The following is a 62,660-nucleotide window of genomic DNA, read 5'->3' on the forward strand; positions in this document are numbered from 1 at the left end:
AAATCTTCCATTCCTTTTGAGACACTATTAAAAGTCAGCTGAGTACAAAACACAGAGAGGAAAACAAGAAAAGGGACAAGAAGAGAGGGACAAAACCTGGAGAATGGATGTCTATTCTATTAACATCTCTGTATCTCTATAATGGGTCAATTCAGCGGGCCCCACGCCTGTTTTTGCCTAGGGCCCCAAATTTCCTAAACCCCTGCTAGAGGTCTGATATTTTCTGAATTTCTGGTTGTAGAACAAATGTAATACAATAAGACATGCATATTCTCAAGCATGACTTTATTGCTGCTGTTCAAAAAATACCTCCCATTTTCAAGAGTCATGTTTGAACTGATGCAGCTTGAGCTGTGTTTTACTCACCTGATTTTCATTTATATAATCAGAAACTAGAATGTGTTAACTTTTAAATTATGTATAACACATGTAATTTGGGCTTACAGTTCCTAAATTATTTCTTTTCCATTTGGGTATGCAAAATAGGCGAGGATCACTTCAAATTAGAAGTTAAAAAAACTGCAATATCTAATTCTAACTAAATCTTATGATATATTTCTATATTTTTGTTTTTCTTGAATCTCCTCTCCTGTTGTTCCTGCTAAACTTCTAAGATTCATCTCCCTCCCTGGCTCATCTTTTGTTTTAATCTCATACTTTCTTCTTCATGTTTCCTACACAGTAATAATACATGTTCTACAATTGCTCATATTTTACATACTAAACATTCATCAATTTGACTTTTACCTCATCTAAAAATGTTTTGTTTAACCCAGTATGATCAAATCTTAATATGGGCAAACTATTCTCTTCTCTTTCTAGTCACATCCTTTGCATGTGTAGATTTCTACACACTATAATAATCCCCTCCAATTATATCATTGTCCCACCTATCCTGCCATTGATTCCTCTTTTTTCAAATTACTTTTATTCTCTTGGCTTCTGCTTTCTCATACAGTATATTTATAATATTAGTTTTAGTTTAGATTTTATTAGCTACTTTGTCTGCTCCTTTATTTCTAAGTATACCTACGTTAACAGGATGGCCAAAATCTTGGTGCCCTAATGGACATAAAGGCAGTTACTAAGCCAGCCTTTTATCACCTGAGGAACATTTCCAGGATTAAATGACTAATGTTGAAGCAGGATTTAGAGAAACCTATTCATTCATTTATCTTTAGTAGAATTAATTACTGCAACAGTGTCTTCATAAGTTTGCCAAAAAAGTCTATCAAACAGCTGCAGCTGATCAAAAATGCTGCTCTAAATGTTCTCATTAATAAAGTAGAGCACATCAACCTGGTTCTGAAGTCCTTCCACTGGCTCTCTGTATCTCAGAGAATACACTTTAAAATCCTTCTGTTAGTCTATAAATCTTTGAATGGATCAGCACCTCAATACATAACCGATTATTCTGTTCCAGGCTACTCTGTCCACCCAGAACTAGAGCCAAACATGGAGGAGCAGCATTTAGTTCCTATGCTCCACTGATCTGGAACAAACTCCCAAAGACTGTAAAGGTGCTGAAAGCCTGAGTTCTTGAAGTCAACCTAAAAACCCATTTGTTTAGAACTGCCTTTGACTTTTGAAGTTAAACTATTAACTGAGATATCATTAGTTTAAGGTTGTAGTCCAACTGTTTCATTGGTTTTACTACCTGCTTTTATTGTGTTCTTATCTTCATTTCCTTTTATTTTTTCTGTTTATTTTATGTAAAGCATTTTGGATTGTCTTTGAATTGAAAGGTGCTGCACAAATAAACTGGCATTGGCTTTAAATTTAACAGAAACACAGCAGCTGCCAAATTGTGTTTGTTTCTACAGTTGTGATTGGCCATACACCCTCTCATCTATGCCGCCTTCTGAAATTTACCCCGTCTAATGAGCAACATCGTCTGGAAGTGGAGGCCACCCAGCATGTGCTGCAGCTGGTCCAATGCTTCAGAGCTCAGTACCTTTTGGATTGTAAACCATCCAGAAGGTGGATCTCCTTTATTTCTTTATTATTTTAAATCTGTATTTTCCTTTTCCTTACATTTAATCATCTATGGCATAAACAACTTTATGTTGGGTCTGAAATCTTCTGATTTCTCCACCTCAGATGTCTTCTCATGCTCCCTAACCCCATCACCGAAGCTGGTTTAAAGGTCAAACATCTGCAGCTATGGCTGAGGTGGGGCGACTAGATGCACACCTCTTATTGTCCTGAAAAAGAGACCAATCAGAAAACAGAGTTTGACCATCTTGGTTTATTTACAGAATCATACTGAACACAATGCAGAAGAAGAAATGACTCCAAAAGCTACAAAAGAAACCATTTAGAAACACACTCTCACCCTCAGACTCCCAGTTACACACCGAGCATGCAGCAGAAGTCCAGATAACACCATACACTACAATATCACCATAGTAGAAAAGCTGAGGATGTGAGGGCTTATTGAGCATCTGATTGGTTCCTCGGAGCAACAGCTGACAAAAAAACAGGAGGACTGAGTCTCTTTGGGTCAGACCTTAAACCAGAGCACATTCAGCAGCGTCACTGATTCATTCTGAACAGTTTGTTGGATGTAAACAACCAGCAGGAAGCCTGAAGGTAAAGCTTCTTCCTGTGAGGTGGAGTCACACCATCCTCCTGCTTCCCAACCGGCTGCCGTCTGCAGAGCTGCGGGTGAGGTCCCACATCATGAACCTCCCACCCGTACGAGTCCAGATCCTGAAGGTGTCTGTGTTCCAGCGGCTCCGCTGCTTTGGGTTCGTTCAGCAGCTGAACAACAGCAGAGCTTTTCTTTATAGAAGAACGACAGAAATTTACTCAGCTTCAAGCATCAAACACTAAACGTCTCTAAAAAATGACATCTCAGGTATTTGCAGGGAGAATTTTTTTTGCATCGGTCACCACAGATTAGTACTTTCAAGTGTCGTAAGAGTTTAGAGTGAAGGTGCAGCTGTAGAAACCAATGAAAGCTGTAGAAAACGCTGTGGTGCCACCTGGAGTCCAGGCTGGGGCGACACCGCAGACCGAGGGGGGGATCTATTCAGTGGCGCCTCCAGAAACATCTCATAGGGGGGCCAAATGGGGCCAATAAAAATCTTGGGGTGGCAAACTGAAACTAAAAGTCATAATTAGGGTTTGAATCTACTACTGTGGTAAACCTGCAAGTAATCACTTACTCATATCTTGGTTTATTGCGTGATTTTTAATGATACATTGCTGATTGTGCATAATGGGATGAAATGCTAAACTGATGCTACTACAATTTACGCTGGCTAGTGGGGTGACTTTTGGGGTGGCCAGTGGCCATGGCCATCCTGTGCAATGCCCTGGTGGCGCCACTGAATCTATTTGGGATATTTCAAGAACCCTAACCAAAGGTTCTAGATCAGCTTTATGCAGATCCTGAGGCAGTGAGTGTGGCCTAAACAGCCTGTAGAGGCTCCGCCCTAAGGATTGCCCACACCCAGGCGGTCTGTCTCCTCCACCTGGACTCCAGGCATTCCCCAAATTAATGTGGAGCAAACCGAAGAGCAGCAGAGTCAAAACATTCAGCAGCTGCTAACATCAAATCGCATCATGAGATCAGAAAGCTCATAGCAGCTCACAGCACTGGAAGGACGTCTGATCCCAACATTAAAAAGCTTTTAAATATACAGAAGCCATAAATGGGGAATATTAATATCATCATCATGGTAAGAATCTGATTGTACAAAGTTCTACATTCTCCTGACGGTAAAAAGCTCCTTAAAGCTTCAGAGACTAACACAACGGCTCAAAAGTGGCAGAATATCAAAGTTGGCTCCGCCTGCGTTTCATTAGGTCAAGGCTAACGGGCCCTTAGCTCCCAATGAGGAATGCTAACAGGGCTAAACCTTGGAGACAGAGAGTCCGCCAGCCGTGAATGTGCGGAACGCAGCGGCGCCTGAAGCCCAAACACTAAACACTGAGTCCAGCATGCAGAAAGTCTGTACAGAACATCGTCACCGAAGAGGAAGAATAGGAGCTGTCCATGCAGAAGGTCCATCAGAACCTCCAAACATCTCAGGCCCACAGAGACGCCCGGACGGAGCTGCTGACATACCGAGTTCATCCTCCAGCTCAGCTTGAAAAAAGAATCTTAAAAAAACTTCAGAACAAACCCAACAGGAGTCCAATGGAGTCCGATACAGGGTTATGTCTAAGGACGCCTTTATAGACACCGCAATCCAACATCAGAACCAGGAAGTGTTCTGGTTTTGATGCAGGAAGTGGTTAATTTCAGAACTCTTAATGTTTTAGGGTTGAACCTCGAACTGTTTGGACCCACAGACAAGAACCTGTACTTACAGACCTACCAGCCAAGTCTATCTTCAAATCAACAGGTCTAGATGGTCTTGAGGCGGGTTCTGATCCATTTCAACGTGTAGTATTATGACCCAAATTATTCTCATGTTGAGGTTTAAGGATGTTTGATTTTTATTTCAGTTTGAAACAAACGTGCTCAGAACCTGCAGCAGAACTCAAATCATTTCTCTGTCCAACCCGGTCCAACCTGGTCCAACCTGGTACAAACGGCCGAACCACAAACCTGAATGGATTTTATTTGGATTGAATGTGAAGGACATGACTGTAGAGCAGAAGAAGCTGGAGTCAGAACTATGTAGAACCTCCTTCAGCTGGAAGGAGAAGATCACTGAACGTCTGTTTTGATGTATCTTGGTCCGATCTAAGCCTGGACTTTAACTAGGGCATTCCAAACTATGATGGTGTAATCTGAGCTGTTTAAGGTGGCGATCCTGTTGAAGGAAATGGAACACCTCCCACAGCAAGATACTGCCACCACCATGCTTCCACATGGGTGCGTTCACAGTCTTCTTCCACACAGTGTTTACATGTAGAACCAAAAGTTCTGTTCTGGTCTCCTGTGATCAGAACTATTTGGTCCTCATGGCTGCTTTGTTTGATTTTCTTTCAAGCGGGACTTTGACCACTGAGACCAGATTAGTGAAACGTTGTCCTAGTTGTAGATTCTCCTGATTCTTGCAGCTCCACCGGAACTTCCACACTGCTCTTCTTCTCTGATCTATGCTCTCCTCATCCATCATAGTTGGTCCTCCATGTCCTGGTGTCTCTGCAGTTGGTCCATCTCCATGTTCAGATGATGAATGGATCAGAAGTCTGGGAGACATTCTAGACCTTAACCTCTTCCTTGAGCTGTCTGTTGGGTTCCTAGTTGTTCTCTAAAGAACCTCTGAGGGCAGGAACAGATCAGCAGCACTCAGATTAAAATCCCAGCTGCTGGACTTCTGTAAGTCATTGATTCTACTGGATTTTACTTCGGGGTCTCTGAGTCTGGAGGGTTACCTGCTAATGAACCCGGGTTTTAACGGTAGAATGTGTGAAATAGTTCCCTCTCCTTTTGTAGTTCTGCTCTACTTCATGTCGTTCCCAGTCAGGGCTGTGGTTGGACATGGATCCAGAACTGACCCTTCTCCACTTGACTCAGGTCAGTTCTATTCTACAGGGTTTGGCCAGAGAACCTTCTCAGTTTGGGTCAGACAGTCAAAGCAAGGCGGCCCAGGTCCAACAGAACCGAACTGCGCTGACTAAGGACGGGAGGAAAAGGGTCCAACCTGGTGGACTTAAACCGCGCTGAGAAAGTCACCCTTCCTGCTTCAGAGATGTGAACTTGTGTTCTTCTGTCTTGTGATTGGCTGTTTGGGTTTGTTCTGAAAACATCTAGTTGTTCAAATTAAAGAACAGTCTGGATTCTTCAAACTTTTTTCAAGATTCCTTCTTTTTCCTCTTCCTGTTTCCTTCCCTCTCTGCTTTCTTCCTCTCTCTGGAAAACATATCAGACAAACAGTAAACCTCCATCAGCGGATGGAGGAGGAGCACTGGCAGCAGACAGCTCGTTAAGGTACCCCGTTAGGCCCTCCCTGGGTGGGGAGGGGTGGATGTCAGTGGAAGATCGAATGCTGGAGAAGCTGGAAGTTTCTGGAGCTCTCTGAACAACAGAGGGCACGTCAGCTGTAGATGGAGGCGTTCCATCAACTCTGAATAAACTGAAAAAAACTCTAAGATGATCAGGATATCATCAGCATAAAGCCGACCTGGCTGCTCATCTCTGAGGACAACAATAAACCATCATTTATTACTACATATACCTAAACTGACCAGCAGGGGGAAACCTTGTATCTATGGAGAGGTTCTGACCAAGAACTCTGATTCTGTTCACTTTCAGCACAGATTGGGTTCATTAATGGTCATAAATGCCTGATGTGACGTAGGAACATGATGGTGTAAACAGAGAGATTCCTGCACATGCTCAGTAACATGACGAGGAGCTAATAATAGGTGCTATTCAGTATGAGGTTCTGACTCCAGGGGGCGCTGTTTGAGTATAGCTGGAGATGCAAGGTTTCCTACCAATGAAACAACCTGTTCCTGCACCGAGGGAGCTGATTGGTCAGTTAAAAAAGCAGGGAGAGCGGACGGAGCTGACTGGTTGGATGACAGATGGATTAACTGACGAGGCTTTCTAACGCCTCCAACTTCTCAAAGCAAACGCTGAATGGTTGGTGTCAGACAACAGCTGGCCTGCTGTCAATCATCCTGTTGTCAAGGCGACAGCAGCCCCATCGGAGCCCCACCCACTCTGGAGGAGGATGTTAGCTGCAGAACAAAGAAACAGAGAAAGACCTTTCTTTAGACATTTAGATGCAAGATAGAGGCAGCATGATGCTGCGGGGCTGTTTTCCTGTCAGTGGTACCGGTGATAAGACTGGAGGGAATGAAGGAGAATCACAATCTCAATCATCTTAGCCCCTATGGCATGAAGCTTCGACCCTTCAGGACCTGAAAAAACCCGACCATCTGGGCCCAGAAGATGGAGGCCGGATAATGCTACACCTGTCTGTGGTAGCTAGCTAATGAGGCTAACACCTGACATTAGCGAGGATGGAAGAGAACCTGACCCTCTGATGAACCCTGTGAAGATACATCTGTCTAGATAAGTCTATGGTCCAGAAACCTCCTGTCCTCCTACAGTAGTTCCCTCCCAGACAAACCAAACATCTTCTTTGACCCTGACGTGGTCAGGAATATTAGCAGGACACAAACTACTTTTGTATCCAATAAGCTCCTTCTTTGAAAGTTTGTTTAGATTTTCCATGATTAGACAAACATTGCCTATCACATAAATGGGAATTCCTGACTTGGTATGTAGGATTTATCGGGACCAATTTTTAAAAAATACGGCTAGAAAAGATCTAGAAACTAGAATTCCTTATCAAATTAAACATTTATAAAAGGCAACCATTGTTTTTTAGAGTTTACGTTTTCCTTTTTTAGCCTGGAAATGTATTGTTGCACAATCAGCTGACATTAACATTTTTGTACTACACTGAGTTTTTCTATTCAACATGGTGGACAGCTGGACAGTGGAGGAAAATGTGGAACCACCTTTTGTATAAGTTGACAAGGTTAGAATAGCAAAAACCTCACTACGTTTCCATGGACACATAAACTGACTTAAGGCCTGATCAGATGTGAGTCAAAATCCAATTTGGTCACATTGGAAAGAAATTTCCTTCCGATGGACAGAGGTTTTTATCTGATTGCCGTCCGTGTCCACACCCATTCCGATCTTTGAAGTAAAATCATCAGCCGGATGTTTTTCCCTCTACTGGCTTTCATCCTCTGGCTTTTGGTCTTCTTGGTGGAGGAGATGGCTCTAAATGTAATGTAAGGATGAAAATCCTGCCCTCTGCCCCTGTAGCTAAGGAATGTTAGTATAAGGTATCACTGAGCGCCTAAAATGATCAGCAAAAACAAAAATATAATGCCACAAAGGTCCATAGTGGGAAAAAAAAACATCAACAAGACTGAAGAACTGAAGAAAAATAAATAAGAGGAGCAAGAATAAAGAGAGAGAACTAAAGCTGAGGAGGACCGGATAAGTACGGGTTTATTTACAAAAGCTTCTTCTTCTACTACTAATGCGCTTCCCGAAAGCTATACAGTTCTAACACACGTCAGGATCGGGTCATTTTATTTGGTGTGTCATGGAAACAGAGATTTGAATTTCTGAACAATAACCTTTGTCTGAATTTCCACCCTAATAACCATATAGGGGGCTACATACTGGTCATGCCATTTTAAATGACTGTCCGAATGTCTAGTGTATCAAGAAGTGGTGGATTCGAAATTTGCCAGAATCCACCTTGAAAAGTAATGATCATCCATGGTCACTAGACGAGCAGATATATCCAGGAATGCTTAGCGAGGAGAGCTGTCCTTGCAAAGCATCATGGGATATGTTTTCTCAGCAGCTGCTGTTGCCTACAGCTGTCGCTATCTGACAGCAGAGACAAAAGGGAGGTGGAGTCACGTGGCCAACGGGGAGAGAAAAGTAGTGATTATCTGTCCGAACTGTAAGTTACCTGAGTTCACTATAAACCCCACTATGTTGTCCCCATTCTATATAGAGATTGAGGGATTTAGGGGTTAGAAAGGATGTCAGATGCAGTTGAGGTTTAGATCGCATGCTCGACATTTCCAAAGGTAAATGTAGCTAGTGTCTGATTGGCTGATCAATTTCTTATAACGACTCCTTTCTTTGTTATCCAGGATCAACAATGACATTGAAGATGAGGCCGACAAGTTCAGCCCAGTTCTTTAGCTGCTTAGATTTGGGAGCTTCAGGGTGTGTTCGGGGTCCTGTAGAATACGTAGGAACCTGAAGTTATTTTGTTTCCCAAATGAACTTTATCTTTTCCTTTGGTACCACTGAATGGAAATAGCCATTTCACAGAACCCTGAATACAAAGAATAGTTCGGACTGGTTTTTTTGTACGGACTCTCATGAGGCCTTCAGGACTGTTCCCGTTGACCTGTTCTTACTTGTTTAGGGTGGAGGGTGACCCTGAGCGGTGGAAGTGAACGATCTGCCACTTCCCATCACGCCGGTGCCACACCCTAGTCTCCTCTGATTGGGCGGTGCGAGGGGTGCCGTTGGAGTCGATGTACTGTGTGACTCTGATGTAGGCGATACAGGCGGCCTCGTCGCCCACCAGATGGATGTGGGGATTCAGGATGGTGGTGTGGACCGGCTTACTGTTCTTAGACCACACTGCAAGAACAGAGATACCAAGGTTACTTGTGCAGGTGAGAGGGCAGCGCCTGTCCTTCAAACACTCAGACAAACTCACAGTTTTCAAAGTAAAAGCGGTGGAAGTCTAAGCCTTCTACCAGGTTCCCCAGCGCCTCGGGCTCGAACGCCGTCACAGCCGGGTCGCACATTTTACTGAACACAGAGAAAGACGTTCTTTACAGACGGAACATTGATTCCTTTAGGAGAACAAATACCTAGAAAATAATCATAAATTCAAAAGTTGATGAAAGTTCAAACAGTTTTGCTGCCAGAAGCAGAAGATTCTGGTTCCATTCTGAGATTGAGATCTGAGTCTAAGGTTTGATCAGCCAGACCAGAACCAGCAGGGACAGCAGGTCTCTGCATATGACTAACCTGAACCTGAATGCATCACAAACAGGACAGTTAAGGAGGACTAAGCAAGTCTGGATCAGAAAGTTCTGGTTTAGCAGAACAGAACAGTTCTGAAGATCCCTCAGTGCAGATAAAAAAACTGAGATGAGAGAATTTGGGTGAAGAGCTGCTGGTTCTGGAACCATCCAGGACCATGGTTCTGTGTGGTTCTGGACCCAACGGTTTCCTGCCCGTTCTCAGCCAGACTAGAACGAAAAGCTAGAAGCTGAATTGTCGCTTTTCCTGCTTAGTGTCTCAGAGCTGAACTTTGGACCATTTGTGGATCAGGATCTGAATAGAAAGCAGCTGACAACCTGATGGCCAAACAGAGATCTATATTTCTAGAACATTTTAAACGTTTCTAGAACCTTTAGCTATGCTAATGTCTGTTAGGAGATGTCCATAATCCCTGCATGGACAGCAGCCTGCTGTCAGCCTGGAGCATCAGAGCCATGACGGACCTTCACAATAAAAGCCTGTGAAGAGGAGCTCGGTGAATTGTGTTACATACGTGTAGCTCTCAAAGTCTCCATTACTGATGGCCTCGATGAGCTGCTCCGTTACTTTGATGATGTCCTGTTTCCTCACTGAGACAAACACACACACACACACAGTTAGTGGGTCCATCTCTGAGCTAAAGGTCTGTGGACCAGATCAAGCTCACCCCTGGTGTCTTCATCCTCGATGGTGGTGTTGGTGCTCTCAGATGACTCCTACAGAAGCAAACAGTGCACAGTCAGTGTGTCAGTGTGAGAGTGGAACTTACTGGTTCTGGTTCTGTTCATGCTGCTCTCTGAGGTTATTACCTTGACTCCATCTGCCTTCTTGTTGCTTCCACTCTTTCCTCCTGAACGAGGGATGAGAATGAAAAGAAACAGAAGCAACAGAGTGAGAAAGAAAGGAACAAATGCAGAGAAGAGCAGAGACGGCATGGTCTGGGTGTTTCCTGCAGGAGAACCCGGGCTCTCAGAGCGGAAAGCTGAGTTCAGAGGGAAACCTGCCGGTGGGTCAGCTGTCAGGGCAAAGATGGAGGGAGGTCCCGCCCTGATGTGTGGCCAAATTTAGGATCAACTTAAGATAGCTGCAGAGTAGAGGGTCGGTCACATTCCTGAGTGTCCACAGCCAACAGATGCAGGCCAACATAGAACACACTGTCTGGTTTTGTCCGGCTGCTGCTGCTGCTGACAGACACATTGATGTCTGCACCTAAACTATCAGAACTTTGGACCACCATCAGGCTGCTCTACTGAGGTGCTCTGATGGTAAACTGCTTCTTTGGTGCTGATTGTTATGCTTTTCTCGTTTTATAATGGGCTCGTTTCTGAGGAAGGAACTGAATGAAAAATGCTATGGATTTAAGTGCAGGATTCATATATATACATATACACACATTTTATATATACATATACACAAATTATATATATATATACACTACCATTCAAAAGTTTGGGGTCACATTGAAATGTCCTTATTTTTGAACGAAAAGCACTTTACTTTTTAACGAAGATAACTTTAAACTAATCTTAACTTGTACTACTCCCTTCAGAGGACAGCACAAACAGGCTACTGCGGGTACTATTTAATGAAGAAGCCAGTTGGGGAACTGTGAGGCGTCTGTTTCTCAAACTAATGACTCTAATGTACTTATCTTCTTGCTCAGTTGTGCAACGCGGCCTCCCACATCTTTTTCTACTCTGGTTAGAGCCTGTTTGTGCTGTCCTCTGAAGGGAGTAGTACACACCGTTGTAGGAAATCTTCAATTTCTTAGCAATTTCTCGCATGGAATAGCCTTCATTTCTAAGAACAAGAATAGACTGTCGAGTTGCAGATGGAAGTTCTCTTTTTTTGGCCATTTTGAGCATTTAATTGACCCCACAAATGTGATGATAGTTGCTGGAAATTAGCCTCTATACACCTATGTAGTTATTGCACCAAAAACCAGACATTTGCAGCTAGAATAGTCATTTACCACATTAGCAATGTATAGAGTGTATTTCCTTAAAGTTAAGACTAGTTTAAAGTTATCTTCATTGAAAAGTACAGTGCTTTACTTTTGAACGGTAGTGTATACAGTATATAAAGTATATAAATACATATATATGAGAGACTGTCTAGGATATGAGAGAAGCTACTAGGATATGACAGACTGACTAGAATATGAAAGACTGATTAGCATATATACTGAATTGCTTTTGTCAGAGGGCTCTATTCGTAGTCCCTGTTGTGCTTAGTTGAATGTTCAAACAGCTGATAAAACCACATTATTCTGTGATAATTTTATTATTATTCCAGACTCACAACAGGATCTTGACAGTTTGAGGAGTATCTCAGGTGACAAGATGCACCTGTAGCTCAACCTGCATGCCTGTTATTCATTCACTCCATGTGGGTAGATAGGCGCCTATAGAGGATCTGAGTAACTCATCAGGTTTGATGTTGTCATGTTTCGATAGTGACCCTGGAGGGGAAATTTCTCAATTGTCTGACAACAGAAGCAGAAACACCAGGTGATTTGCAGTCTAAAGCGTAGAACAGTCAAAATGGCTGCCTCTGTCTCTGGACCTGTTTAAACAATGAAGGTCAGTCTGGGGTGGTGGTCTTAGAGCCCCTGTGCTGCAGGAACAGTCTCTGTGCCACAGGACAATGATCATCAAAGCTGGAGATATGAGACCATGTTGGACTCGGGTTGATTATAGCTGGCTTAAAGCAGGATGGGAGGACTACCACACCGGGCAGAGGTTGGAGACCTTATCAAGGATCAGTTTCTGTGTTGTTGCTGGAAAGATGGACCTCCTTAGTCCTCCTACAGCTGGCCTTTCCAGGTTTGGCTCAAGGAGTGGTGCGATGGGCTCCGTTACATGACCTGAAGGCAACAATTCAGGTTCTGAGGAGTGTGTGGACTTGACTGCAAATCCACTGTTTTGTTTTTGTCATGGGAGAAGAAAAGAAGGGGCAGGGCAGTATAAAGACCTTGTTAGACCCCTGGACATACTAGACTGGAGACGCAACTGTGAAGCCATCTACAAGAAGGGACTGGACTTCCTAAGGAAGCTTAGGTCCTTCAGTATTTGCAGCAAAAATCAGTCTTACATGCAGAGTAGGATCTCTTCCTCAATCATCTGCTGGGATAACATTATCGCAGAAAATGACTGAAAGAAGCTTAAACAGCTGATAAACAGGGCTGGCTCTGTTCTAAGAACTGCAATAGAAACTATAGAGAGTATTACCCAAGGTTTCTTCTTTAAGTGAAGAAAATTATGGACAACAGCGAGCGTCCTCTTCATTAGATTGTTAAAGAGACATTATGTGAGCTTTTATTGAAAAATATCTTTAAAATAGCCTTTTTATTTGAATCTTTAGTGCTAATTCATGGTTTGATGACCAGAATGACACCTCAGTAGTTCAGCTCTGATGCACTTATCAGCCTGTAGCCTATTTTCCCAAATGTGCTTTGAGTCAGAAGTTCCTGCGCTGTTCTGCAGATGTGACGTCCAGCATGTCCGTGTTTAATGGGTCCAACCTAGCAAGCAATTGAAGCGTTAGATTCCAGATGGATTTTGTGGGAACTCAGAAGCAACTGATATCCAGCTCAACTCAAATACCAATTTTAACTCAAGGTAAGGTGAAAAAAGCAAATAAAAAAAAAAAAAAAAAAAAAGCAAACGAGGGTGAGCAACGGCAACGAGCAGAAGAACGCTGCAGTTCTGTTTTTGTCCACAGGTGGCAGTATCAGTAGAAAACTGCATAATGCCTCTTAAAACACCAAAAGAGTGTCTTCAGTCAGAAATTTCCCCAGATCAACTGTACAGAAGATACTTCCTGCCTCCAGCATCAACACCTACAGCATCTGGATGAGTTGAAATAGTGTTCAAATTTCCTCTGGGATCAATAAAGTTTTATTAAACTGAATGAATTATATGAGTATAAACAGCTCCATGGTCGTTGCCGAGCTGCTAGGTAATGACCCTGTAGGTAAGGGAGACCTGGTCCACCTTTGTCCCTCTTTAGCAGCCGCGCTCTTTATTTTACTCTGGTCCTTTATTGAAATGTTTTGCCTCTTTCCTTCAGAAAATAACGTGTTTGAACGTGTTTTTCAAACATGGGTCGACCCACTAACAATCGGTATCGGGCTCCCTTCTCACTGGCAAAAAAAGCTGGGTCTAACCCCTCGCTGGCAAGCTGCGTGGCCTCTGTCCCCCCACCGCTGCGTGTCTGGTCACACTATCTTGCTGGCTGATGATGTCATCAGTGCGACAGAAATCAGAAAAGTAAACAATGGAGAGTAAGATGTAAGGAAGCCAGGGTAGCTAGCCAGTGAGCTTTATTGTTTTTTAATCTGTCTGTTTCCCTCTAACCAGCGCTGCTCCATGTATATCGAATGTAGAGCGAGATGTTTGGCTTGTTAGATCAGAAGCTACTGGCGCGGTGTGATGACATGTGTTCAATGCTGTCATGTAATTTAGCGGGTCAACCCGGGTCTGGTGTCCCCACAGCATGCCGCTTAGAGCCGAGGCGATTTTAACACAGATTGCTTGCCGAGTCACATGACCCGGGTAGACATGAATCAGTGAGCTGTTTCCACTGCAGGTTTTTCAGCCAGTGGGAACGGGACATTAGCCTACTCTGACCCGCTCTGGTGTCTGGATCAGTAGATGTTGGAATAAAACAAGGAAGCATAGGAGGAAGTTCATCCTGACTGACTCTATATTGGAGAATGAATGGAAAAGGATCCCATTCCATCTCTGTGTGTCTGATTTTTACTCTGACCTGAGGCGCCATAACTGGCATCAAATATCCTGGAAAACTCTTTGGTTTGAGTGATGATAAATATTTCAGAGATCCTGCTTCCCAGTTTCCATTTGTTTTGTTTATTTGTTGGGTTGGAGTTCAGGGCCTTTCAACTAAACATTGCTCTAAGGCACAGAAACAATCCTTTAAGCACTGAATTTACTATTCAACTATTCCTCTAGGATGTGACCTGTTTGGGAAAAACTGATCATACTCTGCTCTGAGAAACAGGCCTTTATTCTGTCCGGAATCCCCTACAGGATGGCACTGCAGGCTTTTTTTTTTTTTTATCAGGATTGGTTGATTTTGATCAACCAGTCTGACTGAACCACCCTGATCTCCTGGGGAAATCTTACTGAGCATGTGCAGACAGCTGCAGACCGTGGTGGTTTCCCTCTCTGCTATTTTTAGACCTCAGAGTTTGTGAAAGTTCACAACAGCTGCTGCTGCTAACATCACCACACACAACAACAACAACAGAACAGAGTGCTAACCTGCCAACGCCATGTATGCTGGCAGTTGATTGGTGGATTTTGTGGTTAAAGCTCCTGTTACTGAAACACAAACTTTCAGGTCAGAGGTCATGAAGTGACACCCTGACAGCCAATTAGAAAGAGTCTGGCTTCTAAGGTGACCTCTGAACTCAGCTTAGGAAGGAGATCTACAGATCTTACCAGAGAAGTTCCTGGTGGCCAGCATGGTGGTCAGGATGGCTCCCTGCAGAAAGAAGCTGTTACAATCTGGACCTTCTGGTTTTGTCAGCAGCAGTCTGACATAATGCCACATTAATCTCAGAGTAATACTGATCTTAGCCTCTTATTTTGAAAATCCTCACCTTCAGCTTCCTCCTGGCATTGAATTTCTTCAAACACTCGACAGTCTCTTGTCGATGCATACAGGATGCAACTGTGGAACGATGCTGGGAGAAAGAGAGCACATAATTTTACCATCATCCTCATCACCTTGAGGCTGCAGCGGGGATGAAGACTTACAGAGATCCAGGGATGTTTGAGTGCCTCTGCCGCTGTGATCCGTTTGGCCGGGTTGATGGTCAACATCTTGTTGATCAGATCTTTGGCTTCAGGAGTCACCGTGTCCCACTCTGGGGAAGGAAACTAGTGGAGAAGGAGACAACTTAAAGCCTGATTAATGGCTTAGCAGCCTCACTTCATATCTGTGACATCAAACTGAGTCACGTGACCCACATCATAAGCTCCGGCTTTGATCTGCTGGTAGAGACGATGCTGGTCTTCATCCCAGAATGGAGGATAGCCGACCAGCAGGATGTAGAGAATCACACCTGTGGATCAAACAAAGAGAAAAGTAGGTTGAAGAAAAATCACAAAGAACCTTACAAAGAGTCCAAACTATGGCAGACACATTGAATAAAAAGGAAACTGGTTTAATGTCCAACTTTAAACAGGTTCCGACCTGGGAAGTACCAGGAGAGGTTGGCATGGTGACCTGAGATTTCAGGTGGAGGATGTGGCTTCAAATAATCAGTAAAATATACAGAGTTTGACCAAAAAAAAGGGATTCTAAACCTGAACAGGTAAACAGATCAGAACTCCGCTGTTGGTTCCAGTTTGGAGTTTTGGAAGAAATAAAATCATAAATAACATTAAAAGTCCCTGCAAAAAAAGAAAATGAAAAATAAATCCACTAGAATTTGTTTCCAAGTTTGGAGACGTTTAGCTTCCCATCCAGGAAGCTTTTTCAATTTAAAATGTCTGAATTAGCATTGAGTTCAAGGTTTTATACAGTAGCCCAACAAAGCTTTGTTTTTGTTTCGAAAACAAGCAAATTGGAACAGATGAAGGGGTCCATTCCTTCTGAATGGGGGTCATTGGGTTGGACCCCTTCATCTGTTCCAATTTGCATGTTTTCGAAACAAAAACAAAGCTTTGTTGGGCTACTGTATAAAACCTTGAACTCAACTCAACATTTTGAATTGAAAATGCTTACCATTTGATGTGTAAATAAAACTAAAGGATTCCAGCAGCTGTACAGCTGTGTATCGTCTGTATAAAGTGACAGATTCAAGTTTAATACAAAAATAAGAGGATAGAAGATCAAATAGGAAACTGACCGCAGGCCCAGAGGTCGACAGCCTTCCCATATGGATCCTTCCTCAGAACCTCTGGGGACAGATAACCGGGTGTTCCTGCAAAGCCTGAAAACACACAAACAAACACAATAAGTTACATAAACATACCAGTGACAACATCTGCTGCCATATAGTGACTGAGGTGGTTGCTAAAAAAAGATGCCCTGCTGTTTGATGGAGTTACACAACAAAAAGACCAGAATGCATGCATAAAAAGTGCAAAATAAGACAATACAAAAGGAAGTAATTGAGTTTAAAAAAGATACATACATTTTACATAAATAGAAGATGGTAGTTTTACATTTTTATAGCAAAATATAACTTAAATAATAGAAAACTAAAATAAATTTTTACATTTTATTTTCTGAGGAAAAAGGCAAAAAAAAAAAATCTAAACTCAAAGTTTCTTTAAAACAAAAAACAAAACCCACTGAATAAACAGAATGCACATTTATTAATACAAAGACATAATAAGTAGAGTAACTGGACTATATGAAACAGATGGAGAGGATTTTTCAGTAAAATAAGTGAATGAGTACTGCGGTCAGGACTGCCTCACCAAACCAAGCCTGCTGGTCTCCCTCCACCTCAATGGCCAGGCCAAAGTCTGCCAGCTTCACGGCTGCTCCTTTAGATTTGGAGGCCAGCAGCAGGTTCTCTGGCTGAAGACAAGAGACACATGATAACATGCTAACCCTGCCCTTTGCTTTACAAAATTTGTGCTGAAAAATCTAGCTGCTCTGTGTTTTACATAAAGTCTGCTAACTCCAAACTCCAGTGAGGACCCTGGCAGAATGTCGACAATGCAGTATTGTGTGTTTAATACCATACCAGCAAACAGAGATTTAAAGAGAAGCTTTGTCATAAAATAGAACATATGGACCCAGTATTTAGGGTGACACAGCCAGTAGGAAAGTTCAAAACGTTTATTAGAACAAAAACAGAACAATAGCGCGCTGCTATGGAACTGCGACCGCAACGACGGCAGGTGTGGGGCACAACCCATCACCGATTCTGGTTTAACAGTAAGGTCCACTCAGGAACAGACAGATAGAGGTTCCAGGAATCCATCAGAGTGCAAAGGCAGGTTCAGAGACCTGTGCGTCCAGCATCCAGCTCAGACAGAAAATGCACAAAGAGGCAGAATCCAGCAGGAGTCAACTGAGGTTCAGGTGGGCAGATCAGGCAGGGACAGACAGGATCAGTGGGTGAGAGGGAACAGAATCAGGCAAACAGAATCACTGAAACACTCTCACCACTTGTTAGGGAATAACTCGCCTGAGGACACTGGCTAAAGAATAAAGTCCTCACTGGAACAGGGATAAGAACCTTTGAACTAATTAAACTTAACAAAACTGACTGACTGGAGAAACAGAAATCAAACAATGATCTGGCCATGATAGCTGGAACTGAGCCCAATATAAGGGAAACCGGCAGGTGGATGTGATGAGTGATAATTAGGAACTGGAAAGAGTGAAGCAGGTGAAAGGCATGAGTAATTTAGGCGAGCTATCAGGCAGATCATGACAAGATTGAAGGTTAGACCCTCACTTTTATCATTTATAATATTTTAGAAATCGGGTGTTGTTGAATCTAAATGACTTTAATATAAAGGATTTAAGCTTGTTGGGCTATTTTTGTGAGAATGTTTTACTTCTGTGAATAAAACAAGGGTACCGAAAGTGACATGATGTTGGATAGTCCCCTTAACTTTACAGCAGTAAACAAGGGATAGCAATGCTAATTTGGACATCAGAATTTAAAGAGGATTTAAATCTGTACAACTTCACCTATGATGGACCACAACCCTATAATAATAAGCCGGTTACCCCAACAGAGCAGAGAGAGAGCAGGGAAAGAATTGCTAATTGCTATATTGGAAAAGGAACATCATAGGCTGGGTCCAAACGTCCGCTCTAATATCTATATAGGGCACTATAGAGTGGTTACACCATTTTAGCTGGGCATTTGAATGGCTAGTGGATGAATAAATAGTGGACTCTAAATTAGAGTCCTGCAACGGGTCGGGTACCCGCGGGTCCCCGACGGGTCACCCGCTAAAATGCTCTTTTGCGGGTGAAAAATAAGTAAATAAAAATAAACGGGTCGACCCGTGCAGGACTCTACTCTAAATTCCCCACATTGCACCCTGAAAAGTAGTGATCAACCATGGTCACTAGACAACAGATATATCCCATTTGCTTTGCAAGAGCTCTCCTCGTAAAAAGCACCATGGAATTTCTTGTGGCGGCAACAAATAACAAAGATGGCGCAGACCCGCAGGTGGGGAGGTGGAGTTAGGTGACCAACATTGAGCGAAAAGCAGTGATCATCTGTCGAAACAGTTAGCTAACTGAGTTCCTAATAAAGTCAACTTCATAGTCCCCGCTCTATTCGGTGACTGAGGGATTTAGGAGTTAGGACGGACAATCAGACACAGACATAGCCACACAGCTTATCCTTTTGTGGCAATTTCATTATGAAAGTTCAGTTCAGCAGCATCCTGCTATTTTTCTGAACCATAGGTGTCGTTTTGAGAAATCTTGCGCAGTGATAAAAATTTTTTAACTTAAAAACAAATCATAGCGAAAAATCTCATGTGATAGGAGTGAAAAGCAGCAGCTGCTGGTGGAGCGATGTCCGCTGCTTTGCATGAGAAAATAGCCAGAGAAAATACATCCTGTTTTCTTCCATTTAAAGTCTCTCCAGCATTTAAATTGATCCCCATCACATTTTTCAGTCGGCATCCGATTGCAGTATCTCCTGTTTACTGAGCCATCTGCTCCAGTTAGATATGCATCAGGACCGGAACAGCGGTGATATCTCAATCTCTCTGAGGTAACATTTTGCTATGAAATGTTAGTTTTGTTGTTATATTTAGTTCGTTATGGAAGCCAAAACACTTTAAAACCCATATAACCCTTTCAAACATGATTAATTCGACAACACTTGGTTTGCATATTGTCCAAAATCTAACCAAAGACTCAGGCAGCAGTCCTCAATGGCTACAGATCAGACATCCCACATCAGGAAGGTCCTAGAGACACTTCTGTTGGTTCACCTCAGTAAACAAACAAGCAGCTGTCAGGATCCCCTGCAGTTTGCTTATCGCAGTGGTGTTGGAATTAAAGATTCCATCTTTCACCCGCTTTAACAAACCCACTGTAATTTAGGGCCCTGTCACACCTTGGCGATTTAGCCAGCGTATGCATGACATCCCAGAATCTCCAAAAATGCCGGCATATGCCAACATTTCTATGTATTTTTTCAAGTTTGGGCATATACATAGAGTATTCATAACGAGTCCAGAGCGTATGTCGAACGACAAACGAGCCTAACTTATGTATGGGTGTAATGCCCATGAAATGATGCACATGCCTAAAAATTATTTAATTGCAGTATTAACCGAAATGCTGTTTACCACCTGCCAGAAAAAAAGAATAAATAAACAAAGAAAAAGAAAGTAAGCGTCAGGTCTGCTGGGAAGTTTGTTGGCCGTTGGCGTGAACAGAGGGAGGATCTATCACACTCACCTTCTCTCTCACCCTATGATGGGGATGAAGTCTGGAGGAGAACTGATAGTTTCCTCCTTTTAACCTCTTTTATACCAAAATGCTGCCAATACGCCATTATACAGTAGCTGTAAGTTAGAAACATGTTCAGTGCTCGTCTGGAACATGTCAGATACGTTGATATCCAGTAGAGATAAGTTCTTGATAAGTTAAGCATAAATAATGCACAAGTTATTCAGAGGTTTTGGATAAACTAGATGTCACGACTTATGAGTAACTTATGTCAATGATCAGATAACTTACCTGTATCTTATGGCCCATGTATGAACATATGCTGGTTAAATGACAACATTTGTTGTTACTTAGAAGGAATGGTCCATTTTATTAGGCTGCATCATTATTATGCAGCCCTGCAATTATAAATTATATTTTTATTAGCTGATGACAGAACTATGGGTCACTTCACCTGCAGCTGGCATGTCAGTATCCAGGGGATGTAATTTCATCCAAAGAAAGAACAGTCAGTGATTCTATGTGAGATCAAGCTACTATTGAAATAACATCTGGAACAGAAAATGGTTAAAAGTTCAGCAAAGCTCCTCTAACGTTCAGACTTTCATTCATTTCCCTCCATGGCAGCTCCTTGGCTTTGTTATTACACTAAATGTGGATGTTTGGGTCTGAATTCAATAGATTAGAGTTTAATCGTTAACATTTTTATATTTATGTCTGAGAAAGATGGAGAATGGATGAAGGGATGACAGACGAGGTCTGGAGATGTACAGCACAGGTATGTGTGTGAATTAAAAGATTTAGCAGAATGTTGTTGTGTTGGTTGATGGTGAACTCATATTAATATTTACATAAGATATTGGTCCTCTTGCCTCTATTAGTACTTTTCGACTGTTTTCAGATCAAATATTATTTTTTTTAATATTATTTCATTTTTTTATTTTATTTTTACTTCTGTAACAGTCCAACTACATCATTTCCAGCTCTGTGATTTATTTCACTGCTTGGTTTTTTCTGGTCCTTTAATCCTGCTGCTCAGCTCTCAGTCAGCAGAACCTCCATCTCTGAACCTTTAAGTTTTTCTTCTATTGTCTTCAAGGCATTTTTATGAATGAACACCTTCTGACAGCGTGGGAAGTTGTAGCCTTATATGGCATAATCGGGGAGGTAATTATGCAGATTTACATTTCACAGAACAAAGGTGGACTGCATGAAGTTTAGCAGGATCATTTACTGAAGCTAAGAACATTTGTGGAATCAAATCAGTCACATTGGAAGGAGAAAAGAGAAATTTTCTACAAGAATACGAAAACGTTGCTGCACCAATATTTTAAACTTCAAAATAAAAATCTGAGTCCCTCTATCATCTAGACTTCAGACTGTGGAGAATCTGTCGGACCATACCTTCAGGTCTCGATGGACCACACCCATCTGATGACAGTGAAGCACCGCCTCCAAGATCTGCTGGATGCAGTGGCTGCAGATAAAGGTCAAAGTTCACATACACTCAGACTAAGCCTGGAGGAAAGTATAATGAGGTTTGGAGGAGGATCATGCGCTCTCACCTGGCGTCGGCTTCGCTGTAATATTCTCTGGCTACGATATCTTCAAACAGCTCTCCACCTGTGACCCTGAGACCCACAGAGCAGAGAAACTCACTGATCTGGGAAATAATCTGAACCATGACGATTAATGTCAAGGTAACACATGATCTAATTGGAGTAAAAAATGAAGCTGTTCAAAAGTAGAACAGATTTTAGACCGAATTAACTTCACTCAATTTAATAAGATTAAACCAAATAACAGATCCAATTAGAAAAAAATTGCCTTTCTTTATTTCATGGAGTTTAAATGAAGGCAAAAATGTTACAAACAAGTGAAATCCATTGAATTACTGGAAGAAAGAGCTTAAAACGGTTTATTCATAAAGAGACGGCTCCAACCTGCTGCTGTGAAATAAACCCCACAAACTGCTCCGCATTAGAACCAGCGTGTTTCTATAAATACTCCTTTTATTTGGCTGAAACAATAGAGAAGGTGATGTAAGAGAAGGAGGTGTTTGGTTCACAGCACAACTGAGTCAACACAGAGAAAGCAGTGAAACGGATCCACGCCGTCTACACAGCGGATCAGCACCGAGACGTCATTCAGATACGGCTTTTCAACAGCAGCTGATGGATCCTCCACCTTAAATGGATCCATCTTAATGTTTCTTAGTGAAGGACTGCTGGGCGTGATCTAAAATCAATGAGCCGGGTGTTCCTGATCAATGATTTATACTCATTGCTGCAGGCTCAGTATGAAACCACATGGTGGCCTGTTTTACTTTGATCAAGCTCTGCAGCCTCATCCTGATGGTTGGGATTTCTGGGCATTCTGAAACCTAGTTTTCTTCAGAGGAATATGCTGGTGAAAGGCATTGCAAGCTGACAAAAGAAGCCAAACGACCCCCATTCCAAAGCGGTGTACCCCTTCGTCTGTTCCAATTTACACATTTTCAAAACAAAAACAAGGCTTTGTTGGGCTACTGTATAAAACCTTGAACTCAACGCTATTCCTGACATTTTGAATTGAAAAAGCTGCCTGGACGGGAAAAGAACCGTCTACAAACTTGAAAACAAAGTCCAGTGGATTGTTTTTCATTTTTTTTTTTTTTTGGGAACTTTGAAATGGTAGGAATGTCATAAAAGCGCAGTGAAAGTTCCCAAAGAGACAGATGGAAGTGAATTAGTCAACAAAAATCACTGAAATTAAATTACGGTCTTCACTTGTTTCTCTGTAATAGTATGATGAGTTTTACAGAACATAAAAACCTGTTTATACACACCAGTCAGCTATAACTACAGTTCTCAATTTGAACACTAGATGGCACTGTTACAAGCCGTTACCTTAAGTACAGACAGATAGATAGATAGATAGATAGATAGATAGATAGATAGATAGATAGATAGATAGATAGATAGATAGATAGATAGATAGATAGATAGATAGATAGATAGATAGATCGATCAACTCACAGGTCAAAGATGAGGTAGTGGTGAGCCTCCTCTGAAATGCTGTCATGGAGCCGAACTAAAAGAGAAAAAAAGGTTTTATTAATCAGACAGACTCGCAGCATCAGCCACTGATTCATGGCAACGGTAGAATCGCTGTGAACAAACTCAAGTGAGAATTATGGATCAGATCTGAGCCTAATGTCTCACAGCAGACAGTGAAACAGCAAATTTAATGGATTGAATGGGATTTGATTGATGAGAACAGAGCAGGAAATGGGAATTGCTTGAAGGCTCGTCACATTCTTAAGTGCCAGCACAGACATAGACACTGGTGTTTCTACAGTCTCTAAAGGCACTGAGGAAGGAGCATGCTTTCTTTAATGATGGCCTGAGTGTACAGCCCTTTTTTTATAGCGCAGTAATTACAGGTTATTACAGAGGCAGCCGTGTTCTTGATGTTCTCATTGTTTGATACATCCAGTTCATAAAATGATCACCGGTTTAGGTTCTAACAGCTTCTTTGGGTCAATCATTCAGGTTGAAAGGAAGAGATGTTTTAATACCCAGTCTGAACCTGATGACCAATTCCCGGCCCATTGGTCAGCTGAAGTCTGAGGCTATTGTCAAGTTTTTGTTCCCACGTCCAGGTACTGTAAGCTGCTCGGCTCTTTCATGGCCTTCAAAATAAAATAATTGGGTCAGGAACTACATCTGAATCATCTCTGTGGCTTTAATGTTATTCTGTGATGGACTCTGAATGAATAACAGCAGAGGGACCCAGTCTGATGTTCAGGGAAGCGTAATGAAAGCAGCCATGTTTAGACCTGCTGCTCTTACTGGAGGAGCTGCTCTGAGGACTTTTTCTAAATGATTGATGAGTTTCTCTGCAGGCGTCTGTTTCTGTTCTCTGCTTATATTGTATAATATCGCATATTATCACAGAGCATAGAGAAGCTGCAGCCCACACACACAAACAGACTGAGGGAAGACATGCACACACATTAAATCCCACTGCTGCACTGTGTAGGAGTGTTTGAAGAGAAAAACCTGATTATTTCTTTCTAAAGTGCTTTCACACAGGTACGTTTCTGTTGGTGTGTGTAGGAGGACGGATGGTTTTAATGCCTTCACCTATGGGCACTGTTTCCTAGCAACACAGACACACTGGTTACGTAACACTGCTCATATCTGCGGAGCATTACCTGCCCACATAGCTCCCTGATTGGACGCTGTGCTCGGCCACTAACTGCTGATTGGCCTGTTGGGTCCATGTGAGGCCACAATTGGAACACCTGAATGATTCTCTCTTTTCTTTTTACTTTTTTTCTGGGGGTCCATCAGATTTTCCTGCTTGAGATTCATAGTTTAAGTGTTTGCTCACTGAGAAACAGCATTGGCTCAGCTATGATGCTCTTTTATTTAGAAGAGGCTAATAGTTTCAAGATGAGACTGCAATCCTTAAGATACTTCCAAGTCAGGGGGTGAAGACATTCTGAAACAGAGACCGCCTTGTGGGGAATCAGATTGTTTTCAAATGACTGGAATGAAAAATCACATCTTTATGCTGATGATACTGTGATACTACTTTGTGATTTCCCCTGTAATAAACTTTAAATGTTTTCTTTGGGTGGATACAAGTGAATAAAATGAAGAAGGGGACCTTGGTTTAAACAGGGCTTTATTCCACCCCCAGTGGAATCATGAGTAACATCCATCCATCTTCCCCTGCTTACTGAATTAGGGTAGTGGTGGAGTCAGTGCCTATCTCTGGCATTGTATGGGGAGGCAGGGGACACAGAGAGACACACAACAGACCTCTGACAAACTACTGTGTGTGAGGAAGCTGGAGTACCCAGAGAGAACCCACGCTGCACAGGGAGAGTATGCAAAGTCCATGAGGAAAGAACCCAGAACCTTCTTGCTGCAAGGCAACAGTGCTACGAACTGCACCACTGTGGAGCCAACTAACCAACTAACCAACCAACTAACTAACTAACTAACTAACTAACTACTTGCGGGCGTTTATTGGTTACCTTCTGGGGACAGGCCAATTTCCCAGGAATATGCCACGTTATAGGGACTCACAAGTTACTTGTAAGTAAGTATTGTTTTTTTTTATATAGCACCTTTCGCAAACATAGAGGTCAAAAAATCCTTCATAGAATTAAAATACAAATAAAAATACATTTACAGTCGCAAAAGACATGGTTATTAAACAACCCCTAATCTACTAGAATTAAAATGCTTTCTTAAACAAATAGGGTTTCAGTTCGCTCTTAAAAAATCAACAGAATCAAGCAAGTGCAAGCAGGAGATTGTTCCAGAGTGTGACCGCCTGAAAGGAGCAATCTCCCTTGGTCCTGTAACAAGTACGAGGGCCCATGAGCAGGTTGTGGTCCTGAGACCTCAGCCTCTGAGAGGGGGTTTAAGGACACAAAAAGTCTCTAATGTAGGATGGACTGTGAATTGTCTAAAGGTCAGCACCAGGATTTTAAACTGGAACTGAAATTACACTAGGAGCCAATGAAGAGCTTTTAGAATTTGCGTAATATGAGCCGTTCTGTTTGTATGTGTCAGTAACCTCGCCGCAGAGTTCTGAACCTGCTGAAGATGAAACAACAACTTTTTGTTTAGACATGAGAAAAGACTGTTATAGTAGTCTAAACGGGAAGACACAAAGGCGTGGATAATCATTTCAAGATCATCTCAATTGTAGGAGTAAATTAATGAGTAGAGGTTCTCTTCTGGTTTTGGGGGTTGAGTTAAGGATTGAGGTGTGAATTAAATTTGGGTGGTTAGGTTGGTAATTGGTAGAAGTAGGGTAAGGATACAAATTAATGCAAAATGAATGGCTGTCCATGGAAAGTCACTATACAAAGTGTGTGTGTATTCAATGGTAGATTCATTAAGGATTTCTAAATAGACAGCATATACAATTTAAAGTAAGTATGATAGAACAAAAAGCATCCAAACCTATATCTTGAACTACAAGCTAAACCTGAAGCTAACTGTTTTCCAGGCTGTTTTCAAATATCAAAAGGCCCAGATTAGGCCCTAATCCTTGGATTCCTAGAGATTCAATTCACTGTAAAGACCTATTTTAAATCAAAACCGATCCGAAAATTCCACCTGCATCTAAAACTAGTTAATTTTGTTTTATGGTGTTTCCTACTTCACTTTGCTTAATCTCGTCGTCCTCTTCGTTCTCTTCCGCTTGTCACCCATCATCTGCTTCTTCCTCCCTCCCCTCTTCACTCCTATGGCTAACTCTTCCCTTCACATCTTAAATCGATGTGACCATCAGTGTTGGTAAGGAGATCTTGGTGCAGTGACCAAGTGTTGATTAGGGGTGAGTATTGGCATGGGGCTTGCAATACATGTCACAATACTTGGATAACGATACAATATTATCAGGATATTGCAATATCACTGTATATTGACATATTTTTCCCAGTTATCAAAATAAAATGTATAGATAAAAAAACAAGTGTCATATATGTTCGTCAGAAGATATTGATAATGTAGTTATTTTGATATCTATGTTGTTTGGGGTTTGAGTTGGTCCACGTCTTCCACTTTGACTGCCTCAATTACAGATATGGCACTGCGCCGCACAGCAAAGAGTGCCATCTTTGCCGCACAGCGCCTTCTGCCAGAGTGGTGGTGCAGAGATAGCCCATTTTCCCTCATTGTGGAAAGGGAAAGATCAATATTAAATTGGGGAGGCGAATATCACCATATATCGCCAAAACTATTATTTCCCACACCCCTAGTGGGGATGCACCTGATACCTCATCTCTTCTTCTGTTTCTGGCCCACAATGACATGAAGAGCCGCAAAGCAGTCTATGCTTATGGAATTGAATAGGCCCTGTTAGGTTGTTGGAATGTCTTGGTTTAGCTCACAATCATCAAAGTGAAGGCCGCTATATGAGTGTCACCAAACAGCCTAATGCCTTGGAGGATCCAGGAAGAATGGGTTGGTAAAGTCAATTCTCAAAGGCCCTTAATAAGCTGGGTAATGCACCAGCAGTTTATACACTGACCTCAGATCTGCAGAAACCCATCATGAGGCTCGATGACCAGCGGTTTCTAAGAAAGTGCACCTGCTAAAAACCCGACATTAATATTTGTAGGGTAACAGTTATGGGTATTAAATAGTTAAAGTATCTCAGAGTCATGTCGGGGAGGCAGGTGGGGAGCTGTTCAGGCAATAATGCTCCTAATTGTTGCCAAAATGTGGAAAAACTTTCTGTTCCTTGTTAAAATATATATTTCTGGGTTAACAAGGATTGAGATAGTTGTCTTGTTTGAAGTTTAAGGAAATGGAGTGTATAGGTTTCTCATTACAGTCCCTTTGGACTTAAATCTACTCGGATTCAACAGGATATGTTCCTACTCCTTGTGTATATATGAGGTCATTGTAAAGTGTGTTTTGTTCTTTTAAGGTGCTCTAACAGTTAAAATATTATTGTGACATTATCTTTGACTTGACTTCCTTGTGATTAAAATGGGATCTGAAGCGCGAAGCACCACAAGACTTGTGGTGGACCACATTAGTCTTGTGGTCCACCACAAGACTAATGCTCAATATTTCCTGTGTGATGTGACTGACTATACAATTAACCACAGAGCTGGCTCACCCTCAATAGATAAAACTCAAATAAACACTGAAAAAACCATTTACTCTTAAATATGAATACAATACCATTTTGACAAAGCAAGTAAGTTACCAAATTTCTCAGTTACGAGTGCGTTATTTTGAGCTTGGAGACAAGCCACATACTCTCCTATCTCGACAACTAAGAGGCCAACAGAACAGTAGAGCAATACACAAAATTAGGTCCAATACAGGTGAAATTATTACTACTCCAAAATCTATAAACAAATGTTTCACAGAGTTTTACAAGGAATTATACAGAACAAAAGCACAGGGGAACATAGATTCCTGGCTAGAGGGAGTCCCCATCCCAATGCTTGAGAGTCCTGCTCGAAAGGTCTTAAACCAACCACTGACCATGAAAGAGATCTCTGATTCTGTTAAATCATTTGCCTCTGGGAAAGCCCCAGGTCCTGATGGGTTTGGAGCTGAATTTTATAACAAGTTTGTTGGACAAATATCTCCACTCTTGCATAGGATGCTGCTTCACTCAATGGCTACAAAAACGCTTCCGCCCAGTTTATATGATGCAAACATTGCCCTTATACTCAAACCAGATAGAGACGACACAAACCCTGCATCATATCGCCCTATATCTATGTTGAATCTAGACTGTAAGATTTTTACAAAAATTCTGGCCAACAGACTAAATTCTTGTATTGAATCAATTATACACAAAGATCAAACAGGGTTTATCCCTAACAGACATTCTTTTTTTAATACAAGAAGAGTGCTAAACATCACATATCACAAATTTCCAGCAAGGTCAAAACAAACTATACTATATTTAGATGCTGAAAAGGCGTTTGATCAAGTTGAATGGGGGTTTATGTTCAAGGTTCTTGAAAGATTTCCTGGGTACACTTAGTTTATATGTACCCGACTGCCTCAGTTGTCACCAATCAAGATAGATCTACTCAATTTTTATTGGAAAGAGGCACTAGGCAGGGGTGCCCACTCTCGCCATTGTTATTTGCCCTTGCCATCGAACCCCTAGCCATCAGTATCCGAGAAAACCCAGATATTAAACCCATAACAATTGGAGGAGTTGATCATAAAATATCGTTATACGCTGATGATATTGCCATTTTCTTATCGGATCCTGAGCTCTCAATCCCTACACTATTGGATGTAATAAATGGTTTTGGTGCCGTCTCTGGCTACACTATAAACTGGCAAAAGAGTGATCTCATGATTCTCTCAGCAGATTTAGATCCCGCGTTTCTATCCTCAATTCAGTTCAACATTTCAGATAAAGTTAAATATCTAGGTATCAGAATAACAAAAAATCCAAACTCCCTTTTTAAGTATAATTTTACTGCTAGACTGAACTCCTTAAAAGAGAATATAGAAAAATGGAGAATACTGCCTCTGTTACTTATTGGTCGGATTAATACAATTAAAATGGTTTCCCTCCCAAGATTTACTTATTTATTTCAGAACATTCCAATATATCTCCCCAAATTTTTTTTCAAGCTGATTGATTCGGTTATCCTACCATTTATCTGGGGCTACAAATCACATAGAATATCAAAAACACATCTTCAACAGCCAAAGAAGTGTGGTGGTTTGGGCCTACCATGTTTCCTACATTATTACTGGGCTGCCAATGCCAGAGTGTTGATATACTGGCAGATGACTCCAGATTTAGCTACTTCAGAAGATGTCCCATCTTGGCTTACAATAGAACATAGCTCAGTTTCAAAATCATCTCTTCAGGCACTTCTTTTTGCATCACCAAGACCCCGGACCTCTACACGAGGAGAACATTTTATCATACAGCAATGTGAGAAAATTTGGTTACAGATTCGAAAATATTACCAACTTCCTAATCTGTCCATTCATGCTCCAATATGGCATAATCATGCATTTCCTCCGTCGTTTACAGATGCTGTTTTTAGAGAATGGTCCAGTAAAGGTATAGTGTCAATCAAAGACGTATATATGAATAAAAAATTCTGTTCTTTTGAACAATTAGAAGCAAAATACAGTCTACTTAAAAGTCATTTTTTTTAGATTTTTAGAATTAAGAAATTATGTTAGGGATAATTTGCCAAATTTTGACTCTCTCCCTTTGGATAATGATTTGTTCAAAATCATGCTCGGCCCACCAGAGTCCCAGGGTTTAATTTCCTCTTTGGTCCGCTATTTTTTAAGTAAGTCTGAATGTTCAATGTTAAATATAAAGCAAAAGTGGGAGGAGGATCTCAATATTACAATCAAAGATGATGTATGGAGCAGAGCACTGGGTGACATACATTATTGCTCAGTGAACTCAAGATTGCAAGTAATACAATATAAAGTAGTTCATAGGTTACATTACTCAAAAACAAGGTTAAACAAAATTTTCCCACAAACATCACCTCTCTGTGACAGATGTAAAATATGGGACAGCACATTAGCACATCAATTTTGGCTTTGTCCAAATATTCAAAGTTTCTGGACCTCAATATTTGAATGGTACTCTCGCGCCCTTAAAGTTAACATAAAACCCGATCCAGAAACAGCCCTCTTTGGTATCTCGGACACTCTTAACAAATTGGGTCGTGATGTAACAACAGTGGTCTCTATGGCATGATGATAGCCAAAAGATGCATATTAAAGCAGTGGAAGGCTGACAGACCACCTAATTTTGAATCTTGGATCAAGGAATTTACAGGAATCTTGCACATAGAAAAAATTAGATTTGATTTAATAAACTGTCCCCAAAAATACTACAAAATTTGGAAACCCATTCTAGAACAATTAATAATAATAATACATTTTATTTGTATTGCACTTTACATTTAAAAAATCTCAAAGTGCTACAGAATTCATAGTTAAAACAAAACCGTACAATAAAAACAGTATACATAGTTAAAATGAGACATTACAATTGAATTGAATTGAAGCCATAAAGAACCCCTATCCTCCCCTCTTTTCTTTGTTCTACTTTATCTCATTTGTTATGAATAAAGGTGTGGACACTCCTAATTGATTGGTTGAAACTCCATAAAGTGTGTTTTTTTACTTTCAGTATGTCCAAAGTGTAAATTAACAAATAATTTTTATATAATATTATTTATTGTGTGTCTAATGCTTTTTTGTTGTCGTTTTTTGTTTTTGTTTTTTTTTTGTTTTTGTTTTTTTTGTGACAAATGCTAAAGGATTCACTAAAGGACATTAATCATTGTCATGTTTTCGTTATATACTTGTAGAAAATTCTATAAAAATAAATATAAAAAGAAAAAGAAAAAAGAAAAAACCATTTAACACAACCTAAACAATAATTCATCAACATGGCTGGAGAAGACACTGGGCACCTTTCCTTGTCTGGGACGGGGTGTTGGGCCGTGTAAGCAGTGCCGACCAACCAGCTGTAGCCATGCTGTTCAGTCCTGGGTCTATTGTACCATGACTGACACTATCCATGCGGACAAATTAAGCTTCAATCTGGAAAACAGGCCCTTTCCTTCTCCTCGGGAACCTCTCTATGGCAAGCTTGGGTTTGTGGTGTTACCAGTGGATTGCCGGATTGATTGTTAAAGGGCCCAGTGGTCATGACATTTCAGTGAGCCCCAGCACAGCTGTGGCAAACATTTAGCTCACCGCCAACAGCGTGTAAATGTAAATGTAAATGTGGAGCACAGAGCCTTGGAGTCCAATATGTTGTTATGTAACATCTGCACAACAGCAGAAACACATAACTGCAACCCTCAATAAACTAAAGCCTCTTCAGACACAAAGTCTCTAAAACCCGACCTGAGATAATAGCAAGGGATGTAGAAGAGTTAAAAAACACCTCTGGGTTTTCCAGGTGATTAGTCCCTGAGCTCTATGAAGAAGATGGTGTAGAAATACTGATTGTAATCTAGTTATTAGAGCAGGTGTTTGATAAAGAAGTTCTGAAATTACTTCAACCAGCAGGTATAACATGAGTCACAAACTTCCTGGTTTCTTCCACTGAAAATAGCTGGAGCAGTTAGTCAGCAGACACCCAGAGAGTCCAGAACAAAGAGAACTCATCGGGCCAGGAGAGAGGTTCAGCCTAGGGCTCTTTTTAAATGAAAATTTTACCTCAAATTGACCATATTAAATGAGAATCAGTTCTGATATAGAAACAGGGCCCGACCCTTAGAAAAAACCCCCCACAGGAATAAACCAAAAAGATAAATGAATAAAAACTGAGATATGCTATGATATCTCAGAATCAATTCAATTCAATTTATTTCTATAGCTCTAATTCAGAACATGTCATCTCTGGTCACCACTTAGAGAGAATTGAACCAGATTATACAGTCAGATTGGTTAATAGTTTTCTATCTAAGTAAAAAAAGGCTAATTACATCAACTCATTAGCAATCCCTCATACCAAGCATGCTTGTAGCGAGAGGAAAACTACCTTTGAGCAGGAAGAAACCTCCGGCTGATGGTCAAAGCTTTAGTCTTTAATGTCCAGTTCATCTAATGGCAAATAGTATCCGACGACTTAGATGATTTCCCATCTTTGTTATAATTTACCCTTCATTATTCTATTCACATATATTCCATAATATACCAGTGCAGCCAAAAGACCAGCAATCTACAGCTATGAAGCAAGAAAAGTAAAGAAACTTTCTATCTTTAAAGTACAGAAGATACAATCTGGAAGAGTTTTCAAGTCTGTTCAGTTCTGACACAGAGAAACCTTGTGCAAACATCCAGATGGAGCTTACACAACCAATGTGTAGCAGCAGCGACACAGCAAACCATGTATCTGTAGCTCCCTGCCTATCCCTGAGATAATGCCACAACCTCACCTTCAAGCTGCTCAAAGGCTCTGCATGTGTGGTGCTGCATGCCTGTGCAATCAGCTATTCTCTGTTATGAAGAATGGAAAAGAAACCGCACAGAATCTCCCTACTGATCTGTTCCAGCAAAGTGTTTGAGGAGTTTTATTCTATAATTACTTTAGAAATGATGTCAGACCTCCTTCTGCAGCTAAATGCCATAAAAAGTAGAGAAAACAAAGCTTGTATATCTTCCCATTGGTTCCCCTTTGTCGTTCTCACATTGAGTTTCTGCTGACTGAGAAACCCACTCGACCAGCCTCCTTCCTCTGCAGTCTCAGAGTGAGGCCCTCTGAGGAGAGCGTAGTTATCCTGCAGAGAATGGGATGGCTGTCAGGGTGATGGGTTGGAGTTTGTTTTGACTGAGGCAGTTAGCCTAAAGTTTTACTTTTTGTCTGTACTTGGTTCTGCCTGACTTCCTCCTGATCTCTTTAAGGTTGCTGTTGCCTGAGAGATCCTAAGAAAACCTACTCAAATCACAACACAAATCAAACATCTGAAATTTTGCCCCATGGTAGTTCTGCCCCTGTGGCAGTTATCTTTAAATTCCTTAGAAATCATTTAGACACCCTTTCCAAGTCCAAATGACGTTCTGATGCCTGGTTCCTGCTTAGGTAGATCAGTGGATCCAAGTACCGCTCATCAGCACAGCTTGATGCTATTTAGGGGTAGTAACTTATCAGGGCTCCCCTTTGAAGTCTGTATTCACTGCCTCTTTTTAACGTTAACAGTAATAAACTATAGATGAATCAAACTAACTTAAATACTTCAAAATTTGACCCCAATTCATCTGATTTTAACTCAACGAGCATCAAAACTGAAGTTATGGTTTTAACCCAATTAAAATTAGACACAACCTCGGACAGATGCAAACAGCTAACATCCTGCTTTTTGACACAATTAGATGTAAACAGTCATCAGTCTGCACACTAAGGAGCACAACAGGCATGGAAACTCAGCAAGGTCCTTTTGTCCTCTAAAGCCGGGCCTACACTGTACGATTTATTTTGCCCTTTTCGGGCTGACTTTTCAGCCGTGCGAGAATTTCAGCCTGATCGTGCATCATGTAATGCACAGGGGGTAACAAGGGGCCTTCAGCCTTTCACGACCACCTCCAAATCAGGAATCGTGAGGTTGGCAGAAAATCAAACATGTTTGAAATTCAGTCGGCTGTTGTGGGCAAATTGCTCAGTGGGCAAACAAGGATTCTTCTTCTTCTTTGTCTCGACGAAAACACAAAATGGCAGGGATGCGAGTGAAATGGAGTTCTTTCTGTAAAATTGACAGACTGCAGTAGCCATGTTTGCTCAGCCGTTTCTTTGTACAAATATGTCGCCAACTTTTCTTTTTAGGGCTTTCAGCACAAAATTGCACAAATTGCCAAGACAGCGTGTTTCACTCTAGTGAGCTTCATATTCCTCTTCTACTTGTTTGGCTTCCGGATAGACGAGTCTGAGTAGCGCCATCTCACTAAGGAGCTTAGTCTGACGTTGTTTTGTAGACGTACAGTGTGAGCAGGTAGATCGCAACAAAGCATCGGGTCGCACATTTTGAGAATATAATAGTGAGCATTGAAGTCACACTGTACGACGAAAGCGCAGTGTGAGATGTAGCTGCATGCAACAATTGAAAAAAATCGCACAGTGTACGCCCATCTTAAGAGTTAGATCAGCTGATTCATTCCTAACTGGCTGTGATCGCCTTTATGATGTCCAACTGAAGACCATCAAACATCTCTAGATGTTGCTTGGGGGGTGATTGCAGCCTTGGCTTTGCTGGAGGAGATCACCATCACCGACCAGGACATGATGATGCTCGGCTTCTCAGCCGCTTCTCCGTCATTAGACATTTCTCCTAAACTGTTACTAAACAGGAAGCATCAATTTGCAATTTGCTGTGAGACTCCGGTCTCAGATGTAATCAGAGCTTTGACTGAACTCGCTGCTATAAGGGATCCATCTCTACATGATTATGATTCTCTGAACAGAAAGCTTTTTCTTTCTATGTCTGTGCCACTCAGACGTATCTCCCTCATATAGCAGCCTGATTCCTTCATAAGGTGGAAGTGTTGGAGACAAACCTCAGTCTCTAGAAGCATCTAGATAATGCCTGGGCCCCCACCTGTTGCAGAAACAGTGTTGATACAGAAACTCTTGATTTGGTTTCAGGCCAGGACCTTAGTTCAGCTGATGCTCTGTTGACACCATGTTTCTCATTCAGCTTCTCCATTTGTTAAAGTTAATTACTGAGTCGGGACGAATGGAGGCTTTATACTCTAACAGGAGCACAAGGCTTGTAGGCAGTAAATGGAGGAGGGAAACTCTCCTGTTCCTCTGACATCTCCATGGCGACATCTCCTCAGTTATATGCTGTGTTAACTACCACATTCTGGTTACCGTTAGCAACACCAGGACCAGAGGGCTGACAACACTATTAGCATCTTCACTATTACCATAATCACGATCCACCACTTTAATCATCATCAGCATCATTAGAGGTAGGACCCCAGAGGAGGAAACGTTAAACAGTTTTAACTTCTAACCGGCTGAACCTGCCCTGCTGGTTGTCTGAAGGTATCTGACACCAGCTTTCATCCCACCAGTTAATGGCAATTCAACCTGCAACACATTCCAGACAGCTGGAGCAACACTTTATAAATCTGCAATTTGACTCCAGTTTTGTGAGAAAAGCTTTAAACTGGTTAAAAACAAAGTGCAGGGGGGCAGTTTGTAGCACTGCTGCCTTGCAGGGAGACAGTCCCGGGTTTGGTTTCAGGCCAGGATCTTTCTGCCATGGAGTTTGCATGTTATCTCCCTGCATGAATGGGTTCTCTCTGGGTACACCCATTTCTGCCAACAGTCCAAAAACATGTCTGTTAGGTTGACTGGCGTCTCTAGATGTTTTTGGTTGAGCGTGTGTGTGTGTGTGGTTGTGTGTCTCTGTGTTGTGCTGTGATGGACTGGTGACCTGGTGACCTGTCCTGTGGCCCATTGACTGCTGGAAACCAGCCCCAAAGTGACCCTGTTGGATTAGTTGGGGAAGATTGATGGATGGAAAAACAAAGTTCAAGAACAGAAAGTATTTTGCAAATTAATCAATCAGTCATCCTTATTGATCCTCTAAAAATTCAGGCTGTATTCCAATCAAGTGGCTGCGTCCTCCGAGGACCCAGTCTACCTGTACTGGGTCCTTCCAAGGCCGTGAAAATAAGGCCCATTCTCAATTTGTGTACTAGTGCGTTCTCATGTGCTCGTGTACTCGTGAAACGTCATCAGCCTCAGCCCTAGTGCTGTTCCAATTCACAAGAACAGCAAAACGAGAACAGACAAAGTACCCAGATGTTGTTCTATACCCTCCCTATTTACCCAGCATGCATCAGAGCAGACTTGTCCATTCTTGAGCTTGAGAGCTTTCCCAGCATGTCCTGCAGCAGCATCAACTTTCAATGGAGCGCTTACAGAGCTCAGAGTATTAAGTTAAAGTTGTCTTTTCTGTTGCTTTTGTTCAATTAAACTACGTTATAAGACCATTTGAGGCGAGAATATTATACTTTACCATTTAGCGATTTAATGCGTCATTTTAAAAATACATTTCCGAAGTTGAGAGGGCCGCGGCCAGCGGACCTCCGAGGGTAACGGCAGCCAGGTCTAATCCTAGCTCGTCTGCAGCAGCCTCTCTCGACATTGCTCTGATGGCGAGTTTTTTGTTTTATATGGCAAAATGTTAATTTGATTTCTGTTTATCTGACTGTGTTAATTATTATTCCCCCACTAAATTAAAAAAGTTATAATTTATTATTATCTAGAGACTATTAATAACAGGAGATGAATTGCAGCTCTAGACGAGCTTGGCATATGGTGACGTCCCAAGTACGCTTCTGTTCCAATTGACCCTGTTCTGTGTGCTAATTTCCTTGTCGAGGAGCTTCAGCAGCAGTACCGTTTTCACAGATATCACAGTTTTGTAGTTCCCACTTTGCAGATATAAAGTAATCTGTGCTTAAATGTCAGCCAAACCCCTTTGCACAGGGACAGTTAAAAACCTTTCAGTAAACCAAACATTGTCACCACACATATCTGATTCAATAACTAAACTATTTTCATTAATTTCAGACAGATCTATTCACATACTTGCATTATACTCAACTGCACTTACTATATTTACAACTGTTTGGCGCCATTTCCCTTTTTCCTCTGAGCATGGAGCAGCCGGCTTGTTTGGACTTGCAATGAATCAAGGGATACCCAAGTCTATGGAGGATACACCAGACCCGTCCTTTAAAATGAGTGAACAGAAGGCTGCATTTATCCACTGCACTGAAGGAAAGAGTCTGAAGGAGTGTTTGAATCCGAACAGACCACGCCCCCATAGTATGATGTAATCAGCCGACGAATCTGGCCTTCAGAGGATGCACCCGCCGGATAAGAACACAGTAAGTCCTAGGTCATAACATACAAACTGCTGCAGAGCAATATGGACTACGGTCAGGACTCTGACTGGGAGGATCCCGCCCTGCTATGACCCAGTAGCAGCTGAGGTCACGTCCTCAGACTAAAGTTAAACAACCAGCTTTGCGACAAACACTCCTCCATATGGATGCTTTGTAACTAATCTGCAAAAATGCTGAGGGGCAATGTCCATCAGAAGACCTCAATTTCAACCAAGTTGAGCAGTAAGACCACCCCACAGCATAATACATCCACCTCATACTTCACAGCTGAATAGTGTCCTCAGACTCTCAGCTTCTTTATTTTCTTTTAACCAAATATGAAGTTGGTCAGCATGGTATGGTCTTCAGAACACAGACCAAGGTCTTTGTCTCTGAGTCTTGTTTCAAAACTGAAAACTGGCTTTTTGCTGTTTTGGAAGACCTGGCCTTATCCTCTCTTAGTGGTCTTTCAGATAATGACTCATTCTGGGGTTAATTACAGACCAGAACACGTCCATCTCTGGGACAGCCAGCTCCTTCCTGGTCTGTATGACGGCTGGAAGTTCTCATGTTTCTGTCTGTAATAATTACTAGAACTCATGAACATAGGACCTGTAGACAGATGAAACTAGACCCATTTGGAACCAGACTGCTGGACCATCTTCAATTATGACATGTTTGCTGATTTTAAGTAGATTTTTTGAAGATGTCAAACAGGAAGCATGGTGTTAAAGTTTTAACGTTTGAGTCGATCCCCAGGTTGTCCTCTGCATGCTTTACATCCTCTCTTATTATGTTTCCGTTAAGCTATTAGATATTTTTCAATGATCATAGCTGAGCCGAACATTAAAAGGCTTATTCATATCTGTAGCTTTTAGTTTGAAAGGCTTAACTTTAACAGAGTGCAGCAGGGTTGGCTGATAGAGGAAGTGGATTTTGTTGCTACGTAAATAGACAATGATCACAGCATAGATGTTCAATCACAGAGGATTGGACGTAACGTTCATCTGACATTTGTTATGAGAGGGCATTCTGGAATCTACACCTGACACTGATGAAGATCACTGTAGGTATCTTCTATAACATCAATTTGAAATGTGAAAGGTCTCACAGGGTCCTAGTTTGGAGGTGTAGAGCACCATCATCAGACGGTGGTGAGAGATTTAAAAGTAAGGTTCTTTGTTCTAAGATTATTTAATCATCTTATCAGCAGCATGTCCACCATGACGTCACTTCCTCCTCTAGCAGCAGCTCGGGCACCACTTACCGATGTTGGGGTGTTTCAGTAAACGACAGATTCGAGCTTCTCGATCCAACTTCTGGTGATCTGAAAACAAACAGAGATTATTGGTCAGAGCGGCCTGCTGCTGCTGATAGACTGAATGTGTGCATCCAGCTGTGAAAAAAGTGTTTTTGTGCTGCTGTTTCTGTTCATAGAAACTGGGAACATATTCCTCCCTCTGGAAAGTTGTTCTGATGAATTTGGGTTGAGCTTGAATTTCTGTCCTTTGGTCCTCAGGATGTTTTCCAGGCAGGCGCTCCCTGCAGGTCATCGGATAGAATACAAACGCCTCTAAAGTGGCTCCTTCTGATCAGATCCAGAGGATTCATCTGTCCTAAATTAACAGACTCTGACCAGAATCCCTGCAGAGCAGAATCAGGTTCAGATTGATGTGATCTGATGCAACTCTCTGATCATCGTCAGAGTGATGAGCAGGAAGCAGCGCCGCTCCTCTCAGCAGCCGCAATAAAATGAGGATGCAGAGGGAATAATAAGCTGCTCATGATGATCAGTTGTGTAACTGGAGCTCGTTAGGAGCAGAAATGTGGAGGAGGCGCTCTGGCTGCTGGACACGTTAACTTCATGAGGCTGAGTTATTACCAGTTATTACAGAGCCGCTGAGTTTACTGGTTCCACAGCTGACTGTTTCTGCAGGAGCTTCAGGGAGGAGGGTCTGCAAGAAAACATCAGTGGAAGCCTAATGGGCTCAGGGAGGAGAAGCTCTGATTGGTCAGACCTGGGCTGTTCTGCCCAGGTTTTAACTGGAGGACAGATGGTGAAGTTTAGGGTTTGTTTCAGCTGCTGATGGACATTCTCCAGGTTCTCCATGTTCTCCATGTTCCCCAGCTGGATTGATCCAGAATAATGGATCCAGTCTGAGAGTTTCTGTCAGGTGCAGCTGTTTGATGGTTCAGATGTGTTCAACAGCTGCAGGTTCCTTATGTAACAAAACACACATACCAACACACACGCACAATTTTCTGTTAACTTTGCAGCCTGTTGCTAAGCAACCGGAGGAAATCTCAAAACCAGAATAGAGATATGAAAATATTCCCAGAGAAGAAGAATTCACAGCTGCTCTGTTCGCTGAGTGGGGGGTGGGGGGGCTTCTAGGTTCTGACTGGTTCTACTGGTTTTTACTTGTCCAGAGGATCCCAGTGGTTTAACTGGAAACATCTCACACTCTTTTCCAGTTAATCCTTTCTCAGAACTTTTCATGATCATTTCCAGAACAAACGTCACTCTGTTCCTTTGCAATGACCCAAAGTTATTTGCTCCATTTGCCGGACTCAGCCTAAGGTCGTTGTTTTTACCTCTACCTACTGAGGAACCTCCCCTTCTCTAGATCTTTCCCTCAGTCGAGGCTAAAGGCCACCAAATAACTCTGAACCCGACTGGTCCTGGTCCAATCATCCTATGCGCCCAGGACGGACGATCTCATTCAGAACCACCTTCCTGGAAATAATCCCTAGTGTCTTTACTGGCGTATGGTTCTGGAGACAGAGGCAGAGGCGTAGCCAGAAAAAAGGGTGGCCAGACAATACCAATGATCACTGAGGGGTGGCCGAAGGTGGATAGGCGCCAGAACCTCACGTTCAAGCCAAAGATAAGACTAACTATACTTTCCTACTGCCTTTGCTAACAAATAAATGCACATATTTAAACATCCATGCTTTCTAGATAATAGGTATAGTGGATACAATACTTTCATGTTTGAGTTCTGGGGCATCTTTTCCACTATCATTACTTACCTACTTTTATCGATAATCATTCTGCATAAAATTGATATTTACAACTACAAATATCTACATAAATTGATTATTCAATACGTTTTTATCAAAATTGTTATTTATCTATGATTTCACTGAAGACTCCTAGATGACTTGCAGAGACACATTATTTAACACAAAAACTAGTTCTGAAAAGAGCATGAATTCTCTACTTATCTTCTTTAATGTTAGTATATTGATGTGAATAATTAAGCACTGTGTTTTCGTTGTCAAGAAATTATGAACACATGAAAAAACAGTAAGTAATATATGAAAAATTAAAATGAATATTTCACTTGAGAGTTTTACTGCTGCCACCGCTATTAGAGGGGGAAAAATGGTAGGGGTGGCCACAGGGGTGGCCAATGATTGGGTAAGAGTGGCTATGGCCACCCCTGGCCACTCATCAGTGGGCCAGCCCATTTAGACTATGTTCTCATTTTAATTGCTTTACTAGGAGCGCCCTGATTGGCTAATTTCCCCTCAGCTCACTGGTTGGAGGATATTAATTGGTTGATCAAGCGCGGTTGTGGTATGGCCCAGTTGCAGTGATTTTTTGAACCAAATGAATTAAAACCATCTTGTGAGAAAAACCCAGAAACAATCAAGTCCACCAGAATGGAACTACCTTGATGGACTCTGGGACAGATCTTTGTCTGCCACATCTGGTTCAGGTAAAATTCTGCTAGGCTCAGTTATTTTAGGTTTCTCATATGTGCAACAATTTCACACCTTCAGAACCTTTGGATCTCTATTTCCATTAAAACCCCGGTTTAAGCCATCTAGAACCCAGAATACCAAAGAGAACCATGTGGGTAAGACGTCTCATCATGCCACAGAGGCAGTTTAGATGGAATACCTAATGGACGGAGATAAATCCGACCCTTCAACCTAGACGGCAGAGAGGTCCGAGTGAACCAGGCCTTTTGGGTCAGCCCTGTGAAGGCCTGAAGATTATCTGCTGGTTGATACAGTTTAAGTTCTAGTTCAGATCCCTTTGATTTAACTGGTCTAACTAGCTTAAGTAGTTTGGTTGTTTTAAGTGCTCTAGTTTGTCTAACTGGTCCAACTGACTGGTCCAACTGTCTAATTGTTCTAAATTACCCAGCAGGTCTAAATGGTCTGACTGGTCTGAATGGTCTAAAGTCTCTAATTGTTCTACCTGGTCATTAATTGGTCTAATTGCCATGTCTCTCCTACATGAATCCTCTTCTCCCTCCAACTTTTTCTTCAAGGTAGAAAGTTCTCCTAGGTCACTGTTGGTGAAGGAGCAGCTGCTCCTTCTGACTAACTGTGTTCGTTTCTTATCTCATGGATAAGTCATGTCAGCCAATGGTGTTCCAGTTCCTAAAGGTTCAGCTGGTTCTGGAGCAACAGGTTGTGGCTCAGCAGCAGGTGTGAGGACTGTGTGTTAAACTGAGAGACTCCATCATGTCAGGCACGTGTTCTCAGCCTCTCACCTCGAGCAGACAGTTTCTTGGTGTTGATGATCTTGGCGGCGTACTCCTGACCCGACAGAACCTTCACACAGCGACGCACCACTGAAAACGCTCCCCTGGAAGAGAGCAGGCGGAACCAATTAGCACCGCAGACCAGACTGTCACAATAAGAGTTTCCTGAATTCACACAGACCTTTGCACTTTCAGCGATCAGAAAGATAGAGCAGTAAGAAAAAGATCAAACAGAACAGGAAATATGACAACCAAATGTGGCATGAAAGGTTAACGGTTCCCAGAGGACCATTCTATAATCATAATAACCATTATATTAATTTATATATATATATATATATATATATATATATATATATATATATATATATATATATATATATATATATATATATAGAGAGAGAGAGAGAGAGAGAGAGAGAGAGAGAGAGAGAGAGAGAGAGAGAGAGAGAGAGAGAGAGAGAGAGAGAGAGAGAGAGTGTATGGAGCTCAGAATTGGCTGTGATATATTTAATTTATGCGGATAAACTAATTATTTGCTCACTTGATAAACTTTTGGACTAGTAAGGTAAATAGGAACTAGGATGAATGTTGATGTAATAGACTGTTGGAAGCTGAAAGGATCTAATTAATAAAGATTGACTCCTTTACTCCCCTTTTCAGACATAAACACTAAATTATACATATTACAAAATTATATATACCATTAATTGTCCATAATGTTCTCATGTGTTACATTTTTATTTACTTGATTGTCTGAATTAAAGCCATTCACTCATTCATTCTCTCATTCAAAACCAGTGATGAACAGGGATGAGGCGTTCAGCAGAGCAGATCCACAGCCATGTTCTATGGAGTCTGATTGGTTCATAAAGCCTGTCATCATCAGGGGCCAGGGAACCTTGGTGAATCCTTCCTAAACCTCCAATTTCCATCATCCTCCAGTATAGCCAAGGCATCTACCCTACAGCATCACTCAGGGTGTCACAGCCAATCATTGAGAACGCCTTACACCTTGACACCTTAGTTTGTTGACCTGTGGGAAGTTTAAACTGCTCAACTTCGGTGAGAGGAATCTGTCCTCAGGTCTAGTTTTGGCTTACAAGTGTAAACATACATCAATCTGGGGTTTTCAATGAAGTTAGTATTAAAGTTTGATACGGAGTTCTGAGACCAATCATGTAATGCAGCCTCACTTCTCTTTCTCACCATCTGTCACCAGTTGTCCCCCGCCTCCAAAATGAGCGTATACATGGGCAATTTTCTTAAAAAGTTAAAGGCCCCATTTAGTGGGAATGCAGCCTTCAGAAAGGAGACCTCTGGTCTGTAGTTGGACAGATAGCGTCCAAAGCTAATCCGGCTTTACATCCCACAGGATGATCTGAACCGGATTCCTTGATCCAAAAGATCTGTCTCTGCTACCGATGTATCACCTCATGATGTGCTCAAAAAATGGTGCTCCTCACATACACCAGGCTGCTTAAACAAAGCAGACTGCTTACTTAATGACTTAATGACATTTCTGTTACCACAGCATTACTTCCAGGACATCCAGTCCTGAAACCAGAGCAGGCCTGCAGAGACTGACTCATTACCCTAGCAGAGTAGAAGGTGTCCTCAGTCATTCCTCCACCACCGTGCTTCAGAACTGTTCTGAGGTGTGTGAGGAGGAAGCTGAGACTCTTGTAAGAGAATGTTCAGATTTATTTAACGTCCTCAGACAGAGAGATAGAGCTCTGAGTGAGGCAAGCTCAGTACATACATTTATACAGCAACTCCCAATACACACACTCTCCCTTGGAACTATCCCACCCCTACATAAAGAACTTTCACACGCACGAACATTTGGAGGAAAAACAACTTGAGTTCATCAACACCATTCCCTGATAGATTCAGATATCTTTCACTGGTCAGATGGATCTTCTCAAAACAACAGTCCTCCCCGTCATGCCATGAAGGAGGCTGTGTGAACTCATTCTTATCTCTCATCACCTTCGTTTGGAGCCTGTGAGGCTAAAAACAGACAAATCTCAAAATTTTTTACTCCGCAGGTGTCTGTGCGGATTTGGTTTCCTCCAACCATGACTCTCTACTTTATGGTAAAACATCCCCACTGGCCTCAGTCGTCCAGAAGACATCATCCAAGATGTCTCGAACCTAACCCCTGCTGCCATCTCGGGTCTAGAGAGAAGAGGTTTTCTCTTTGAACCCCTCCTAACAGACTGGCACAAGGCCATGACTTTCAGCTCTTAACCTGTTACACGAGGCCTTTAGAGTCAGGATGAAGCTGGATAAATCTTCTGGGATGTTCACACCTGGAAGGTTGGAGGCTGACTGAGTTGTTTTCCTCCTGGGGAAAGTCTAGACTAGTGGTTTCCCTCTAAGTTCTTAGGACCTAATGTCCTGGATGTTCCAAATGTGTCTCTGCTGCAGCACACCTTCATCTAATGATTGTTCTCCTCCTACTCAGCAGCCACCAGGGCCTGCTAATCACCCACTGATGTAGGTCAGGTGTGTGGAGGCAGGGAAACACCTAAACATGGAGGATGGTGGGTCCTGAGGACAGAGTCTGAAAAACCACCGATTAGACAGTCCAGATCTCATCTTAGCTACCTTCATTTTATAATTCATAAGGATGAGCTGAGGTGAATGAGCGAGAGTGTCTGTGGATCACATCATGATCATCTACATGAACATCAAACTGTTTTTTTCCTGCATCTGTTCTGGATCAGTGAACGAAATCGGTCAGTAAATGACTGATGAAGTCTGACTGAAGACACTGAGTGTCGGTGGTTTTTCTTGAGGAAGTGCAGCAGAGTTTGAGCAGAAAGCGTTCTGTTTCTTCTGAAAGCTGCATTCTGCCACCCACATCACATTATGTAACAGACCTGGCATTAAGTGTGTGTTACTGTGTGTGTGTGTGAGTGTGTGTGGGTGGTGGTGAGTGGGACGGGGTCAGAAAGGTGCTTCACTCTTCCCTCCATCCATCCAGGGATGTGTTTATCCTGCAGCTAATCAGTAATCTATAGCTGATCTACAAATCATCTAATGGATTATGATCTATAGCTGATAGAAACTTTAATGATCTTTAGTGGATCATCATACCTGATCTAATTGATGTTAATCTATGATAATCCTTCTTTTACTCACAGCAGGTACACTTGCTGCTAATGCTTTTATTGATCTAATGTTGCCCATCAGGCTGTCTGTTTATTATTTATTAAAGATAAACAACTATTTGTTTCAATCAAAAGTAAAGGTTTTTACTAATACCATGATCATGTAAATTATTACTATCTTTCAGTTTTAGGAGAATAAAAATCACGTCACTTAATTAAAAACATTTTTGAACGTTTAGCTTTTCTATAAATAATAATTAAAATAATTAAATAATTAAAATGAAAAAAAATTGCAGTAAAAAAGTTTGATGTCAGTGATGATGAGGAGGATGCTGATGGTGGTACTTACTTCCCCAGCTCCTCGTAAAGCTGGTACTCATCAGAGAACCGCGTGCTGATGACCGTTGCCATGGCGAGGGTCAGGGGGCTCCCTGTCTTCTTCCTCTGAAGATGATGATGGTTGAAGCGATGAAGGTGAGGAGTTGGACCAGTCCGTCTGTCTGAGGAGGAGGAGGAAGAGGAGAGCCAGCAAAGTGGAATAGGAGGAGGAGGAGTAGGAGGAAGATGGAGGGAGAGAGCAGTGAGGAAGAGGAGCGTCTCTTCGTCTCTCTGAGCTGAAATGCAACAGAAAGTGAGACGCCGAAGCTTTCAGAGGCTTGGCCCGCTGGCCCACTCCATCATCAGCCAATCACAGGCTGGGAGAGACACACACAGCGTCACCATGGAAACTGCATCCTGATCTGACAGCAGTGAACCAATCAGAAAGAAGACCACAGAATGCCAGTACTACAGTTTAAAACATGGTACTACACACACTAAAACTGATACTACAGACTTACTACAGCCAGCAGCACTCTACCACTGCTGATACTGCTATCTATACCATCAGCAATGTTGAACACAGTTTTGGTCCTACTAAGTACCACAGTCACCATTCTGGTACCACAACTCATACAACAGTTGATTTGGTCAGTACTTCTTTGAGTACACAAGCACTGGTACAAGTACTGGTACTAAAGCTGGTACTACAGTCTGTACTGTCATTTCAAAAGTACTTTAATAATCCTAAATGGAAGAAAAATTTTATTGTAGATCGTAGATCTTCAACAGGGGGTCCGCGACCCCTATGGGGTCCACAGAGGTACTGCTTGGGGGGTCGCAAAAGTTTTGGTTGATTAGAATTGTTTCTTTATATTCCCCCTGCAATTTTTCCACTAATTAAAATGTCTTTAAATAAACATTCACATGACTTTAACGCACTGTAGTAAACAGATAAATGGAGGCAGAAGATGTCTTTCAGTCATCAATGCACACATTCAGCGACACCAAGGGCGTAGGTTTGATTTGAACTTTGGTGGGGACACTATTGGTCTGGTGTAATCGGTGCTATGCAATATGCATGCCCTTTTTTATGCTTGATGTGAGTATCTGTACTTATAAGAGGAATTCATTGTTAAAAGAGAAAAGCAACATTTTGCTCCATTAATAAAAATGTTATAAGCTCTAGACTCATTAGATGCTGTTTATCAATGTTTGAAGTATCACCGGCTCTGATGAATGTGGAATTAGGACTGTTTTCCACTTTGAAAACGGTTTCATTTGAACGCCTAAGAGAGAAGGTAAATACAGTATTTTCTTTTGAAGATATAGAATTGTGCAGAGTTAAACCCCACTCTAATATTTGTACCTACTATTCTCTCTCTGTATCAAGCAAAATAATACATTCATTAAAATATTAACTTCACTATAAAAGTTGAACATCTGGACTGTAGTTACTCTGTGTAGCCCATTTCATGTATTTTATCTGGGGCTGAAAAAAATGAATCATATTAATTGATTATTTCAATAATCGTCAACTAATTTAGTAAGTGATTCATCATTAACTGGAGTATAGAGACTTTAAAACATACAGTAATATAAATGTAAAATGTGCCTTTCCCCACAGAGCAACCCACTTAGATCAGTTATTATATCAAAATTGTAAAAATAAAAACAAAAAAATGAAAACAGTAATATCAACTTAATATCGGTAAAATGGAAACCCTCACATTTTCTTTTTTAGTTGGCTGTGTATGGGAGAATTATCCTGCCATGGCTTACAGCCTTAATTTGCCCATTTTTCCAGCAGTCTTCAGAACTCCTGGCTGACTCAGAATATTTCGTTTTATAAAAGAAAAAAAAAGATTTTTGTTTTTTAGTGTACATGATATTCATTTTTTTTTTTTTTTTTTTTTTTTTTTGGGACTAGTTTTGTAGCCTAATATTAATTGTAGTAACCGCGGCATTCTAGTGTGAATACATTTTCAATGTTGTGCTCCAAGCACACGCGGACTAGAAAACAGCCAATCAGAGAGAGAGAAGGCGGAACTTAAGGCAGAACAACCAATGAGAGGGGCGTTAAACAGCGCAGCACAGCTCCATGCGCTGCTGCATGAAAGGGACAGGAGAGACCAGGCAGAGGAGCTGCGAGAGGAACAGAAGCCACTGCTGCAATAACTACTGCTGTAAATTATAAACATGTTCCTCACATCCAATTATTGGTAGGGACAATTAGGTCGGTTCAAAACTTTGGTAGGGACATGTCCCTATGGTCCCTATGCAAACCTACGCCCATGAGCGACACACAAGAGCTCTTTCAAGCTGGGCACCGTTTCATTCACAACACCTGTCCCATCAACCAGGAATCAGAATCAGAAATACTTTAATAATCCCTGGACTTTACTTTCATTACATTACTTCTGGTCCTATTGTAATAGAGTTACAATAGGACCAGTTTGATATAACAAAATTTCCTACAGTATATATAAATAGGGGGTCCACGCTCCATCTAGCCATCATTTTGGGGGTCCTTGGCCTGGAAAATGTTGAAGACCTCTGTTGTAGATCATTGAAAACACTTCAACAAGTTGTACTATTGCAGTAAAGGCCCGGTCCTCAGAGCTCCTTGCAAAAAAGTGATAATGTAGCTGAGTTAAAATGAGCAGTTTTATCTAACATATAACTGTTTGAGGCCCCTGGTATTCTTAGGCCCCTGACTGTTTGAGGTCTCTGGCTCATTTTGTTCCCCTGGCTGTTAAGGCCTCTGGTACATTTTGTTCCCCTGACTGTTTGTGGCTCCTGGTACATTTTGGCGTCTAATTGTTAGTGGTCCCTGATACATTTTGGCCCCCTGACTTTTTGTGGCCCCTGGTACATTTTGTCCCCCTGACTTTTTGTGGCCCCTGATACATTTTGTCCCCCTGACTTTTTGTTGCCCATGGTACATTTTGGCAACTGGCTATTTGTGGCCTCTGTTACATTTTTGCCCTTGACTATGTGTGACCTCTGATACAGTTTGGCATCTTAATGTCTGTGGCCCCTGGTACGTATTGGCCCCTGACTGTTGGTGGTCCCTGGTATATTTTTGTTCCTGACTGTTTGTGGCCCCTGGTATTCATGAAATCAGTTCTGAATCAGTTCTGAATAATCTCCTTTAGGGGTTCTGGTTCTGGATTAGCAGTAGATCAGATTGTGGTCCAGCTGTGAATAATCTGCTTCGGAATCCATTGAGAAGGATGAGTTTCTGGATTGGTCCAGATCTCTGTGCGGCTGCAGTGTTTTCTTCTTTCCTTCGGTTTATTTTTAGCCACTCTGCTGGGATTCACTCCTTTCTTTCTCTCCGTCTTTCTGTCATTTTTCTTTCTGCTTGGCTTCCTGTTTCACGCCCTCCTCCTCCTCCTCCTCCCTGGATCTCCAGAGATGAAGAGGAGGAGGAGGAGGATTGTGGCCCAGTCAGCAAAGTTCAGCCTGAAGTCAAACTTTTCTCTGAAAACACAGCACTTGTATAGGAGCACTGGGAGGACTGGCTGATGAACAGAAACCTGCCAGATGAATGGACTTCCTCTAGGTCCAGATGACGCCTCTGCAGCCAGAGGTTCTGCATCCCAACTGTCCGTTCCAGGAAAGGGGATCATCCGATCCAGGATGACGTCTAAATGAAGTCTGCCGGGTCGTTCAAAGGGACTGGAGCTGCAGCGCTGTGAAAAGTTTTCACCCCCATCAGAACTTGTGGTTTTATCTCAGATATAACAAAAAAATTTGGCATCAGATAAAGGAACCCTGAAGAGCCCAGGACGATATTTAAATGTTTAAATTGCCTCAATCACTAGAGAGGAAGATTTCTCCAAAAATACATGGACCTAAAAGTAATCAACCCCTTAATGTCTTTGTATTCACTGTGGTGGTCTTTGGACACACTCTGCTTGGATTATGAGTTTTAATTCAGATACAAAGGAAGGTTATCAAGCTTCATCCTTCTTTTACGGTCCTCCACTAGACTTTAACTAGGCCACTCTAACATTCTTCTGATTACTCAGAGCTGGACCTGGTTCTATGCTTCGGATCAACACCTTGTAGATCCAAAGAGAGTCTAATCTGTTGGTTGGACGTTCTTCTTCAAGATTCCTGGTTTTACTGAAGACAGGAGGTCCTCCAGGTGCTGGAGTTCTGATGGAACCTCCTGGACAAGTGGTTGATCTGGGTTTCTCCTAGGAAGATTCTCCACTGTTCCATGCCTTTTTTGAGTGTGAATATTGGATCTGACTGTGGTTCCGAACTGGTTTCCCCAAGAACCAGAAAAGGTTATGCAACCCTTCCAGACTGTTGGGTGACAGATATTTTATTCTTCATCTGAAGCTGTTTAAATCAGAACATGTACTGTTTTTGAAGATCATACTTGCTGCCAGACAGGCTCTGAGTAAACAGTTACCAGGGTATGATTCCTTTATCAGACAGATACAGGCTGTATTTTTTCACTTCATGAAGGAAATATTTTATAAACAAATCTGTGGCTTTTTTTTAAAGTCATCTGTCAAAGATCAGCCTAGTTAGTCCAAGAATCAGACAGAACCTCCAAAAGTCTCTGCTGACACCTGCTGGCTTGATGCTAGTACTACAACCAGTCTGCAGCCTCAGGATAATGGAGGCAGAAACAGGAGTTGGATTAAAAACTGCCTTAGGCTGCTTAGCTGCTTGGTCCGGATTATGTTGTTGTTGTTGGAATTTTACAAACCAGGGCTGAATTCAGAAAATTCCAGAATTAGAGATGAAGTCAGACTTCTTTTAGCCTGATCAGAGAATCCAGGCCTCATCCATTCCATAAAGACCAACCCAGGCTCCAGAAGTGCTGCTTCCTCAAGATGGGAATCAGCAATCCGGCTAAATGTAGGGCTGGAGTTTTTCTCATCAGACCATGAGGTCGATCACAGATTCAATAGTTCTCATCCAAGAACAATTTCATTCCTAAATGTTCGTAGAAGTGGTTTAGGAGAAAAAAATTCTCAATTTTTCTACTATATCTAATTTTTTCTCAGGTAGGAACTAATTTTTCCAAGTGCCTCAGACTGACAAGGGAACTTTATCAATCGCTCAGCTGTTATCAAGACCTATTTTTTCACTAAATGACCACAATTTTTGTTACTTAGAATTTTTTTTTCCATTTTATTAGCCTGCATCACTATATATTATGCAGCTCTGCAATTATAAATGACATTTTTATTAGCTGATGACAGAACTATGGGTCACATCACCTGCTGCTGGCATGTCGGTATCCAGGAGACTCTGGTTTAACTTCTTGTCACTTTATCCAAAGAAAGAACAGTCAGTGATTCTATGTGAGATCAAGCTACTATTGAAATAACATCTGGAACAGAAAATGGATAAAAGTTCAGCAAAGCTCCTCTAACGTTCAGACTTTCATTCATTTCCCTCCACGGCAGCTAATGGTTTTGTTATTACACTTAATGTGGACGTTTGGGTCTGAATTCATCAGATTAGAGAGTTTAATCCAGGCATCCCCAAACTCGGTCCTTGAGGGCCGCTGTCCTGCAGGTTTTAGAGGTTTCCCTGCTTTAGCACAGCTGATTATAATGACTGAGGTAGAGCAAAAGCCTGTTAATCAGCTTTCAATTGAAATCAGCTGTGCCGATTTTTCTGGTCCTTCAATTCCGCTGCTCTGTTCTCAGTCAGCAGAACCTTCATCTCTGATCCTTTTTTCTTCTTCATCTTCAAATCCATGAATGAGCACCTTCTGACAGCGTGGGAAGTCGTATCCTTATATGGCATCATCAGGCGGTAACTATGCAGATTTACATTTCAGAACACAGGTTGACCGCATCACGTTTGTCATTTACTGAAGCTAAAACATTTACTGAATCTGATTTGGGGCGTTGGTAGGAGAAAAAGGACGAGAAATTTAAGACAAGAATAGAAAAATGTTGCATGAGGCCCAATAATTCAGCAAACAGCAGCGGATCGACTGATACTAGGTTTATTCTCACAGTAGATTTTATCTAGAAGCAGATTTATTCTGATTGTCGGAGGTTTAATCTGATAGTTTTAGTCTGACAGTAGATTACTTTTGAAAGATTTAATCTGACAGTAGGAGGATTTATCTGACAATAAGAGGTTTAATCTGAGAGTAGGAGATTTAATGTGAATGTAGGAGACATAATCTTGAGAGTTTAACCTGATACTAGGTTTAATCTCGCAGTAATCTGACAGTAGATTAAATCTGACAGATTTAAAATAGGAGTTTTAATCTTTTAGAGATGGGACCAGGTCTAAGGGATCTAGAGCCATTCCTGAGTTAAAGAAAGAAACCAGGTTCTGTTCATTATGAATTTATTCAAAAGATTCTAGAGATCGTGTTTCTGACCAAAGGAGTGTTTTCAGCCAGAACTATAGCCCGCGGTACCAGGTGTTCTGACTGGGTCTTCAGTCAGGAGAATCCAGTTCTAAAAGGAGGACCAGACAGGACCAAAACCCTTCATGCCAACAGTAGGAACACCAGCCCTGAGTCGAAACCAGCTCAACAGAACCAAAGGGGAACTGGTAGCCCAACCACTCAGAGAAACAGAACAGCTTCATGATCCAGAACTGGTCTGGAATAGAACTTCTTAAGAATCGCATTGAAATCCTCATCAGGTTTAACTAAAGTCCAACAAAAGAACCTCTGGGACACTCAGGACTGGGATACCAGGTCCTGGACTGGTTCCACAGGGTGGAGGTCCATTTCTTCAGGGCCTTGTTCTGCTTCAGTGTCCTGGTCTGGTTCTACAGAGTCCTCAACACCTCTGGTGGACTCCTGGACTGGTTCTGCTGAGCTCTGAAGTGGTTTTAGATGTTCTGGACTCAGATTTCTGGTTTCAGCAATGAGCCTTTTCACGCCGACCATCCATTGGCTGACCTCAGTCACATGGTCAACCATCAGAGAGCGATGGAGCTCATCGGCTGAGTCCCAACGACCTGACTGCAGCGCTGGAAGACAGACAGATGTTCAGTCAGACAGATGTTCAAACAGACAGAGATGTTCAGATGGACAGTTGTTCACTAGGGGTGAGTTTTTAATGTGATACATCTAACGATACTTGGGTCACATTACGATATTATAATGACTTTGAAATATATGTTGCAATATTTTCCCAGCTACCAAAGTGAAATGTATAGATAATAAAGCAAGAGCTGTATATAATCATTAGAATCCATGTTGTTTGGGATTTGAATAAGTCCACATCTTCTACCGTGAACACCTCAACTACAGAAATGGTGCTGCGGTGCACAGTAAAAGTGCTCCAAGGAACTATCTACCAGGGTGGCGGTGCAGAGGAAGTCCCTTTTCCCTTATTGATTTAGATATATAAATATATTTTTCTTTTTAACAAACTTATATTTGAACTGAAAGTTCAATATTATATTGGACAGCTGAAAATCAGAATATCGCCAAATTGATTATTTCCCACTCCCTAATCGTCCCATGTTCCGTCAGTCAGACAGATGTTCAGTCAGACAGATGTTCCGGCTTTCAGACAGGGACCTGGTTACCTTGGCTCAGCGTTTCCATGCGCCTGGTGACGGGGAGGCTGAGTTTCCCTGACCTCCAACTGTCCTCCAAGAGGCGGAGCCTCTTGGCCACTTCATTACACACCTGAACCTGTCAGGACCAGGAGGTTTAAACAGGTTACTGTTGTCTGTTCTATCAGGCCAAATAAAACTCTAAATGACTGGAAACTGATGATTTAAATCAGCGGCTCCCACTCTATAAAATAACAAGCTCCTTGAAATAAAGTAACTGATTTCTTAAAAGTTTAATTATTTCTCTTTTACTCTTTTATTCAACATGTCTACCAGTCATTGGTGATGCTGTGCCCTGCTGGTATGAACTCACTTTGACACTCTGTCTACAGGCATCCAGTGCTCGGTTCAACACCGACATCACAACCTCTATATCCGGCTCTGATTGGCTGCCGTCTGCCTCACTCTGTGATCTCATTGGTCCCCCGTGAATAGGAGGCGTAGCCAGGCCAGCAGGGGGCGGTCCAGCTGAAAGAATATGTTAAAGCCTTTATTTGGTTATGAAAAAACCTGAGAGTAAGTTCTGAGACAGCCTGGAGCCAAACCTGGGAGAGGAGGCGGAGCTATTCCACACATGGGCGGGGCCATGGGTCTGGAGGGGGAAGGAGCGGTGGGCGATGCCTCTGCACCTGGAGAAGAATCAAATGCAGTTATTTTTTCTATTCCCGAATAACTGAACAGAGGCAGTGGGCTGAAGCAGGCGGACCGCCTACCTGAGCTCAGCGCGGGGACGGCTCTCTTGTTCAAAGCAGTCCTCGGAGGTCCGCGGGCCATCTGCAGCCCATAGGAGAACTGAGGGGGGTCGTTCCAGCCCCGCTCCTGGTTGCCTTGGAAACATAAATAATTGAAATAAAGTCAGAGTTGAGGAAAAATTCTGGAGATTCTTAAATGACAGGTAACGATGCTGGATGAGGACACTGGGACGTCCCAACCAACAGGACATGTCTTCTGTTCACCCGCTACCCAGGAGGAACCTCACTGGACCTGCAGGCATGAACCTAAACATGGAGAACATCCTTCCTGAGCTGAGAGCTTCTTCTCATAGAAAGTGGGTCAGTGCCGGTACCGCTGCTGCTGCCGCTTAGCTCCACAGACGACCTGCAAAGGGATGTCTGTCATGGCGTCTCAATGGGGGCCGATGTGGTGGAGAACCAAAAAGCTGTCCCCAGGGTTCCACCGGACATGTTAACGATGCAGATTCTGCCAAGCACCCTACTCCACCAGAGCAATTCAAAGGAGGTTTTAGAGTAAAATGGGATCCACAGTGGAAAGCAGCCATGCACGTGTCAACTTTAACAATCCACAGACTCCACTTTGCTTTATAGCAACAGACTTCCTGCTGGGAACGATCTGCTCTGCTCCAGATTGATGAGGAGTTGAAGCATCAGGCATAAGGAATAGACCAGCTGGTTGGCCTAGTGGTTAGAGCAGTGCGCTTGTGTTCTGAGAAGGTTGCAAGTACCCAGTTCGATCCCCACAGCCTGCACTCTGGGTCTCTGAGCACCCTTAACCCCACACTCCCCCCACGTGCCACACTGCTCCCCAAGGGAATGTTTAAATGCAAAGGGTGAATTTCCCCACTGTGAGACAATAAGGGATTTACATTCACATATTTCACTTCCTTCACAGGAAGGTCCAACTAACCACGCTTCTAGGAAGCTTCAAGGATGCTCCGCTCGCCAGGTGGAACCAGGTGGCTAGAGTGAAGGCCTTCGGTGGACGGTGTGGACGCTCTCCTGCGTTAACCCATTGGGTGGAAGCCAACGGCTCTGAGAGTGGAACCTCTGAGAAAACTTTCTCAGAGAACAGAAAGAGGGTCCAAAAGTCATCCAGTAAGTTGTTCTCATAACTGATGATGTCCACCTAACCAATCTTTCTTACTTTAAAGGTTGCAAAACAAAAGAATGAATTGTAAAAAACAAATAATTTGTTTTACTTTCCATCCCTGTAGGTGTAGGTGACCACAGACAGAGAGGAGAGAAAGGAGGTTAGCTCTGGGGAGAATGTTTCTATGGTGACTGAAACAGAGGCTGATGTTTATATCATGCCAATATCATGTTTTTTTTTCCTTTTTCTAAAAAACGTTTCACAAACATAAATCCTCTCTTCTTTAATCAGCCTCAGTCACTGGTTTATCTGATCCAGTCTTTGCTTCTGCTAACCTTTGGTGCAGTTTTATGGTTAATGCAGTTTGGGTTAAAGCAGAGGTCTTCAACAGGGGGTCCATGGAGGTACTGCATCCGGGTCGCGAAAGTTTTGGTTGATTAGACTTCTTTTTATCCCCCCCCCCCCGGCAAATTCTTTCCACTAATTAAATGTCTTTAAATCCAAATAAACATGAATTCAACAGACTGTAGTAAACAGATAAATGGAGGCAGAAGATGTCTTTCAGTCATCAATGCACACATTCAGCGACACACAGGAGCTCTTTCAAGCTGGGCACCGTTTTATTCACAACACCTGCCCCATCAACCAGGAATCAGAATCAGAAATACTTAATAATCCAAGGGCAAAATTACTTTCGTTACATTACATCTGTAATAGAGTGGTTATAGGACCAGTTTGATATAACACAATATATATATATATATATATATATATATATATATATATATATATATATATATATATATATGTGTGTGTGTATATATATATAATTAGGGGGTCCCCGCTCCATCTCGCCATCAGTTTGGGGATCCATGGCCTGGAAACCGTTGAAGACCTCTGGGTTAAAGAATAAATAAGAATAAATGCTGGAATATCCTCTCTCTTACCAATAAAGATAGTTTAGTGTTGCAATTACATATGTATACGCCAGAAAGATATACTTTAAATATGCTAAAACGATAAACCACCATTCAAGTTTTTCATAATAGGATCAAAGACCTCACCCTGAGATTTTCTTTTTATAATATTATACATTAACTATTTCAATCTTACTAACTATCATTTCTCTATTTTAGAACAAACCGCATTCAAATAATTCCTTTATAAATTAATCGGGAAAATAAAATAAACAATATCAGCACCAAGGTTCCATCAGAACCAGTAAACAATAGTTTACTGATATTTATCAAGTAAATTGTTTAAATTAGATCTGTTACCATTATGCCGAATTTAATACTTTAGAGAAATCACTTCTCTGCGCCCGATTGAATCCCAATAAATCCAGTGGGTATTTTATGACTGAGTAGAGAACTTTGAATTAAGAGATTTCTGAACGGGGTTTGTCTCGCTGACTGTTAGCAGCTGGCTAACAGAGTTCTGTTCTGCTTTAAAACCTGCAGGTTGGTTCTGGTAATGATCTCACCGTCAGTTCGGCTTCAGTTGAGGTAACTCACCGGGTTTAACGTACATGTCCTCCATGTTGGAGCTTTTAAAAAGCCACTTCTTCACGGATCCGATCCGAAGAGGCTGAGCGAAACTACAGGCTAAGCTAACCGGAAGAGATCTACAGAATAAAAGATTCAGAAAAACTTCAGTTAAACTTTGATTTAATTAAATATAATCTCTTTAAATCCCATTGAATCAAAACGAAGTCATCTGTTAGTTGGACGAAACGAATAAGTTAGACTAGATAATTGTAATCATGACTTCCGCATAGATTGTCAAAATAAAAGCAGGTGACGTCAAACGGAAACTATCAAGATGTTTATTTTTACACATTAGAGTCTCCTAATTGTTTAAATGTTATGTTAATCTCATTGTTCTACCTTTTACTTTTTGTTAAACAACGATTCAGGCGTTTAACCACTTTTGATTAGGTCACGATCCGTCTGTTGTTACAGTTAATTAATTATCTATGTCATGACATTTATCGTGATTCTTTTCTTCATTTAACAAATCTTAAAGCGTTAAATCTGTGTTAAATTATAACGGAGCGACAATACTATATTTGAATTTGAATGAAGTATTAAATATAATATTATATTTAATGAGTTTGTCTTAATAAAGATTAAATTAATTTACTATAAGTAAGAAATTATACTGGGCAAAAATTTGTTTTTTAATGTATTTTCTGGCCAAGATGTTGCTGTAAACCTTCAGCAGTAATTGAGTTTCAGAGGGCTCAAACTGGGCATGCAGCCCATTCAGTCAATAATGTTGTGGAGGATTGGAGGAAGCTGGAGCAACCATACAGAAATACACCTGGCTGGGATTGGAACCTTAGACTTTCCTACTGCATGGCTAACTGTGTCCTTGTGCTATGGGTAGTTTGTCTGACAGTAAAATTGAAAAAACTAAATTTAATTGACTCTACTTCCTGTTGTGACGTCTAGCTTTACCAGTTGGACATTTTTCTAAACATGTCCGGGACACGTGGCCACGTTCATACACCGGAGTGACGTCAGCACAACGTCAGGTGGCTTTTATGTTCATTTGATGTAGCTTCTTTAGAGCTAGAAACATATAATGTTAGGGAAGGAAATAGTTATTTAATTGCATCAGATAGTCAAGCTGCATTATTAAGTATCAAATCTGGAAAGTCTTGTAGATTAGATTCATTATTAGATACATACCACTTATTAGTTCAGCTTCATAATAGGAAATGTTTTGTTCGATTTGTCTGGATTCCAGTTCATGCATTGAAGGAAATGAAGAATTAGATATACTAGCTAAAAAGCCTTAAAATCAGATATTGTTTACTAGGGATGCTCGATATTGCCTTTTTTTGCCGATATTTGATATATATTCCAAATGGTGAATTTTCGATTCCGATATAAGCCGATACCGATATAAACTAATTTCACATCATGCCAATCAAAAAATTTAAGCAAAACCCTACATTTACTGTGATGCCCTACTACACACTGTATATTCCACAAATAATTACCTTTTTATAAAGGATAAAAACAGCATTTCAACTTCAGGAAAAAGCAAAATTTGACATTTATTTTCAACACTGTCTCAAAAAAACTTCCTGAGATTAACCTGACAATGAATATTCAAACAAGAGATAAATCTCTTTTCTTCACAAATAGGAAAAAAGTGTACCTCACCAGTACAGCTGTATTGCACAGAATTGAATGTAAACACAAATGAAGTCCAGTGTAGGATAACTGTTGAAGGACGAAGTCTTGGTTCCCTCACACATGACAAGGACCTCTCATTCGTTGCAAATCGCAAACTTCAAGTCATCATTTGGAACTTTAAAAAATGTCCACACTGCAGACATTTTTCGTTACAAACAGTTTAGCATAGCTGCTGCTACACAGTTTGCCTTCTGGAGCGGTTTAATTACGTCATCAGGGCCTGTCGCATGTTGGCAAGAGCGCTCGCTTCAACATATTTCGCAAAATCTAGGCATTATATTATCGGCTTTTAATTATCGTGGGGAAACCCGATAAAGATATGGACAGATACCACATAATTAAGCTAATATCGGCCGATAATATCGGACGGTCGATATTATCGGACATCTCTATTATTTACTTAAGTATTCCTTTAAGCAAAAGTGAGGGTAGATCTATAATTCAGAATAAAAACTGTAAGGTTTGGCGGGAACATTGGGATAATCACTGGTAGAGATCTATATAAAATTCAAAAGACTGTGGCGGATAATAGTTGTACAAATGGAAAGAAGAGGTAGTCATATCTCGCCTTAGAATTGGTCATACAGGACTTTATAGCTCTCTTTTCAAAATAGGGAAACCAGGGAATTATAATTATTGTAATCAGATGGAAACAGTGGACCATGTATTATTAGAATGTATTTGTAGAATGTAGAAAGTTTTCAAAGGATCGTCAGCCCTTTATGTCAACACTAAATAGAGAAAAAATAGGATTTTCAATGATAAAACTTTAATAAGTAAATCAAATTCAGCTAGAAATCAGTTAATTAGATTTTTAGAAAACACTGGATTATTTATTCGTATTTATAGTATGAATATAAATGTGTGCATGCATGTGCATATACACACATACTCATTTATATGTAAGTTTGTAAGGATATTGATTTATAGATAATATGCAGATTTGTGCATACCACTGTGGTATGTATCGATAACTTTCTTCTGACATCATTGATGACCACAGTCCAGTCTGGTAGGTGGTGGAAAAATGCACCTAAAGTAGGCTGCCATCCGCCAATAAAAAACATAAGAAGAAGAGCTGGAAAAAAAACCTTTCAGCTGCAGCAGGATGAATCCAGCATTTTTTCTGTGTGATCTAGATCTATGGATCAATAAACTATAGGTTCTATGTTGGTGAGAGTGGGACTGGTTCTACAGTTTCTTTCAATGAAATCCCCTAATTAATTTCAATAAAGTAGCCCTATCCTGTAGAGAAACGAACACAAACCCATGAGTTAGGCTGGAACAAATGTTTGCATATGAGTAAATCAAGATGAAAAAAAATTTATAGTTTACAAAAGACTTTTGGAAGAAATTTAGTCCAACTTATAAGGACAAAAGGCCTTTAGTTGGACACAACATAAATTTAACATTCACTACGATTTCACAAAAAAGTGAAAATAATTTAACAAATAATAAAAATAGATATAAAATTATATTTAAAAAAAAACAAAATAATAACTTTACTCTTTTGTAATTCACATTCCAACAAATTTTCCTCTATAGATCATAATCCTCATTATTAAAGAGCAATCCTTAAAAATAAATAATAATAATAATAATAATAATAATAATAATATATAAATATATAATATTTATATAAAACTTTGTGTTTATCATATTAATATTTAATTGCAAAATATATAACTTTGTATATATCTCTGGTTTGACTTCAGTTTAAATAGTTTTTAATCTGAATAATAATGTGTAATCTAAGCTAAAGGTAATTTTTGAATAGGTTTTCGTCTTTTAAGTGGTTGTGACATGTAAGAGATTATTGTAATATTATCTCTGACTCGTCTTTCATGTGATTAAAATTAGATCTAAGGCGTCTCCTATTCATTCTGACCCCAGCTGTCCGACCTGATGTTGGATGATCGGTCTCCGATCCAAGATGGCTGCCCTCTAGGCACCTCGGCCAGTACTCAATGAGGAGTCTACATATATAATGTCTATGGGTCTGACAGACGAAGTAACCCTGTTCCCGCCAGTTTAGCAAGCGTGTCCGTCCGTCCATCCATCCATCCATCCATCCATCCATCCATCCATCCATCCATCCATCCATCCATCCATCCATCCATCCATCCATCCATCCATCCATCCATCCATCCATCCATCCATCCATCCATCCATCCATCCATCCATCCATCCATCCATCCATCCAGTGGATGTGGCAAAATAGACTTAGAAAAATTTTATGAATGAATGAAAATTTGATGCATACGGCTTTTCAATAGGGAATGAGCAGCTTAGCAGTAAAATGAACATTTCCATTTATGAAGTCCAACATGATAAAAATGTAAACAGTGTATGAGAAAATAAAAAACAGTTTAAAGACATGGTTGAAAGGGCATTGATATGAAAGGTTAAGAGCTGTGTAACTGCGATGATATATATTTAATGGAGGGGAGTGGTGCCCAATGACCCTCTCTGCTGTCTGGAGAAAGAAAAAGTTTCTCATGTTCTTCCAGTCTGAGGCGCTGCAGCCTCCACACCACACAGTGAGACAGCTGGTCAGAACGCTCTCTATGGTACTTCTGTAGAAGGTGGTAAGGATGGGTGGGGTGCAGGTGGGCTCTCCTCATCCTCCGCAGCAAGTGCAACCGCTTCTGTGCCCTTTTGACAAACAGGAAGTTATTCTAGATCACAAGCTTTAGCACTCTTTCATTGAGCAAAATGTGAGTGTTTCAATGTGAACAATTGAAAGTTGTAACATCTCAGTTCCTCCAGAGCAGGACCTTCCCCTTGTTCAAAGCTGGACTATTACATATAGCATAATACACATCACAGGAAAAAAAAAAAAATCTTAGCAAGCTAAAGGTATTGTGGAGCATTTTTGCAAATGTTTTAAGAGACCCGCCCTCTCCACTTAAAAGAAAAAGCACATGCACAACCCTGTACCTGTTCCCGAGAGGGAACGCCTATTAAACTAGTGCGATAGCATGCACAAGCCCATTTCTCCTCATGCACGCTCTGTTTAAAAGTTGCTCTTCTAATTGCTCATACAAGCTTACTGGGTCTGCACATCCGCCCTAACTCCTAAATCCCTCAATCTCTATACAGTAAAGAGCGGTAAATATATGGCGGACTTTATAGTGAACTCAATTAACTTACCGTTTTGGACAGATGATCACTGCTTTTCGCTCCCCGTTGTCGCTCAACCTTCACTGTGCGGTGCTTGCACCATCTCTGTTATTAGTCGCTGCTGTTGAGTAGCAACAGTCTACGGTGACAGCGGATCGCTGTGACAGCAAATCCCAGAATGCTTTGTAAGGAGAGCTCTCCACGCAAAGCACTCTGGGATATATCTGCCTCAGCTGAGACCTTTCTTTTCTTCTCTTACACTTCATGGATGCCTTTTCTCTTATGACCCTCGGCCATTTTTAAAGAACCACGGTGAGAAAGATGAGCTTCAATGACTGTCTCATACTGAAGCTCACCACATATATACACCTGAAAGAGCACATGTGCAGAAAAAGATAGCTAACATGACGAGCATGTAGGACGGCCTTACATAAATATATCACCAGAATGATTGACAGTTAGGAGGACCACTTATTTAGATGATCCACCCGGAAATAAATGATTGTCCTCTATGCCTTTCAATTTAAGGTAAACTAATGCAAATTGCTGTTGTAATCTCTTAACCTATAAACAATGTAACTTGCTATGATCCCAGGTTAATTAAATACACACGCAAACCGACGCACACATACAGTGAGGAAAATAAGTATTTGAACACCCTGATATTTTGAAATTATATAGGGGTCTGAAATTGTCATTGTAGGTTCATGTCAATTGTGAGAGACATGATCTAAAAATAAAAAATATCCAGAAATGAAAATGTATGATCTTTTAACTACCTGTTTATATAATACAGCTGCAAATAAGTATTTGGAAACCTGAGAAAATCAATGTTAGTATTTCGTAAAGTAGCCTTTGTTTGCAATTACAGAGGTATAATGTTTCCTGTAATTTTTTTACCAGGTTTGCACACACTGCAGGAGGGATTTTGGCCCACTCCTCCACACAGACTTTCTCTAGATCAGAATCAGATCAAAGTTATTGCCAAGTAGGTTTGCACTTACAAGGAATCAACTTGGTGTTGATTTTACAGACAAATTAGATCAGTCTAGATCGGGTTAGATCAGTTTTCTGGGCTGTCGCTGATAAACATGGAGTTTGAGCTCCCTTCAAAGATTATCTATTGGGTTTAGGTCAGGAGACTGGCTAGGCCACAGCAGAACCATGTTATGCTTCATACAGAGCCAATACTTGGTTATCCTGGCTGTGTGCTTCGGGTCATTGTCTTGTTGGAAGACCCAGCTTTGACCCATCTTTAAGGCTCTAACTGAGGGAAGGAGATTGTTTCACAAAATCTCGCAAAACATGGCCCTGGTCATACTCTCCTTAATACAGTGCAGTTGCCCTGTCCCATTTTCATAAAAAAGACCCTCAAAGCATGATGCTACCACCCCCATGCTTCACAGTATGTTGTTCTTGGGTTGGTACTCATCATTATTCTTCCTCCAAAAACGGTTGGAGGAATTATGACCAAAAAGTTCTATTTTGGTCTCATCTGACCACAGGACTTTCTTCCATGACTCCTCTGGATCATCCAAATGGTCATTGGCAAACTTGAGATGGGCCTTCACATTGCCTGTTTAAGCAGGGGAACCTTCCATGCCATGCATGATTTCAAACCATGACGTCTTAATGTATTACAATATGTAACCTTGGAAACAGTGGTTCCAACCCCTTTCAGGTCACTGATCAGCTCCTCCCTTGTAGTTCTGGGATGATCTCTTGCCTTTTTTATGATCATTGAGACCCCGTGAGGTGAGATCTTGCATGAAACCCTAGTCTGAGAGAGATTGACAGTCATTTTTAGCTTCTTCCATTTTCCAAGTGATTGCTCCAACAGAGGAACTTTTCTCACCAAGCTGCTTGGAAATTTCCTGGTAGCCCTTTCCAGCCTTGTGGAGGTACACTTTAGTCTGCAGCTCTTTAGTCTTGGTCATGATAGTAGTTGAGTTCTTACTGATTATATGAGGTAGACAGGTGTCTTTATGTAATGTCCTCAAATAGGTACATCTAATTTAGGTTAATAAATAGTGGCGTGGAGGTGGACATTTTGAAGGCAGACCAACAGGTCTTAGAGGGTCAGAATTCTAGCTGATTGACAGCTGTTCAAATAATTGTCTTGCCTTGAATTCTACATTACTACATATATATATATATAAATA

The 62,660-nt window shown here is 41.4% G+C and overlaps 2 protein-coding genes across 2 annotated transcripts; both read right to left on the bottom strand.

The window, feature by feature from the left end:
• Nucleotides 1-5,422: 5,422 nt before the first annotated feature.
• On the bottom strand, nt 5,423-45,087 carry camk2a (calcium/calmodulin-dependent protein kinase II alpha). Its single transcript, XM_038300702.1, has 18 exons — nt 44,802-45,087; nt 41,343-41,437; nt 38,099-38,158; nt 22,957-23,011; nt 21,505-21,570; nt 21,344-21,416; nt 16,975-17,077; nt 16,398-16,481; nt 15,514-15,608; nt 15,301-15,423; nt 15,144-15,227; nt 14,983-15,025; nt 10,327-10,367; nt 10,185-10,233; nt 10,032-10,107; nt 9,186-9,280; nt 8,878-9,106; nt 5,423-6,648 (listed from the first exon to the last, which is right to left on the bottom strand). The coding sequence occupies exons 1-18, from the start codon at nt 44,861-44,863 to the stop codon at nt 6,645-6,647; spliced, it is 1,437 nt and encodes a 478-aa protein (XP_038156630.1). The 5' UTR covers nt 44,864-45,087; the 3' UTR covers nt 5,423-6,644.
• Nucleotides 45,088-51,095: 6,008 nt separating this feature from the next.
• Nucleotides 51,096-55,942, bottom strand: sra1 (steroid receptor RNA activator 1). Its single transcript, XM_038300703.1, has 6 exons — nt 55,684-55,942; nt 53,056-53,169; nt 52,888-52,971; nt 52,656-52,810; nt 52,313-52,421; nt 51,096-51,748 (listed from the first exon to the last, which is right to left on the bottom strand). Exons 1-6 carry the CDS (start codon nt 55,706-55,708, stop codon nt 51,453-51,455), a joined length of 783 nt encoding a protein of 260 aa, XP_038156631.1. The 5' UTR covers nt 55,709-55,942; the 3' UTR covers nt 51,096-51,452.
• Nucleotides 55,943-62,660: the final 6,718 nt, after the last annotated feature.

The sequence above is a fragment of the Cyprinodon tularosa genome, unplaced genomic scaffold, assembly GCF_016077235.1.
Source record: "Cyprinodon tularosa strain WSP-4 unplaced genomic scaffold, ASM1607723v1 ctg453, whole genome shotgun sequence".
NCBI classification, from domain to species: Eukaryota; Metazoa; Chordata; class Actinopteri; order Cyprinodontiformes; family Cyprinodontidae; genus Cyprinodon; species Cyprinodon tularosa.

Excerpts from the sequence above, each read along its gene's own strand:
- camk2a (XM_038300702.1), bottom strand. The coding sequence starts at position 44,863 with ATGGCAACGGTCATCAGCACGCGGTTCTCTGATGAGTACCAGCTTTAC. Across the intron at positions 15,609-16,397 it reads TGTCGACCTCTGGGCCTGCG|GTGTGATTCTCTACATCCTG; the intron begins GTCAGTTTCCTA and ends TTTGATCCACAG. Across the intron at positions 10,234-10,326 it reads AGAAGGCAGATGGAGTCAAG|GAGTCATCTGAGAGCACCAA; the intron begins GTAATAACCTCA and ends TTGCTTCTGTAG.
- sra1 (XM_038300703.1), bottom strand. The coding sequence starts at position 55,708 with ATGGAGGACATGTACGTTAAACCCG. Across the intron at positions 52,422-52,655 it reads CCTGTAGACAGAGTGTCAAA|GTTCAGGTGTGTAATGAAGT; the intron begins GTGAGTTCATAC and ends TGGTCCTGACAG. Across the intron at positions 51,749-52,312 it reads CATGGAAACGCTGAGCCAAG|CGCTGCAGTCAGGTCGTTGG; the intron begins GTAACCAGGTCC and ends TCTGTCTTCCAG.